The sequence below is a fragment of the Mauremys reevesii genome, linkage group 6 (assembly GCF_016161935.1).
Source record: "Mauremys reevesii isolate NIE-2019 linkage group 6, ASM1616193v1, whole genome shotgun sequence".
Lineage (NCBI taxonomy): Eukaryota > Metazoa > Chordata > Testudines > Geoemydidae > Mauremys > Mauremys reevesii.
In genome coordinates, this window is record NC_052628.1 from 116621341 (window position 1) to 116693429 (window position 72089).

General features: G+C 41.5%; 1 protein-coding gene and 1 pseudogene across 1 annotated transcript; both read right to left on the reverse strand.

The window, feature by feature from the left end:
- Positions 1–2617: 2617 nt before the first annotated feature.
- On the reverse strand, positions 2618–17964 carry LOC120407383 (perilipin-3-like). Its single transcript, XM_039542985.1, has 8 exons — positions 17885–17964; positions 11565–11641; positions 10538–10733; positions 7273–7355; positions 6640–6925; positions 5251–5450; positions 3825–3953; positions 2618–3629 (listed from the first exon to the last, which is right to left on the reverse strand). The coding sequence occupies exons 2-8, from the start codon at positions 11622–11624 to the stop codon at positions 3279–3281; spliced, it is 1305 nt and encodes a 434-aa protein (XP_039398919.1). The 5' UTR covers positions 11625–11641; positions 17885–17964; the 3' UTR covers positions 2618–3278.
- A 2314-nt stretch (positions 17965–20278) lies between these two features.
- On the reverse strand, positions 20279–29714 carry LOC120407305 (annotated as a pseudogene).
- Between the last annotated feature and the right edge of the window lie 42375 nt (positions 29715–72089).

A 72089-nucleotide genomic window follows, 5' to 3' on the forward strand; every position in this document is an offset into this window, starting at 1 on the left:
TAGTGAAGGCAGGGGGCTGGACTAGATGACCTTTCAAGGTCCCTTCCAGCTCTAGGAGATTGGTATATCTCCAATTATTATTATTATTTTTTTAAATGCTGTCCTTGCCTGTGCACCACCCCCAAAGCTCCCATTGGCTGTAGTTCCCTGTTCCTGGCCAATGGGAGCTGTGCCATTGGCCAACACCAATGGATCCCTCTGCCTCCTCCTCCTCCAGGGGCTGCAGGGACATGGTGCTGGCCACTACCATGAGTGGTGCAGGGAGTCTACCTTAGGCCCACCATGCCACAGGTCTGGCAATCCCACAGGCTGGATTGAAAGCCCTGACAGGCCAGATCCAGCCCACACTTTGCCCTCCCTGGGCTAGGGGCTCTGTAAGGAAGCATGTGAATTGGGTCTTCCTGCAATCAGTCTGTAAAGAGCCAGCCTAGAGTAAGGTAGGGTGAGTTATGCTTCTTTGCATTAGGGAGCTGGCAGCTTTCTCTCTCTGTGTTTAATGTTCTGGACTTTAATAAAAGTAGTGTTATTTTGCAATCTTCCAGAGAGATTAAAAACAAGAAATATTTTAACTTCTGTTTGCATGCTGTGAACATAAAACAAGGAAAGGGAAAATGCTAGGAGCAGAACAAAGCAGGCCACAGGCCTCCTGTGTTTTAAATGCATCCTAATCCTCTTCCAGTCAGCATTCTCCAAAATAAATCTTGGTGTCTCTTGACCCCATTTATCTTGATTTACTGCAGGCACCTTCTTGAATAACCCAAAACCATTCTCTGTTCTATGACATTTTGAAAACCTTAACCAGGGGCCAATAAGGTTCTTAACTGAAGTGGCCTTTTACTAAAGAAAAAAAAAGCAAATTGTGGTGATGTTGAATATATTTGAAAATCTGGTCATATACATTTATCATGCATCTCATGAAGCAGTTCTATGTGAGTTCCATATTTACTTAGATATAATTTTCCCCTAATTTTTTTGAAAACCTCATCCTCTACTGCACCCCTTAACATGCATGCAACCTGGGTGTAAAACATTACTCCTGTGCAAGTTGAGTGTGCAAAAATACTCTATTCCACTGTCTCCCAGGAGCCCTGATCAGGATCAGGGCCCCACTGTGCTAGGCACTTTACAAACATAGGCAGACGTGTCTGCCTAATACGCAACCATACTAGTAACAAGGCAATTGGGAAACCAGGTGCTATATCAACTTCACCAATCCCATTTATGTATTTGAAGAGGCAGAGTAGGTCAGCTTGAAGTCTGTGCTGTTTTATTTTATTCCTCTCTACTTTAAAAATGCAGCAGGTTCACACTTTCCCCTTAGTTAAGTCTTGGGCAAACTTATCAAAATCTCTGGTTTTTGACTCAGACTAGATTTTGTGTGAGCATAGCTCTGTCCAAATTGTGTTTTCATTAGACTGCAGTTTCACCTGGAAAGAGATGGGCAGCTTAATTTATTGTTCTTTTGCTTCTGAACTGGATGTAAAGAGGAACAGATGTCTAATGATGAAAAAGAATTTTTTCCCCTCAAAACTAAAAAACAACCCCTAAGATCAGTTTAGTTCTTAGTTTATTTCAGCCAGTATGTCCTACCCTGCCAATTAAAGGAGTCAGAGGTTAGAAACCAGTTCTACTGAAGTGCAGAGGTCAGAAATAAAGCCTTACTTTGGACTGGCATCTGTGAAGACAGACTGCTCTCCAGGCCTTCTGTTTTTTCACAGCTATGCTTCCCTATCCTACAACATCCATTGCTTTACCATGACCACTTAGGGAAGTAAGAGAGCAAGCTGTGTATAGTGCTGGAATCATTAGGAAGGTATCAAAATGCAATGCAGACAGACAATGTCAAAGGTTTCTGTATATTACCTGGTGTTTACCATACCATCTCTCCACTTCTTACAGGAGTAACCCTTTCAACTGAGGGTGACCCTTTATTTGGGACAGGTTAAGCACAGTCATGCTTTCCTGTAGGAATACAGGAATCACAACATAGTTTAACAATTTCACTACCCTGCATTTAGTACCAAGGTGATTTGTAATTCAACACTAGCCAAAGTTGATCACTGACACTACTCTATCTGCTGAATATGTAAGAGTTTGCTCCTGCTCTGCTATCTACATAAACACACCCAAAGTCTCTCCCCATCCCAGCTAGCTGTAAAGAAAGCATTCAGTCAGACCCTGCTTACACAGGTCTTGATTAGACTTTAAATTTGCTAACACTGCTTTTTGCTTGATGTGAAGGTTACATTAGTTATCCTCTGTTTGGAGGAGGTAGTTGTGAGAAAGGGAACATCGATCAGAAAGGTTCTACTAAGGGAAACTGAATGGGACACTGTCAGCTGAGAACATCTGCTCATATCCAGCTCTGAAGTGCTCAGTGAGTGGTCTTCAAAGAGGTGGTTGTTCAGTAAAGCTTGCCAACTACATCTTGTTTGTGTGATCTCACCTCTTGCCAACATTTAGGAATAGCACTAAGCAATGAAGCCCTTGCTAGGCCTTCTGGACCAGGATGATGCTTTGTTTGAAGGGACCAAGGAATGAAATTGTACATTGCTATCCAAACCAAATTCTCTAAAGAGAAGTTTCCTAACAATAGGGTGATCAATCAAGAGACTTATTTGAGAATGCAGGTAGTATTTATTTCATACAATATCGTTTGACACATAGCAGTGGCATGTTAAGCAGAACCTATCACTTCCTTTTAAGTGAGGCAAAAAGACAGTTGTTACAGAGAGAGATCAAGTCTAATCCTATTTTGTATTTAGAGTCTAGTAGATTGACAGCCATTGTTAACTTGGTCTTTTGCACTAAGTCTCTACAGGTAGAGGGTTTCCTTTCCAATACAAGATGGCAACCTGAATTGGCTCTTTTGCCAGAGATATTTCTCCCAGAAACTGCAGTAATCAGCTTGTGACCAACACACTGACTTTTGGGCATTAGGGTTACAAGTTGGAATTTGCTTTGAGCCTCACAGGCAGCTAAACTATTGTACACTAGACCTGATCATATACTCCTGCATGTGCAAATAGTCTAAGCCAACAATTGATTTGGGACTGCAAACATGGAAAAAAGTCTGTTTCAGAACAAGGAGTACTAGACCCATTGAATTGGTCAAGAGACGTATGGATGTCAGTTGTCTGCAAGCCACAGGTTTAGATTCTTCTCTGTAGGATGTCAAATGTAGGCTGAAGACTAAGACCTATAGGTCTGTCATGTCCTTTACAAGCAGAGTTCAGAGCTTGTGTTGTCCTCCTCTGTCTAGAGGAAGCTAGGATTGTCTAGTCCTTCTCCACTTTATCATCCACTGCAGAGTCTCCAGCTGGAGCAAAGGGTCCCACAATCCATGTGAGGGGAATGTTGTGTACCACATACTCCAGCAGCTCATTCAGAGACTCCTGGGCTTTGGTCACCTTCTCTCTGCTCTGGGAGAGGATACTGCTAGAGAGATCCTGGAAGGAAGCAGCCGTAGAGAAGGAAGCATGGAGGTCTTCTAGGCCACTTAGGATCTGCTGGACCTGGTCCTGCATATTGGCTGGGAGGCCCTGGATGCTGGATACTAGGGTGAGACAGATGGCCTGCAAATGATGGATGATGCTACGTGAAACAGCCAGTGTCTGAGACTCAATCACCTGTGAAGAAGCAAGTTGCAATTAATGGAAAAAAAAACAACTATGTATTAAACATTCATACATTCTAATTAGAGTGCAGGGTTGAATGCATGACATCTGAATACTACCCCTGATTTTAACTACTAGTAGTCCTGTGCTTTAAACAGCAGAGGTAACCTCAAATAATTCCAAACTGTTCTTCAGTAAGGGTGATACCTCTGGCTTTGCAGAGTCTGTGTCCTCACTTGCTCCCATCTCCCTCCTGCTCCACTCCTGCCACATTTGATTCAGCTTCTCTTGGCCATCTTGAAGCTTTGGACCCACAGCCTCTTTAGCATAGTCAATCTGGAGAGATTAAAAGAAAAGGGATGAGATGCTTGAAGTCTGACTTCAGTGAGAAACAGCAGTGTCTTTAGAGGGCTGTCAAAATTCTGTCACCCAATACAAAAAAAGTTGTGATGCTTCTGTTGCCTTGGTGAGATGACGTCTCTGGTTATTGGTAGATCACCCAGCCAGAGGGGGACTAAAAAAGAATGTCCTCTGGAATGTGCCAGCTGATGTCTCATATATACACACACGACAGAGAGAGAGAGAGAGACTTTTTAAATATCCATCTGAGCTCTCCCCATCCCATGTCACAAGTTGTCCTGTATGCCATACTAAATGTTTTCATGGAAACATTCATGAGAATTGCAGCTCATTACAGGTCTGTTGGTTTGTCTTATGATAGGGTCATCTTGCAGAGTACATGGGGAGAATGTGAGTTCTGCAGTGTGCTGTGAGCCATGCTAAAATTCTGCTACAGCTTCATTTTGACTAGAAGTTTAAGTGAACCAGCTACAAAATGGAATGTGTGTCAGTACAATGGCTCTGTCTTTTACATCTTACCTGGGAGACATGAAAGGCAACATACATCTTGTTTAAGAATGTTTGTATAGTCTACTGAAGTGTTTAGCAATTAGATGTGTTGGCATCTCACTTTAGTGTACTCAGATCTAAAGGGACAGTTTGTGTTTTAGAACATGTGATTTATGTTGTCTGTAAGTGATGCTTTTAAATCAATTTCTTGTCCCCAGGATTTGATGGCAACACTGGAAGTGTCAGAATCAGTTTAAACTGAATCAGACTCTGGAGCAGAAGTCTGTGGCAGAGGCTGGATTTCACAAGACATGGCTGTGAAAGTGAGTACATGGGGCCCTGCTTATGGTTGAGAAAGCTTTTTGCTCGCCTCTATTTTCTTAGAAAGCAAGAGAGTCCTGTGGCACCTTATAGATTAACAGATTTATTGGAGCATAAGCTTTCCTAGGTGAATGCCCACTTTGTCAGACGCAAATATCTATTTTCTTAGTAGATACATGCACCACATGACTGGTGAATCTGAAAGTATTTGCAAGTTGAAAAAAAAATTGGCAGCAAATCCTGAGGAAGCAGCATTTCTCCACCTCTCCAATCCCCCTTGCTTTTACAGACTGACCTGTGAAGCAGGCTCCACCAGCACAATGACAATGCTCTAAGCCTTGCTATTGTAGGCAAATGTAAGCATCCCACAGAAAGCTAGTCATATATAGTGTTAGTCACTATACAGCTCCATGACAGAATGCTTTTAGGGGACCCCCCCCAAATTATGATTTGCATTCCCTACCAGATCAATGGTTTGCTGAAGCTGGAAGAGAGCCTCCTTCGTGCTTTGTCCAACTTGTTTCACCTTGCCCAGGGAATGCTGGTAGGCTCGTTGGCGGAGTTTGGTTGAAAGGGAACCCAAACGCACATAGTAACTCTTTGGCTGTCTCTGCTGCTCTACAGAGGCCACTTCAAACCCCTCCAGAGATGTTGCAAGCTTAACTGGAAGGATTGAGAAGAACAAGGTTTAATCCTAGCCCAGGCTGAGAGAGTCAGATGAAGTACCATGGTGATGGGGCAGGAGGCCATCATTTTGATCTGTTGTAATCACTCCCTGGTGCTAGGAATCCTTTCCCCAATTCTTGCTTGTGCAGCACAACACATTCTTAGTTAACTCTCAGGACCCAGAGGATTTCATTTGATACACCAAGGGCCAAGCAGGCCATATAATTGAACTAAAAATAGGATCAGTCATTTATAGCTAATGCCAGGTGTTCATGTTAATCTAGTCATGAGAGGATTAGTATTTGTGCACTACTGTAGTAAGCAGCAGACTCCCAATGATGCCTATAAGAGAGGCTATTCCAGTTACAGCAAAAGTGCTGGCAGCCTGTCTCAAGTCAGCCTCTTTAATAGCTTTAGTACAAGATGATTTGGGTAGGGGAAGCCATTACCTAGTGGAGTAGTAGGCCAAGAGATCATCATTGCAGAGGTCTGACAGGTTATCCTGATTAAGGAACTGCCTTTAAGAGCTGATCAACTAGTAGAGAGTTCATGCTGCTAAAATACCCTGTATTCAGAGTCCAGATCAACTGTGACATCTGTGCACTTAAGAGATTTTATACAAACCATTACATAAGATGGGCTACAGTGGATCAACACCTGTATAGTACTCACCTGTTTAGAAAAGGAAGGGGAACAGGAGCAGTAAATAAAGCTATTTTAGCATCTGTTGTATACAGTAAGCTTTGGGATGTTAGAGACCTAGATGTGTGAACAGTCACCATCAGCTCTGTAGTACCTGCAGCTATACCCCCACCCACAAAATCCTAAATTCAACTAAAGTTTGCTGCAGACAGTGCCGTACTAGGAAGCCATGCCAATCAGCCCCATGTTGTGGGCCAGCAGCTCAAAGCCTGCACCAGGTAGCATCAGTGAAGACATGTTAATTAGCATCTTGAGATTAGAGATGCATGTTCATTTCTGTAGAGCCAGAGTTGTAGTTCTGATCCTGCAAACCAAACACCCTCCCCCACTCCTGGTTTAATGCATGCTTTATGGGAGGGACATTTGTTTGTGAGGATACTATAAGTGGCAGATTATACAATTAAGATACGAGTAGACATTTGACATTCTCCAGGAAGTCAGGGTTATATTTCCAGTACACTAAATCTAGGAAGAGTGCACTGACCTAATTCTTCATCTGTTATTGGGAGGTAGAAGTCCACCAGTTCCTCTGATTTCCCCAGCAACGTGTCAATGCTGCTCACAACCTTCTGCCCCACACTGGATTCCATGACAGCACTCATGCTGCTAGTCATTACAGATCTGGTGGCATCCATACTACCCTGCACAGTTTCTTTTGTCTTGCCCATTATTCCAGTTACTACATCCTTTGCTTCTGTGACAGCACTGACAACTGCATCCTTGGTGCCTGTTACTGTGGAAGATACTAGCTCCTTGGTGCTTGAGATCACCTGGGGGAAAAAAAAAAAGAAAGTGTTGTTAACAGATTATGAATAGGTAGAAGAGTGGTTTTAGTGGGGATGTGCTATGCTCGATCCATACAGATTTAGTCTCAGGCTTCAGCACTAAATTCACTTCCTTATTTTCCACTAGTAGTTTCTTCCATCAGAACAGCCTTCACTTGGGGCAGCTCTTTACTGCCAGCCTGTTTCAAGGCAGCCATGTGTTTGGCCAAGGCCTTATGACCAGGGACTGCTCCCATGACTGTGACATCAGGAGCCGCTTGTTTAGATTACTCTAAATCAAAGAAAGACTGCTGCATCCTTCTGTCCAAACAGTTCTTGACAAAAAAAGTTACCTTATCAGCTGGCTGTTGAAGAATTGGCAGTTTCTCCTCCAGCTTGTCCAGTCCTTTGCAGGCATATTCATTTACTGCTGCAACTGTAAAAAGCCAACTTGAGTCCCTTGAAATTTTTTTCAGTTTTAGCAGAGTTCCCTGGAGTATCAGAGAAGGTTTGGAACTGGGACAACTGATTTCAAGAGACTAAGTTAGAGGAGGTCCTGTTACAATGTTTACAGTGCCTAGACAAATGGCATCTGGACTGTCATTCAGGACACTGAGGTGCTCCCCTACTACAAATAAGCAGATTGTGGGAGAGAAGTCTATGGCTTACTATACCTCTAGGAAGAGGCTGTCAGTAGGTCAATGTTTAATTATGCAGGTACTTTGGAAATAGTGTTTTAGAATCATAGGCCTGGAAGGGACCTTGAGATATCATCTAGTCCAGTCCCCTGCACTCATGGCAGAGCTAAGTATTATCTAGACCATCCCTGACAGGTGTTTGTCTAACCTGCTCTTAAAATCCCCAGTGATGGAGATTCCACAACCTCCTTAGGCAACTTATTCCAGTACTTAAGCACTCCAACAGTTAGAAAGTTTTTCCTAATGTCCCACCTAAACCTCCCTTACTGCAATTTAAACCCATTTCTTCTTGGTGTATCCTCAAAGGTTAACAAGAATAATTCTTCTCCCTCTTCCTTGTAACAACCTTTTATGTCCCCCCTCTTTTCCAGAAGAAACAAACCCAATTTTCTCAATCTTCCCTCACAGGTCAGGTTTCCTAGACTTTTAATCATTTGTTGCTGTTCTCTGGACTCTCCAGTTTGTCCACATCTTTTCTGAAATGTGGCACCCAGAACTGGACACAATACTCCAGTTGATGTCTAATCAGTGTAGAGTAGAGCAGAAATATTACTTCATGTCTTGCTTACAAGACTCCTGCTAAAACATCCCAGAATGCTCGCTGTTTTGCAACATTTAGCTTGTGGTCCAGATCTCTTTCTGCAGTACTCCTTCCTAGGCAGTCGTTTCCCCATTTCGTATGGGTGCAACTGATTACTCCACTTAGAAAGGAACACTTTGTATCTGTCCTTATTGAATTTCATCCTGTTTACTTCAGACCATTTCAAGTTTAAATGCACTCCAAAGCACTTGCACCCCCTCCCAGCTTGGGATCATCTGCAAACTTTATAAGGGTATTCTGTGCCATTATCTAAAGATTGAGATATTGAACAGAACTGATCCCTGCAGGACCCAACTTGTGATGCCATTCCAGTATGACTATGAATCACTAACAACTACTCTCTGGGAACAGTTTTTCCACCTGCCTTATAATACCTCCATCTAGGTTGGATTTCCCTGGTTTGTTTATACAGTCATGTGAGATTATCTAAAGCTTTACTAAAGTCAAGCTATGCCATGTCTACTGCTTCCCCCGCTCCTCACAAGGCTTGTTACCCTGTCAGAGAAAGCCATCAGGTTGGTTTGGCACGATCTGTTCTTGACAAATCCATGCTGACTATCACCTTATTATCTGCTACTGTAAGTTATAAGTTAGTGAAGCCCTCTGTTACTGCTGACAGCAAGCCCCCTCCCCCTACTCTCAGCTGTGTATTCCCCACCAACAGTGGAAAATTGCAGAACAGTAATGACTTAGTTACTGCAAATAAGGTCCATTACTACTTTTCTGCAATTTTCCATACCTTGTCCACAACCAAGCCACAATTTTGACAGTCATCCCACAATTCAGGTAGGGCCTTACAAATTTGTTTTGCTATGGCAACTCAAACTAGGTTTTTAATGTTGTTATATTGCCTTTTGAATCTAAAAACATTGATCCCGCTCTCCATTAAGTCACATGACAATAGCAAGACTTTTGTGTCTTCAAGTTAAGGAATCTGAACAGTGAATCATAGATTAGGGTTTGGAAGAGACCTCAGGAGGTCATCTAGTCCAACCCCCTGCTCAAAGCAGGACCAACCTCAACTAAATCATCCCAGATAGGGCTGTGTCAAGCCCTGCCTTAAACCTAAAGATGGAGATTCCACCACCTCCCTAGGTAACCCATTCCAGTGTTTCACTAGCAGGGTGGTGAAGCACTATTTCACAATATCCAACCTAGACCTCCCCCACTCCAATTTGAAATCATTGCTTTTTGTTCCATCAAGAACCTAGCTCCATCCTCTTTGGAATCCCCCCTTCAGATAATTGAAGGCTGCTATCAATCCCCCTTTACTCTTCTCTTCTGCAGCTAAATAAGCCCAGTTCCCTCAGCCTCCCCTCAAGTCACGTGCCCCAGCCCCCTAATCATTTTTTATTGCCCTCCATTGGGCTCTCTCCAATTTGTCCACATCCTTTCTGTATTGGGGCCCAAAACTGGATGCAGTGCTCCAGATGTGGCCTCAAGTGCTGAGTAGAGGGGAATAATCACTTCCCTCGATCTGCTGGCAGTGCTCCTACTAATGCAGCCCAGTATGCTGTTAGCCTTCTTGGCAAAGGAGGACACACTATTGATTCATAACCACTCTAATCTCCAGGTCCTTTTCTGCAGAACTCCTGCTTAGCCAGTTGGTCTCCCGTCTGTAGCAGTGCACTTGTCCTTGTTGAACCTCAGATCTCTTTTGGCCCAATCCTCCAATTTATTGACATTTGTCAGATTTATCTGTCCTGGCAAAACCACATCTCAATGAAAACTGCTTAAGGTTTACTTTCTGTACTGCTGGCTGCATTTTATCTGATTTGTGTAATTGATTTTTGTAGGCCAGTACTGTAGTATTTAAGGTTATGCTTTAGCTGGTTAAGTTACCCAGCAGTTTATTGGCTGGTAAGTAAGCTGTCAACTTGGACAGGAGTAGATAAAACCTACAGTAAGTTTAAGGATTTGACTGTAAAGTTGAGCAATATTTGTTTGTTATATTCTGTCTTATTAAATGTCAGTTTTGATGAGCAAAGTTGCCAAAGGTCAAGACAAAACCCAACTGCCAAGAGTAAAAACCTATAAGGAAAGGCCTGTTAATAGTTCGCCATCCCTCCACTGTCTGCATGTTTATTTACATTGTGGGTTTTTTAGAGCAGGATTGGTCTTAAATGTCTATGTTGCCTAGTAGTTTTGGGTGCTAAATAAGATATTTTATTTATTATCCTCCTCTTTGGAGGTGATGTCAGCACATACAGAGCAAACCTGCACTATTTCACATGGAAAGGATGCTTCACCTTCTTTAGTTCCCTCCCAATATGCCTTTTTGCAGAAATGCCCCTGGCACCCAGGTACAGCGTTACTCACTCTGAGGTTCAAGTGTGGTCAGAATTGGTTGTACACCACCAACTGCAGCAGTAGCAATTGTCTTTGCTCCTATCTCTGCAACACCACAGACTGACTTGATGAGTGAATGGTCTTCTTTAGTGGCAGTGTATGTAGTAGAAACCTTGTCATAGGTAGAGCTGACCAGTGGCAGATTGGCCACCCTACTCACTACACTCTAAGAAAGGGAAGAAAGTTAGAGTCCAGCTGGTTAAACAGATTCTCAGTAACACTTGCACACCAGAGAATCTTAGGGCTGTTGAATCAGTACCTTCTAACTTTTTCCCAGGGACTCCAGCAAAGGGTTAGTTTCTCCTCCAGATACCTCCTTACCAGAAGTATTTTGCTGAGAGGCCATGCAAGAACTAATCTATCACTTGGTATTAGTTTTGCAAGTCTGTTCCTGGGCTAGAACTAGAATGTTTGCAGACTGAAGAGACTTATGTCAGGACATCCCACCCAAGATGCTCTACTAGCCTCTAAAGTCCAGGAAAGCAATCAGATTAATTTAAGGTGCTACTATCCACACCTGTAGGCAGTGTTGAAGCTTGCCAATAGTGTACAGTAGTTTGATCAGTAGGTGCAATTAGCACCAATCACACATAAAAAGGTAGGACTTTTCCTTCACCAATCCCAAGAAAGCTTCAGATAAGAGACAAGATTGTGGCATGAGCTGAAGCTTTGGGGAGCCTCTATCATTATGCTCAACTCCCAGTGAAGTCAGGCTTTGGCAGACCCAAAGGGAACATGTTAGAGACTTGATGTGATTTCATTGCAAGTTCATTATGGCAGTGGTTGTCATTTCTAGTTTAACGCTCATGGATTAGTTTAAGGCAAGAAGAAGGCACCATTGTGCCTTAGTCTTGTCCTGCAGCAGACAGGCTGTAGAATTGCATCCAGTAGTTTGTTCCCATGTCTTCTGGAAGAATTAGAATATTTCTTTAAATAAAGCCAGCCAGTTTACAAGCCTGCTTTAACTCTACTTACTTGCAACCAATAATGTACCTACCTGCTTCTCCTGATCAGTCTCTAGGAAAGCAGCATTTGTTTTGTTTTCGTCCATAGACATGATGAAGTTAGATACCACTGAAAAGAATGAAAAGGTGAGGCATAAGCCATACCATTCTCTGCAAGATAGAGCTCTAAGTCCAACAGGCTAAAGATTGCCATCTACTCCTTCCAGCTTTCAAAGCTTATTGTAAAAAAGGGGGCATTAGATAGTAGCAGGTGCTGTTCCAAATACACACAGGGGAAGGGGAAAAAAAAAATAAAAAAAAGAGAGACAGTTCTCCTACCAGGAATGAAGTCATCAGGAGACTTTTGGAGAGGATAGCATATTGTACATAGTATTGCATATTGTACCTGACATGATATGATCTATTGAGAAAAAAAAAAAAGACATGCCCAGCAATTCTTGTTTCCTAAAAAAAGTGCAAGAATTGCTGGTTTCTTTAGTTCTGGTCACAAGGTCAGTCCCACCTTCCTAATTGAAAGATTAGTCTAATACTTTGTAAGTGGGGGCCAAGTGTTACTCACTTAGGGCAGGTCTACACTATGGGGGAAAATCGATATAAGATATGCAACTTCAGCTACATGAATAACGTAGTTGAAGTATCTGATATTGAATTACTTACCGTCCTCACAGCGCGGGATCGACGTCCGCGGCTCCCCATGTTGACTCCATAACTCCACCAACGTTAATGGCAGTAGCAGAGTCAACGTGAACGCATTTGGGGATAGATATATCGATCCCCAAGAAATCGATTGCTACCCACCAATACGGCGGGTAGTGAAGACGTACCCTTAGATAGGGCCAGCTCTGGGAGCAGTCAGATACTGACCACCAGAGGGCTAGCCTTTGGTATGTCCAGTTAGAGGGCTTCTTCTGACAGGTGGCTCGGGCTAGGTCAGCAGTACACAGAGGGTCAGGTTTTTTTGAACTTGGATGTAGTGGGAAAACCCCATAACAGTAACTTTATTTAGCCAAAGGAGTTGACTCCTTAGTCCATCTCATCTTTTCAGATGGAGACAACTACACAAGCTAAAAATGGAATAGAGGGTTAAAGCTGAATTGTGTTTGGCAGACAATTGTTGTACTACTTCCATGTGAATTTAATTTCTGGAAGACTCTTATTCAGAGAAGACTGTCTCAACTGGAATTTCTATTCCTGCTTTCAAGGTCACCCACTGCCTCCCCACATTCAGATGGGCATTTCTTCTGATTTTGTTGGAGAGTCAAAGTCAAGACATCACCACATTATAGTGAGTTTGTACTAGCTCTATTAGAGGCCACCTTATAAATAGGACTTTCTAGAGCCATCTAGTCCAATATACTCTTTCCAGCCGTGGGTAGAGTCAGATGTACTGTTCTGAATTAACATTCATATGGGAAGATGAGGTTCTTAACCTAATACCCGATTGCTGGGCACTGGGTGCTGAAGCACCCATCTAGTTATCCTTAGGTACCACCATGCTGGCATGCAAGTCTAAATGTTTAGTATTGCTAAGCTCTTTCCCAGTATGTCATTATAAATTGGAGAAGGAGAGAGAGTCCAGCAGAGGACAAAAATCAAAACAAAAAACAAAAAACCACAAACACATAACTAGGAGGCCGGGGCACATGACTTATGAGTAGAGGCTGAGGGAACTGGGCTTATTTAGTCTGCAGAAGAGAAGAGCGAGGAGGGATTTGATAGCCTTCACCTACCTGAAGCGGGCTTCCCAAGAGGATGGCGCTCGTCTGCCACCACTGAGAACAGCCAACAGAACAAGGAGCAATGGTCTCAAGTTGCAGTGGGGGAGGTCTAGGTTGGATAATTGGAAAAAGCTATTTCCCTAGGAGCGTGGTGAAATCTCCATCCTTAGAGGTTCTTAAGGCCCAGCTTGACAAAGCCCTGGCTGGGATGATTTAGTTGGGGTTGGTCTTGCTTTGACCACCGGGTTGGGCTAGATGACCTCCTGAGGTCTCTTCCAACACTAATATTCTATGATACAGCAAGTTCTATAGGTTGGTAATGCATTGTGTAAGAGGTACATAGTTTTAAATGAGTTCCTGTATAGTTTTGAAAACCTCCACCATGTTTTTAAAAAAAATTAGACAGCCCTAATATTTAGTCTGTTCATATGGAAGTTTACATGGCTTAGATACTGTGACAGCTGTGTTACTCTTTCGATTACTGCTATACATCTTTGCGATGACTAGAAATGAACACTATATTTGAGGTTAGCTTTTAACACCAGTTTAATGCAAAAAGGCTGAACTTGAATAAAAGAACTGAAATTACATAGCAATACAAGTTCCACATTTATCAGTACTGCACATTTTTGTTGGTCTCTTCTACATATACTTAAGTATATGGGGAACACCATTGGATATGTTGATGTTGAGTCTACTAACATGCATTAGATTACGTTGATTTGACCCATCCTAGCTTTTGTTTTCAAGATCACTGACATGCTTCATGCCTCTAGTTTTAGACTAAAATTGTTATCTATTAGTTCCTTCTCCCCATGCCCAACTGCTGACTGCTCACTCCCTGCTGCAGCCAAGTACATGAAATATTAACTATGGTGAACAGTGGAAAGCTTCACTTCTGGTCAGTTTTCAGCATGTTTATCCTCAGTTTCCTCTTAACCAATTTATAATTCAGGACAGACCTTTGCTTCTCACTGCATTAGTTTATTTTGTTTGATAACTTCTTGTGAAGCACTCAAGAGCCTTCTGAAAAACCTAAATAAATCTCCCACTCTTGCTTTCTCCACTAGGCCCTCAAAGAATTAATAGATTTGAAAGGATAATTTCCTTGTACAAAAGCCACACTTGTTTATCTGATGCTTATTTAGATTTTAAACTTGGTTTTAGTTTGCCCAGTAGTAAAGTTCATTTTTACTGGTCTGAGTTCCCTGGATGATTTGGTAGCACATCTTTAGGAGTTACACCAGCTATCAAATATTAGCACACTTCAAAGTTAGATTTCACATCTGTTATCAGTTCAACCACTTTATTTTCACATTGCTTTAGAGCCTGTGGTTGAATGCTACCTTGTCCTCTAACTTATTGTAACTTGATAACATCTTAAGAGGATGTGTTGGAAGAAACTAGAACAGAAGTCACAGAATGACTCCCCAGTAGTTTCTCATGTCACACTGCCATTAGGTGCAACTTTCTTAAGCTGCACCAGGTATCTCTGCATCATTTTTATATAGTAATACTTTATACAGAACCACTGTTTTCCCCTCAAGCTTCCATTTGTAGGAGCATAGGTTTAGTATTACCCATCTGATTAGTTAGATTTAAAAAACAAAACAAAACAGGATTCCAGTCAATGGATTTGGAAGCTCTTCTGCCCTACTGCAACATAATCTCACATTGCTAATTGTCTGTTCCTTTGGTACACTTAACAAGATCCACATTTGGGAGCAAGTCATACCTGGTCAAGAAGAACTAGATTGGCCTAAGGCTCGATTGCCTCTTTAATTAGAGGATTAATAAAAGGTTTTGAATCTTCATTTTCAGTTTCATGAGTTCTAACAATTTAGCCACTTGTTATTCTTCTCCGTATGTTTCATTGTCATAGTATAAGTGACAGTCACCCATTTAACAGTTTAGAACTAGTATGTTTTTTGATTAAAAACTCAACCACATCAGTGACATGTTTTGTACCAGCACAGAAAACAAAAATGGAAAGCTCCCTGTGGCAGGGAAACCACCACAGTGGCCAAACACAGTAGCACTTAATTCCAGAAAAGGGAAATACACAAAAATGAGGTTAGTTAAGCAGAAGTTTAAAGGTACAGCACCAAAAGTAAGATCTCTGCAAGCTGCATGGAAACTTTTTAAAGACACTATAATAAAGTGTCAACTTTAATGTATACCCCAAATTAAAATAAAAAAATAACCAAAAGAGCACCAAAGTAAACAAAGTAAAAGAAGCATTAGGAGGCAAAGAGACCTCCTTTAAAAGTGGAAATTAAATCCTGGTGAGGAAAATAGAAAGGAGACTAAATTCTGGCAAATGAAGTGTAAAAATATAATTAGGAAGGCCAAAAAAAATTTGAACAGCTAGCCAAAGACTCAAAAACTAATATAATTTTTTTAAAAAAAGGCTATCAGAAGCAGGAAGCCTGCTAAACAATTAGTCAGGCCACTGGATGATCCAGAAGCTAAAGGAGCACTCAAGGACAAGGCCATTGCAGAGAAGCTAAATGAATTCTTTGCATTGTTTTTCCACAGCTGAGGATGTGAGAGAGATTCCCAAACCTGAGCCATTCTTTTTAGGCGACAAATCAGAGGAACTGTCCCAGATTAAAAAGTGTCATTAGGAGGAGGTTTTGGAACAAACTGGTATACTAAACAGCAATAAGTCAGCAGGATCAGATGGTATTCACCCACGAGTTGTGAAGGAAATCAAGTGTGAAATTGCAGGACTACTAACTGTAATCTGTAACCTATCATTAAAATCAGCTTCTGTATGAAATGACTGGAGGATAGCCAATGTGACACCAATTTTTAAAACAGGGCTCCAGAGGTGATTCCAGAAATTACAGGCTGGTAAGCCTGACTTCAGTACCATGCCAACTGGTTGACGCTATAGTAAAGAACAAAATTGTCAGACATAGATGAACATAATTTGTTGAGAAAGAGTCAACATGGCTTTTGTAAAGGGAAATCATGCCTCACCAATCTACTAGAATTCTTTGAGGGGGTCAACAAGCATGTGGACAAGGGGGAAATCCAGTGGATATAGTGTATTTAGATTTTCAGAAAGCCTTTGACAAGGTTCCTCACCAAAGGCTTTTAAGGAAAGTAAGCTGTCATGGGATAAGAGGGAAGGGTCTCCCATGGACTGGTAACTGGTTAAAATGTAGGAAACAGGGTAGGAACAAATGGTCAGTTTTCAGAATGGAGAGAGGTAAATAGTGGTGTCCCCCAGGGATCTGTACTGGGGGAGTCCTATTCAACATATTCATAAGTGATCTGGAAAAAGGGGTTAACAGTGAGGTGGCAAAATTTGCCAAGGATACAAAATTGCTCAAGATTGTAGTTAAGTCCCAGGAAGACTAAGAGCTACAAAAGGCTCTCTCAAAACTGGATGCAAAAAATAAATAAAATGAAATTCAATGTTGATAAATGCAAAGAAATGCATTGAAAACATAATCCCAACTATACATATAAAATGATGGGGTCTAAATTAGCTGTTACCACTCAAGAAAGATCTTGGAGTCATTGTGGCTAGTTCTCTGAAAATAGCCACTCAAATGTGCAGCAGCAGTCAAAAAAACATCCAGAATGTTGGGAATCATTAAGAAAGGGATAGATAATAAAACAGAAAATACCACATTGCCTCTATATAAAGCCACAGCATGCCCACATCTCAAATACTGTGTGCAGATGTGGTCTCCCCATTACAAAAAAGATATGTTGGACATGGAAAGGTTCAAGAGAGGGCAACAAAAATGATTAGGGATATAGAACAGCTGCTGAATGAGGAGAGATAAGACTGGCACTTTTCAGCTTGGAAAAGAGACAAAGGGGGCATAGGATAGAGGTCTATAAAATCATGACTGGTGTGGAAAAAGTTAATAAAGAAGTGTTATTTACTCTTTCTTATGACACAAGATCCAGGGGCCACTAAATGAAGTTAATAGGTAATCAGTTTAAAACAAACAAAAGGAAGTATTTTTTTCCATACAACAGAGTCAACCTGTGGAACTCCTTGCTAGGGGCCATTGTGAAGGCCAAGACTATAACAGGGTTCAAAAAAGAACTAGGTAAGTTCATGCAGCATAGGTTCATCAATGACTATTAGCTAAGATAGACAGGGATGGTGTCCCTAGTTTCTGTTTGCCAGAAGCTAGGAATGGATTACTTGATAATTACCTGTTCTGTTCATGCCTTCTGGGGGACATAGCACTGGCCACTAGCAGAAGACAGAATACTGGGCTAGATAGACTTTTGGTCTGACCTAGTATGGCCACTCTTATGTTACATTTTTAATGAATCATGATTAGGCCCCAGTTTTTTACCTCAAGGCTTAAGGCATTTGGCTGAGGATGTTTAGATATTTATAGCCAGAGCTTAGTTTAAGTATTGCTATTGTTAATATGTTTTACACCTCATCTACTCCTAGCTTTCCAGAGAGCAAATAAGCCAGGTTTCATAACATACACACCAAAGAGAAATGACTAATTTGCTACCAACATAAGAAAACATTCCTTAATACTAGAATTAAAAAGCATCAAACTAGTTTTAAATAATTACATTTTACTATTCAGCCCAACTAACACCATAGCCCCCATAACAAATTAAAGTCGCTCATGACATCTCACCTGACTTTTCCTACTTTCCTTCTGTCCTGCCCTAGAAAAGTAACACTTGTTCAGCTTTTGTATGAGACTAGTGATGTCATCACAGGGTGTGGCAAACTGGCAATGTGGGAAAGCAATCAGAAAATGGCTGTCTCCACCCTGACTAATGAGGGCTGGAATCTGTGGTGTGCTCAACAATTATCCTTTCTCCCTCCAGAGTAGGAGCTCTGCTCCACTCCAACCACACCTGGTCCAGCTTCTCCTGACTATTGTGAAGTTTCTGATCATTTCCTATAGTTCATTTTCAGCCTGGAGAGGGACAAGGGATTCAAGAGCTTAAAGGGAGAGAGCAAAAAAGGACCAAGGAAAGAAGCCTGAGCTATATCATTTTCCACCCACTACATACACTAACCCTTTCTGGACAGTGTCTTTTCAGAACCCAGGTTAAGATGACATTACTGCAGTAAGGTTGCTAGAGTGAAGGAAAACTAAATGGTCTGAACATGAATGGAAATCTTGCAAAAGGGTAATACTAGTACATATTTATGGTTAGGGCAATCTCATAGTTAATCTCAAAATAGCTCCAGGAAGAGTGTTTTAAAGAAAGGGGGAAAGGATTCTTTTCCCTACCAAATCAATTGTTAGATGAAGGTGAGAAAGGTCCTCTGGGTGCTTTCCCTGGCATGTCTCACCTTGTCCAGGGGCGGTTAATAGGCAATGGAGTTTGGTTAAAAGGGAACTCAAACACAACATGTGTTAAGGAGTCCACAGTGTACTGCCCAATTGCATGGGGACTATTGGGCTTCTGTGTTGCCACATAATCAGAGTCAGGGATGTAGATACTAGCTGAAGGTGTCTTTACAGTTACAATGAGAAATCAGTTGAGAATTTGAATTTTATTACTGCTTACTTCAGGATCATAACCTACACACAAATGTGCCAAGCAGCTATGGTGACAGTTTTCCAGTCTATGTACCTGTAATGGGGTATCCTATCAGTCTGGTATCAAGGAGACTCTACATATGGGGTTACTCAAGAAGAGGTAAGTTACAAAACTTCTCTTTCAGTGGAGTTGCTTTGCAGTCATCCAAGACCAGGCAGGAAAGAGTTAAAAGGCCAGGTAGTTCAGCCAATCAACACTCATCAGCCAAACTGGATGGACCTGTCCTTTAAACTAGACTGGGAGCATGGTAAAGGCAGATATGGATAGTGACTTTAGGTCAGGAGGAGAATGTGTTGGTTCAGACTAAGAATGGGTTTCCTCAGGCTGACTGGCTTTTGCAGTGTGAAGAGGGGAAACATTTTCAGTTTTGACCAGCTTTTCCATTATAAATACAAGGTAAAGTCTAATTTTATTATGAGCCCCTATGATTTCCCCTCCCCCCATCATATCTGGTGCTCTTTTTATATTGTCTTCTTACTGCCTTAGCTTTTGCAGCATGTCACGGAGTCACCGGGCGATGCTCTGGACCTGCTCCTCACAAAGCCAGTCAGGACTTTGGGGCACCTCCTCTCCCTTGCAGCAGACTGTCTTCAGGGCAAGTAGCTCACATGGCTCCAACTTCCTGGGTCTGACCTTGGAGCATTCAGCCTATGCCCCTCCCTGCGCTTCCCACAACAAGTCCGCCCCGGCGGGGTCCTGGGGAAGCCAGGGGGTCCTGCACACACACTCCCATTTCGCAGTCAGACATGACTCTTAGCCAGCCAGTAAAACAGAGGTTTATTAGATGGCAGGAACATGGTTGTTGCCAGGAGACCGAGTGTTGGCCATTTATGCACACTGGAGACTTAAGAAATGCATAGGGGAAACTGAGGCACACACACAGTATTCAGAGGAAACATTAAGAACGGTCCCACTTTGTCACACAGCAAAGTGATCATATGAGAATTGTTTTTTGTTTGCTTTTTAAAAAATAAAATAAAGCTTCCAGCCCTCAGGATTAAGGAGAAAAGTTTGAAAAATATGAATCTTCAAAAAATTTAAAAAAATGTATTTGACTTAAAAAACATAATTTTAAGGGGGTTTCCCCATGACTTTTGAATGAGTGTTGTTAGAAATAGTGAGTCTTAATACATTTTAATTTGAATAAAGATGCTGTCAGTAATTAAACATGCTAGAATCTATGATGTTAACATTTCAGGATATGGCCTCAGAGGAATTAATAATAGGTTAGAAGGCGTGTTAAGCTGTACCATTGGGTAGGAAGGTATTTTCCATCGCAGATCCTGAACTCCTCACATTCAGAGCTCTTATATTAACTATATGGAAATGGCTTTTAGGCACAAATTTTTTGTTAATGTATAGATGTCAACTACTTAGACTCCTTCTAGTGGTCTTAGTCTAGTTCACGGCAGCAGCAGAGAAGAGGTTAGGTTTCTTTGGCCTGAGTCTCTTCTTTCTTGCATTAATTGGAGCTACTCATGATGTATATCAATGTAAGCAACAGGAGAACTGGACTTCTGAACTGTGCTGATGGCTTCTTCTAGCAGTTTATCCATGGGGTAGATTTTGCTGACCAGGCCTGCTTCTTTGGCTTCCTGAGCAGAGATCCTGTCTCCTGTGAGGACCATTTCCATTGCCAGGGACTTGCCCACTGCTCTCATGAGTCTCTGAGTCCTGCCATCTCCTAGAATGGTTCCCAACAAGATTTCAGGTTGCCCAGACTGCGCTTTCTCGCCAGCATAGATCTCACATCACACATCATGGACACCTCACAGCCACTGCCCAGAGCATATCCATTCACAGCTGCTATGACTGGCTTCCTGTCCAGAGTGACTCTGTTCCAGTGTGCAAGGAAATTGCCACCGTAACATTCCTGGAAGGTTCTGGTCTGCATCTCCTTTATATCTGCTCCAGCTGCGAAGGCTTTCTCGCTGCCGGTGATGACACGTGTCCCACGTGTGGGTCCTTCTCGAAGGAGTCCAGGGCCTGGTTCATCTCGTTCATCAGGTCATCGCAGAGGGCACTCAAGGACTTGGGGTGGTTCAGCTGGATCACGCTTTGCCCCCTGCTTCTCTACTGCGAGGTACTGGAACTGAGTGCCTGCTGAGCAGAGCTAAGCTGGGGCTTGCAGCAGCAGGTGGGCTGGGGCCCGGGCTGGGCGGAGCAGTGCGCAGAGCCGGACAGCCATGGCGGAGCGGAGCCATGGGCTCTGGGTCATTCTTGCTAGGCAGATTAAGCACTCCACATCCAGAAGCTTCTGGAATTGAGTGTGGAGGGTAGTGTTGGGTCTGCTCCAATAGGTTCCCTGTTGCTGGGGTCAGACTCCGTGAGGGGGGCAGGCAGGGCAGCTGCTTTGGAGGGGGCCATGTGCCCTGTGTGAGTTGGGAGAAGCTGAGCCAGGAGCAGGCTGGTGTCCCTAACTCTGAAGCACTTTGCAGCAGGTTAGTGATATTGTTACCCTCCAACGGGGAAGCCTGGGCAATGCTAATTATAGCCAGGGGACACTGGGAGGGAAAAACAACCACCTCTATTTTAATTGTAGGCTTTGAATGTTGTTTTGATTTTAGTCAAACTGTTCCAGTTATATTGTCTCAACTAGTCTGATTCACCAACTTTTCTTTAAATGTAATAACTTCATGGATTCCAGCGGAAGTTTCCTACAAGCCAGGGGAGGGAAGATGTTGTTTTAGACTGTATAGATTTGGTGGTCAAAGACTCTAACTGAGACTTAGGTGAACAAAACCTAAGCTTTGGGGAACTTCCAGTTTCTTCTCACTATATTTCTGTGAAGACTGAACTGTTCGGATTTTAATTTGTTTTTTATTTATGTATAACTGAAGGTAATGTCTGTGGATTATAAAATAGCCATGTCATGCTGTAAAAATTAGATTATTATTTGTTTCTTTATCATAAGATTTGATAAAGTTATTTAATTAAATTCATTTCTTTAGTTCCTTTTGGGACTTGAATGTGGAGAGGTTGACCCTGTGCAATCCTTGTTGAAAATCCCTAGAGACTGAACTCTGGGTCTCCAGCTACTTTCTATGGGAGTTGGTGAGTGTTTTTTTTTTTTTTTTAAGGCACTGGAGATGGGAAATGAAGTGAACTCTAGCCCACCCAAAGGTTACATATGTGTCACAAACAAGCTAGGATTTTAGCAAAAAGGACATGGTGTTTAAAATATTAATTTGAATCCAATACCTAAAGCGTATAGTTTATACCAGGGTGGATAAAAATCAATAATTTTTTTAAATATAAAAAAATCAGATTTTTTTTATTTAAATCAGATATTTTTTGGAAAAAAATGCTTTTTGAAGAGAAAACCTATCTAAAGATAGTTTTAATTAAGACACATTTAATAAGCTCAAAGATGTCTCATACTATAGAATTAAAATTTATAATCCCTATTCCATGATGAGACAATATATTCATGTAATGTTTAAGAAATATTTTGTAAATGAGTTCTAATAGTTCATAGATTAGGGACTCAATTTTATGAGGTTCTAGGGACTTCTCTATAGATTATTTAGGTTAATCTTTCTATCTACCCAATGGGACTCAGAGCTCAGTCTAGAAGATACCATCAGAGATGCTTAGTTTTGCAGTTCTCAAACTGTGGATTTGTGTCTCCGGAGATAACATGCTTGTTAACATGCAAAAATGTTTTAAAATAAATGATATATAAGAGGTGAGAAATAACAGACCTCAACCCTATTGTCCCTCTGCAAATTTGTATACACAGAGTCAATCCCTGACCTCTCTCTAAAAGTGCAAAGTTTCAAAAAGTTCAATGAAGAGAAGATTGTTGGGGGCAGAATAGAATGGACAAGGAGAAGAAGTCTGGAGATAAATGTGAGAAGGGAGGGACAGGCAGTAGAAACAAAAGTGAAACTGTTTGAGCAGCATATGCCAGAAGTCTCGAGGTCTTTCTGAGTGTAGCCTTCATTGATTTGTGATCTGCCATACCATTCTCTCACTAGAAGAGAAAACCTATAATGGCAGCCGGCCGTAAAAGAGACCCAGTTTGGGAATATTTTAATGAAGTTCCTCTAAATGTGGGCAAGACTGGCATGCGTACAAAATGCAAACAGTGCAACAAAGAAATGCAAGGCCTGGTTGCCCGAGTGAAACAACATCATGAGAAGTGGTCCTTCTGAGGAGGAAGCTGCCTTGAAGATGATGAAAGGAACATGTCTGAACATGCAGGATCTTCAGGTTGGTAAACTTTTTTTTATTTCATACTTCTTTCTTAAGAACTGCCTGTCTTCCTTCTAGACTATTCTTGAATTCTCATGTTTGAGCAAAAAATATAGTTGTTACTCTATGGTACTATCATTTTAGATGCAGTTGTGATTAAAAAATAAATAGCTGAAAAAAACAGATCTTCCTTTTACAATTTCACCTTTAAAGTAGTACTGAGCATCAGTGAATGCAATATGAGCAGTATGGTAATAATAATTAAATAACTGCATTGACTTATTTTGTTTAGGAGACTCCACCCTCAACATACAGGATTCTGAAGACTATCCACCTTCAAGATCACCATATTTTCTATAGAAGCAGCAAAGAATCCTGTGGCACCTTATAGACTAACAGACGTTTTGCAGCATGAGCTTTCGTGGGTGAATACCCACTTCTTTTTCAGAGTTATCTGCCAATGATAGTGTTTCAGACACATCAGTTATGTCACATAGCCACAATATATCACCTATAACAAAAAGAAAGGAAAAAAATCTCCATCATCCAGAAACAACCATAGATATATTTGTGATAAGAACCAGCTGATTATAAAAAGAGGTAATTGATGAGAAAATTTTCCGGTTTGTTTATGCAACAAACTCTCTTTTCCATGTGATTAAGAACTCACACTTCATTAACATGGTTCAGTCATTAAGACCAGGGTACAGTCCACCCAACAGAGCAGATGTCACAGGCAAATTGCTGGATAAAGTGTATGAAAGAGAAAGTGAGCAGTGTGCAAAAGGTCTAGAGGGTGAAATTGTTAAGCTGAGTCATGATGGGTGGAGCAATGTCCACAATGATCCTGTTGTATGTGCTTGTGTGACAACGGAAGAAGGGAATGTCTTCCTTACAGAAACAATTGATACATCAGGAAATACACACACAGCAGAATACTTACAAGTAGAAGCAGTAAAAGCTATAACAAACTGAAAAAAAATTCAAATGTCTAGTACACAGCTGGTCACAGACAATGCTGCGAATGTATCCAAGATGAGAAGAAATTTAGAAGAGAGTCCCAAGCTAATAACATACGGTTGCAGTGCTCATTTGATGCACCTCCTAGCCAAAGACTACAGTATTCCAGAAATAAAGGCTAATGTTGTTGAAACTGCAAAATACTTCTGTAACAACCACTTTGCAGCACCTGCTCTGCAAACTAACTCTCCTACAAGACGTGCGATGGAACTCAGTAGTGGGCTGTTTTGAGCACTATGTCATCAACTGGCCTAATCTGATGACAGTTTGTGAACAAAATTGTGGAAAAAATAGATGGCACTGTCACTGCCAAAGTTCTCAACATTGGGCTTAAGACAAATGTTGAACACATGCCGAGTACAGTGAAGCCTATTTCTGTAGCCTTGAACAAAATGCAGGGAAATAGCTGTTTTATTGCTGATGCTGTTGAAATCTGGAAGGAACTGAGTGAGAATTTAAAGAGAAATATGCAGAGTTAAATTACAAGCATTAAAAAAAGAAATGGGATAAGCACTATCTCCAGCTCATTTACTTGCAAATATTCTCAATGCTCAGTACCAGGTCAAACCTTAACTGCTGAAGAAGAGGAGTTGGCTATGACATGGACATCCAGCAATCATCACTCCATAATGCCAACTATATTAGACTTCAGAGCTAAGGGTGAACCATTCAAGAAATATATGTTTGCTGATGATGTTGTAAAGAAAGTCACACCAGTGAACTGGTGGAAGTCACTTAAGCACTTGGATTCAGAGACTGTTGAAGTAATGATCTCACGTTTAACAGCACTAGCTTCTTCTGCCAGTGTAGAAAGAATATTTTCTTCCTTTGGACTAATTCATTCCAAATTGAGAAATGTTTGGGACCTGAAAAAGCAGGAAAGCTTGTTTTTCTTTTCCAGATTATGAACAAACAGGAAAATGAAGGTGAAGACAACTGAGTTAGTTGCAGAAGCCAATATTTTAAGTTTCTCATGTTGACCTAGCTGATAGTTAAATTAAATATTTTTTAAAAAAATTAAATTGACTATTTTAGTTAAAAATAATTTTAACAAAACCAAACCTGATTTTAAAAAACTTGAATCTTTAACTAAATTCTAAAATTCATATGCTTGTTTTGTTAAAATATTATATGTTTGCTGTTGAAGGAAAAAAATCCAGAATACATAACATTGTTGTTGTTTTTAGTTAAATAAAACAATTTAAATGTTTGACTGGTGATGTTCTCCTCCTAATACAGCATGGCAAGAAAATCCTCCAAATATTAATGATTAACCTGTTGAATTGGAGATAGTTCACCTCCCAATGACTTCATAAATATCTTCTTCAATTACCTTTCTTAAATGAAATAACCAAACAATTATTCATTTTCTGATATATCTGTAAAACTAATCTGAAAAGTGTTAAAGTGTTTTATTTTGAAAAATATATACTGTGTACCTTTTAAAAATGAAACCTACATCTATCTCTGAGTTGTGAAGAATATGTATTAAGCTTATAACAACCAACAAGAATGCACTTTATGTAGAAATCCATGATTAAATCGAGTCTTCCTGGCTAGCGATTTAAATCAAATCAACCCTGGTTTATATCCACTGAAAAGTACTTCTCGCTGGTGTGGGATTCTCTTGCCTAGGTCTGTGGATTGGATTCTCAGCTGGAGTAACTTGGCATAGCTCTACTGACTTCAGTGGAGCTGTACCTATTTATATCATCTGATGATCTGGCCCTGTCCACCAACGTACCTCGGGCATGATTTTGTGCACTCTTTATAAGAGAGATTGTGGCTCTCCAAGCTATAGGCCGTATACTCCCCTCAACACACGGAGGCCACTGTCACTGATGTGATGGAGTTTTACTATTAATCAAGCTCTGGAGAAAATCCAAAATTTACAAGAAATTTACTTATCTCTCATACTTAGGATCCTTATACCTGCTTCCTCCCTTCTACTTGAGTGCAAGGCCTAGGCAAAATCCAGCACTCTGGGTGTAACACACCAATCAAGTGAGCAGCTTGTCTGAAAAGTGCCAAAGGTGGTTATTATTAACATAGTGGGAAATGGCTGTTTCCAGCCCTGTTAAGAGTGAGGGGAAGGAGGAGGAGATGTTCCAGACAGGAGCTGGCAAGGAGGAGGCGAAGGTGCCAGGAAGTTCTGTGTCAGTTGATGATCAATGTGTGTGAGGCAGAGATGGGGACAGGCCCTGGGACAGAAGCCAAGTACCAGGGAGAATGAGTAGCTCCCAGCACAAGGGGTAGAGAGAATCTCTGACTGGGTGATGATACTTCCCTCTACCCCAGTGTTTCTCAAACTGGGGTCACCGTTTGTTTAGGGAAAGCCCCTGGTGCCGGCGGGCCAGGCTGGTTTATTTACCTGCCCCATCTGCAGATCTGGCCGATCGCGGCTCCTACCGGCTGTGGATCGCTGCTGTGGGCCAATGGGAGCTGCTGCAAGTGGCGGCCAGTACGTCCCTCGGCCCGCGCTGCTTCCAGCAGCTCCCATTGGCCCGGAGCGGCGAACCACAGCCAGTGGGAGCCGTGATCGGCCGGACCTGTGGATAGGGCAGGTAAACAAACCGGCCCAGCCTGCCAGGGGCTTTCCCTAAACAAGCGGCAGCCCCAGTTTGAGAAACATTGCTCTCCCCTGCTGTGACACTGGCTCTAGCTGATAGATGGTGTTTTGTGGGAGGAGCAGGAGAGGGGGTTTCCCTTCAGTTTGGCAGCTGGGCACAGAGAAGCATTTGGCCAGTGAGAGGCAGCTAGAGGTTGTCTTTCCATTGGAGGCTGCCTCCTCCCCCTGCAGAGTTCAGCAGCTCTGTGGGAATAATGAGGCTCCCTAGATAGGCTACCTCCTCTGCCCCACACCAGGCTCAGGGAGGCCCTTTCCTGCAGCTGGTGAGGGATGGGGGAACCTCATTCTGTTAATGAAACAGAGGCTTCCCCCCGCCTAGTCCTCCGATTGTAGCTGGAGTCTTCCATTTATCCTTCTTCTCCCTGCGCCGCCACCGCCAGCTTTCTGGCAGAATCTTATTTTTAATCTTCCGTGTTTCTGGCTGACAGCTGCAATCCAGCAGCCACAACAGCATCTCCTAGCTCCCTGGAGAGCAGTGCTCTCCACAGGAAAACAGGGCAGGTGGCTGCAAAGGAAAGTGAATCCTGTTGTGGTGAAGAGCAGCCTAACAAGTACTGGAGAGGGAAATTGTTCTTGTGTGCTGGGGAGGTGGAGCATGACCTCTAGGAAGAGGGAGAACATTGTTTTTAGCGGGGATTTATTCTGTGAGGGAGGGGCTTGCTATTTGGTCAAGAGGATTGATTCCATAGGCAGGAGTCTGACTACTGTGAGAGGGGTGTTGAATTTTGTGAGGTAAAGAGTCTCCAAAGTCTCAAAAAAAAAAAAAAAGAGCAAACTGACTGTAGCTTAAGGTACGTGAATTGTAGGCATGGCATGTGAGGGGAGTTGTGGCTTGGCTTGGGGGAGCCATTAAGTAATTCAAAACAAGTCTCTTCCCTGAAGGGCTGCGTATCTAAAAGTTTGTTTCAGCATGCAGAAGAAGAGACCTCTAAGTAGGCAGGCACATGACAGTGGGGAAAACACCAAAGACAGACATGGGTGAGATAGCAACGAACTTGCAAATATTAAGGCTTAAGCTTTAAGATGGACCAATGTAGGTAGGTGGGCTTCCCCCTCTGGACATCAGTAGTTTGTCATGAGGAAGCAGGAACCTACAACTCCCACCTCGGAGGATGAGGAGCTCGCTGGGAGGCTGCTCTGCCCATCCCACTGAAAGCTCCTTTATTCTGCAGGATGATAGTCTGTCCTCTCGCCTTGTGGAGCTCCTCAGTTCTGAGGGTAGATGGGGATTCCTGCCATCAGCTACAGAAAGCAGAGAAGCTTCTTTGTTGTGCAGAGATCCATGGCAATGGGTACTTCAGCCTGGTCCCAGCTGGAAGGCAGAACCAGACCTGTTAGACACTGGCAGCAGGGGAATGTCCTACCTCCCTGAAGTGCCTGTCGGTTCCATTCTGCCAACCCAGCAGCAGGTCGGCCCAGCCAGACTGCCCTGCTGTTTGAGCTCTTTTTGAGGAAAATCCCAAAGTAGTATTCCAAAGTTCTGTCTCACAACTCAGCTAATATTTTGGCTCTCCAATTCCTAGCCATTTCTCAGGGCTGTGTTCTGCTTTTTGGGGGGAAGGGGTTGGCACCCTTGGGGAGCTTTTTAGCACACTTCTGCATCCCTTTCTCAAATGCTGCGGTGGCTGTTGTCCATGAAAACTTCAGGGAGAAAGGTAGGCTCAGGGAGCGTCTCTTTGGACAGCTGGGCCTTTGCTATTGGAAGAATGTGGCTTGCCCCTCAGTAGCCTGGAATAGGCAAGGATTGCAATGGCATACTCTAGAGGCCAGAAAAAGAGGCAGGCGGGATTGAAAAAGCCAGTACAGTACCCAGTTGCACCCACTTTCCTTTCTCCATATGGAGAGTGACAACAGAAGGGCAGCGTGCCAAATGGAAGATCGTGTCCAAGGGTTTGTCTACACAGTGAGGTAATGCGCTCTATGGGGGTATGATTTCTAGAGAGCACTAACATGTTGAGCATTAATTGGTCTGTAGACCCTGCTGGTGAGCACTAAAGGTTCCGTAATTTGCTTTAATATACTGCTGTTTCAACCAGTCTTAAAGTGCACCAGCACCGTCTACACGGACAAATAATGCACAACATGTGCTTTACAAATCATACCCCCATAGAGTGCATTACCCCACCATGCACACAAGCCCACATCCGCAGCCACCACGCCAAAAAAATTAATTTTGGAAAAAAGTGTCAATAGCTTGTTCATTTTTTTTAAAAACACTTTCTATTCAGTTCTACCAGTGACCGACTGGTCTGGTTCTCTTCCAAAACTCCAATCACACTGAACTACTCCATCGTATTGAATGTGTGAGATTACTGTTTGAAAGAAGGAAAGCAACAGAAATCAGTGGAAGACCTTGAGTACAGTTTAGTGACCTTTCCACTAGGGATACTGTAATAATCAGTGTAGCCCACACCTCCACCAATAGGTAGTGCTGTATCTTTACATTGTGTTGAAATTGTGTGGCTGTATCTGAATGGGGTGCAGGAAGTTTTAGACCTGCTGGAGGTGTTACTTAGAGTGTTCCAATAAATCCTTTGATTTCTATAAGAAAGCACTACAATATGAATGAACAGACACTTTCTTCAGCAACTGGTGAGGGAAGGAGGAGACTAGAAAGGTGCATATTTCTCACTGGGTGTTGCACTATTTTTGTTTTTCAACTGGTTCTTACTGTTGATTACTATGGTTTTAACCAAAAGAAGAGCCCATGTTTCTGCTCTTTCCCAATGACCTGGGTTTCCATGTTGAGAGGTTCTCAACAGCAAGAGAGACCAGTGGAACTTTAATGGAAGTCTACTGGAATGTCCACCAGGGATATTAAAAGGATGAGAAGTGATTCCCCCCCCCTCAAACCCCTTTCTGACTGCATAGCACAGCTACTCCTCTGGAGGAAAAAGGCACGTTCCCACGGCCTGCTGATGGCACTCTTTCCTGGTTGTGTTGCTCAGCAACTCAGCAGGCGGCTTCCCCATTTGCTGCTGAGTTCTCCAGATGGTCAGGAAGAGATAATTACCCTCCAGCACAGCAAAGCTCATTCTTTTGGCAGAGCTATAGAAGACCATCCTACTATCTTCCAGAGCTCTGCATTTTGGCAAGAGAAGTGGGCCTCTTGGGCACCTTTTGTGACAATCAGAAGCAGTTTGAGGTGATGAAGGCAGGCTCTTTATTAACTCCTAAATCCCCCTTCATGTGCTTTACCTTTTGAGAAACCTATTTTTCTTCTTTCTTCAATTTTCTATTTCTTTCTGCCTGATTCACACTTTTGTGCCTCTTCTCCCAAAATCTCATTCTCCTGTTCTAGTGTATTCCACTTCAGATCCCTGTGCCTCTTAAACTACATTGACCCATCCTCCTTCATATATATTGGAATTCATATTTATACCCAAGAATCATGTTTACAAGCACTTTCAAAGGGAAAGTTAAAATGGGAGCTATAGATTCAGATTAGATCTTTGGGGGAAGGTACATAAGAACGGCCATACTGGGTCAGACCAAAGGTCCATCTAGCCCAGTATCCTGTCTTCTGACAGTGGCGAATGCCAGGTGCCCCAGAAGAAATGAACAGAACTGTTATCATCAATTGGTCCATCCCCTGTTGCCCATTCCCAGCTTCTGGCAAACATCCCTGCCCATTCTGGCTAATAGCCACTTATGGACTTATCCTGCATGAACGTATTTACTTCTTTTTTGAACCCTGTTATGGTCTTGGCCTTCACAATATCCTCTAGCAAGGAGTTCCACAGGTTGATTGTGAGTTGTGTGGAAAAAAATGCTTCATTTTGTTTGTTTTAAATCTGTTGCCTATTAATGTGTTGATTTTGGGTTCTATTTGGGGGGACTGGAAATGGGACTGTAGTCAGTATGAGAATTTTTTATTTTAAGTAGCTGATTCATCTTACAAAGTCTCTGTATTTGCATACCAGATTGTTCAAAGGTCCATATTTATTTAAGCACTGAACATTCCAAAAGTACTAAGAGTCATTTACTGTCAAAGAGGAAAATTGAATACAAGTAAGTTGGAATTTTTGTTAATTTTTTTGTAATATACTTTTTCCAAGAACTTGTCTGAAGACTTTAAAAATGAGAGAATAAAAAGAATGGCAAGTTTTGTTAAATCGCCCTTTTGTTAAATGCCACATTCAAATCACCTTGTATTTGGCCAAAATATTCTTATGTGGCAGAGGATAATGCATGAAAAATTTAATTTAGATTGGTCTAATATTGACTAACTTATTTGAATGTAGAATGATCAAAATGGGCTTGTAATATGAATACTGGTTAACGGACCCTGACTTTTAAAGTCTGTGCGTTCCTTAATCTCTGGAGGAATTCTGAAACCAAAGAACTTTTTTTTCAAACCTGGCAAGTCTGACATCTTTTATAAACCTTGTTTGATATGCTAGAGTTAGTGGTGGACCTGGGATGTCCATAACATGCCAACTGTACATTGTTACTTTAAAAATTAATGTTTTAAAATATGATGATTGGCGTCTTCAAAATGCCAAAAAGCGCTAGTGCCTGCCAAAATCCAATGAACAAACCCAATCTGAATTTTCTATATTTCACCTTTGCGGACAGAGATGTGACAATCATGGCAGCATAAGAATTTCCCATACAGGAAAAACACTGAAAATATTTTATTTTTTTATATTTTTAAATTAGGTTGGCCAAACTTGACACCACCTTCCATGTCAGTTTTTAATTTGAAAGGAACTTTTTCAGAGGATTTGAAAGGAGTAATATTTCTACTCACAGTGGAAATGATGTTACAATCTTAACTGCAGCATCTACTGCCCCTCTGAATAAATGTGAGATGATATTGCAGATATAAACACTTTTATGAAATCACCGAAATAGGTCTTTCAAATGAGGCAAACCCATATAAATCAGTTACAGATACCAATATATTAATTTTTATATACAGAAAGCTTTCGCTGTCCTAATACTATTTTTTACATGCTGTATAAAAATCAGAGAAAAATCTTGGTGAGAAAAATCATATTTACATTATTATTCCCTAATACTGCTCAGGATAGGTATTGACACTTTTGAAGAAAAGTGTCCATTCAATTTTTTAAATTTAGTTAGGTATTTTTTCACTTACATGGTATTACTACAGTCACTAGGAGTCCAAGTTAAGCAAAGTCTTGAACTCTTGAAAAACACTATCAAAAGACTAATTTTTTTCTTCAGGAAAAAGCCCAAATTTATTAGCATTTTGTATAGCCCAAGACAAAAGACTCAGGACTGTACTCATACAGTAAAGTAAATTCTGCTATATAACATACTTTTTTTTTAAAGGTAATATTACAACACAATATAGTTTTGGAGCTTCTAACTACCTAACTATAAAAAAGATGATGCAGCATCTATGGGTAGTTACATAAACAACAGGGAAAGCTTTCTAATTACATTATTCTAAAAAGATGTTAAAATGATACATTTACTTAACCATTTTCTTTTCTTCTGCAAGCTTCCGGATTATAGCTTTGTAAGTGTGTGTCGTAAAGGACTCTTAGCTAGACATTAAGGTAGAAAGCCTTATTTGTTACTCCAGTTATGATTTCTATATTTAATCTCTGTCCAGGTGTAGTTCCTGGGTTGGGGTGAAACAACTGGCTGGAAATGCAGGAAGGACTTTCCCACTCCTTAAATCTGCTTTAATTTGGTGGTTCTCCCTCAAACTGATCTCAGGTACCAGCTTTATGGCTTTCCCCTCTGAATTTGGTCCTGGACTCTGCAGGAACTAGTGGACATCTTTTAAAAAGGTAAGAAGGAGAATCCGGGGAACTACTGATTGGTCAGCCTCACCTCAGCCCCTGGAAAAATCATGGAGGAGGTCCTTAAGGAATCCATTTTGAAGCACTTGGAGGAGAGAAAGATGATCAGGAACAGTCAACATGGATTCACCAAAGGCAAGTCATGCTTGACCACCCTGATTGCCTTCTATGATGAGATAACTGGCTCTATGGATATGGGGAAAGCAGTGGATGTGATTTGATACAGTCTTCCACAGTATTCTTGCCAGCAAGTTAAAGAAGGAGGAATGGACTATAAGGTGGATAGAAAGCTGGCTGGATCATCAGGCTCAACTGGTAGTGATCAACAGCTCGATGTCTAGTTGGCAGCCAGTATCAAGTGGAGTGCCCCTGGAGCCTGTCCTGAGGCCAGTTTTGTTCAACATCTTCATTAATGATCTGGATGATGGAATGGATTGCACCCTCGGCAAGTTCACAGATGACACAAAGCTGTGGGAAGAGGTAGATACACTGGAGGGTAGGGATGGGGTCCTGAGTGACCTAGACAAATTGGCGGATTTGGCCAAAAGAAATCTGATGAGGTTCAACAAAGACAAATGCAGAGTCCTGCACTTAGGACGGAAGAATCCCATGCACTGCTACAGGCTGGGGACTGAGAAAAGGACCTGTGGATTACAGTGGCCGAGAAGCTGGATATGAGTTAACAGTGTGCCCTTGTTGCCAAGAAGGCTAATGGCATTTTGGGCTGCAGCAGTAGGAACATTGCCAGCAGATTGAGGGAAGTGATTATTCCTCTCTATTTGGCACTGGTGAGGCTACATCTGGAGTAGAGTGTCCAGTTTTGGGCCCCCTGCCACAGAAAGGATGTGAACAAATTGGAGAGAGTCCAGTGGAAGGCAATGAAAATGATCAGGGGCTGGGGGACATGACTTATGAGTAGAGTCTGAGGGAACTGGGCTTGTTTAGTCTTCAGAAGAGAAGAGTGAGGGAGGATTTGATAGCAGCTTTCAACTACCTGAAGGGGGGTTCCAAAGAGGATGGAACTCAACTGTTCTCAGTGGTGGCAGATGACAGAACAAGAAACAATGGTCTCAAGTTGCAGTGGGGGAGGTCTAGGTTGGATATTAGGAAACACTGTTTCACTAGGAGGATGGTGAATCACTGGAATGGGTTACCTAGGGAGGTGGTGGAATCTCCTTCCTTAGAGGTTTTTAAGGCCTGGCTTGACAAAGCCCTGGCTAGGATGATTTAGTTGTGGTTGGTCCTGCTTTGAGCAGCGAGTTGGACTAGATGACCTCCAGAGGTCTCTTCCAATCCTAATCTTCTATGATTCCATGACACCCACAGATGTCCTATACACACCTTTGAAGGTAGAGAGATGCTTTTGTCTGACCAATGAGTAATTCTACCTCTCACTGAAGTACTGAGTTGTCAGTCATCAGTTTATGCTGAACTAGGTCTGAGAACCTTTAACTGCCAGCATAGGCTTTCACCCAAAATATTCTTTTGTAGTTGCATACTATTTTGTCCAGCTGCTGGACTTCCATTTGTTCCTTTCAACCTCTTTCTCAGTCTGTCTCCTTCTTCTTGAAGTGCTTCTCTCTCTTTCCAGAAACAAGTTCTTTTCTTTATCCCCTCTACCACAAAACATTATATTACTAAAACAGATAAAGATCTTCTAACAAGACTTACTTTTCAGGGAAATGTTCTTTTATTTAAGAACATTCTGCACAGTACGCTATTTTTGAAGGACAAAAATACACAGCAAAATTATCTTTAATTCTGGCAAAAATGTTTTAAAATTTATTTCACTAGTGTTTGGTATATGTGCCTATGTTATATGACAAGTCAGGATTGCTATACTGAGAAAATTCAGATTGGAAGAGTTATGACAGTGAGGATGTAGAAGATTGTAGGTCAGATTAGCAGACCTAACCCGGGCCAGCAGCGAACAGTTATTATCTTCAGTACCATAACCTACAATGGGTGTATTAGGAATACAGAAAAAGAAAAGGATAAAAAATAAAATGGTGATCTAAATCCAGCTCTTTGTGTCCACATCACAATGACCACTGGCATCTTTGGGGTCAGTTTCAGATTAGTCAAAGACATTGAGCATGACAGCTCAGCTGCCTTCTCACTCTTGAAAATGGTTCCTTCACGTCAGGGTGGGGGCAATTTGCCCTGGCCATGTGTTAAGCTGTTCTCTGGGTCTCTATGCTTTATCTGTTCTTTGAATAATTGGGAAGTTCAGTATGCTGGGTTGTCCCTCAACACCTTTGAACAGTGCTAAAAAACAGAGAAAGAGACCAAGAGAGAGAAGCAAGCAGTGAATATAGTAAAACTTTTTTTTCAACAAAAAGAAGCAGTTGCTCTTTCATTATATCAAAAAGATGAGTTTATTCACTAAAAATATAACAACTCCATTACCAGCCTCTTGTATGTGATCCCCACCCCAGTACAGTAGTGTAGCTCTAATGGTACCATTCCATTCAGAAAAATATTCTCTGATTTTTGTTGCAAACCTATATAATGGTAAAGTCGATTCCAGTTCTAAATAAAAGGACCCAAGTATGTGAGTAGCATAAATAATATTCCTGATAAATGAGAACAGCTGAGCCAAGAACATGTTGCTTTGCTCACAGTCTGCTCTTTCAGCTTTCAAGGTTTTACAGAAAATTACTATATTTTGTAGGCTGGAATGTTGATGTCCTGGCTTCAATATAAACCATTCCTTTATGTCATCCCTTTCTAAATAGACGTGCTTATTGGGTATGCGTGTATAACCGTTTAAAGCTCATGATTCAATTAATTGCTTGCTAATGGGACATGGTTGCTAGTTGTGCTTGACCTAAAATTGCACCTTAAAATCAGGCACTTGTAAATTGGAGGAGACTCCAGCTAATAGATTTAACCTAGAAAATGTGTTACAACTTAAAGAGCAGGATGAGTCTGAGAGTTTGTTGGGGTGACATTTCTGTTTCCATTGTTGTACACTTCCTGAGCTAGAGTTCATCAGTCAATAACTAATTCATAATGCGGGTCAAAAGTTACTCAGAACAAAATAACCTTCTGTCTTTTCAAATGAGAAAAACAAGTTAACAATTCCTTCCCAGTCCTACTTTTAGAGTAGCAGAGGCACTTAGTCTTTAGAAATACAATATAAGAACTACCTTCTCAAGATTAAACTATGAATAGACAGAAAACTTCCAGCTGTTTCAAAAGCAGGAAACTTATAAGTATTGGAAAAAGTCATTTATACACTGAATTTTTATTATGTTTAGGGACAATATACATTAACTACCAGATTTGTAGAATGTTTCATGTATAAAAAGCTGAGAAAAAACATTGGTTTATTGAAAGAATAAACTCTTGATGAGGTAAACACATACAGCAAAATACTTGCCCCCAGCCCACACAGAGCCAAGAAATGCCAAAGTTAAGCAGATTTAACTCTGTCCTCCTTGGTATCTGTATTACATGCACAATCTTTGTTCTGTCCTCTTTTGTTGTATCTTTAAACTGGGCATTACAGTCATGCAACTGTAATGTCCTCTCAGTTTAGTTTTTTGTTGGAATTTCCAAGGTTTATGTTTTTTAATTGAGAAATATAGACAAAAAGGAGCTTCACTCTTCAGGACTTGAAAGCTTTTCTGACTTTCAAAAATAGTAATGATTGGTGGAACTATTTGGTTAGACATCACTGGAATGCCCTGTTCCGTGAACTGTAGAAGATCCATGGGGGTGACCTGCTGTCTTATAAAAAGTAGGTGCTATGAAGCTCAGAAGGTGCATCAGAGCAGGGAATCCCCTCAGATGCACCTTCCAAAGCCTGTAAGAGCCCTCATTCTATCTGCCAACTTGAAGCATTATACTTTTTGCTATGTGGCTCAGTTAGAGAGGCAATGGATTATTTTTTCTCTGATACCATCCACTGTTGTTATTGCTCCTGCCTTTTAGCTTCCTAGCAGGATAGCTACACATGCATGCCCCAAAATCTTAGTTGCATACTTCAGGAAAAAAAAATATCTACAGTGCAATCTCAGTATGCTGTTTTCAAAGGCTCATAACTGAAGCAGTTCAAAACCAACTTTCTCTGGTATAAGCAAAAGCACTTCTCCAAAGTGAAAGCGATTCCATGCCAAAATTAACCTTTCAGTCCCCTGCTAATTTGGCTATAGAGCTGTTAATAAAATCAATCCATCATCGTCATCATAGGAAGGCTGTATTTCTCTTTGCTCTTCTCCCACATGTAAAATGGTTAAAATACTTTCTTCCAAATATATATGAATTTCACAAGCATATATATACATGATTGAAAATGGGGCTTCGAATGGAAACCATTATACAACCTGATCTCAGAACTCACTGTTGCTATAATTTTTTTTAAAATTTCAAATACAGTTAAATCTTAATCATCCCAGTATGTATTATTTTGGAGTTACTGCCTCAGGATCTATCAAGGACAATGAAACAAGCTGAGATTGGAGGAGTTGTCATGAAAATGTAGCAGCTCCGACATAAAATGTACTCATCCATTCTAAACAAGATGGCGATAATGAAAAACCTAGTCATAGTTTACTGGTTGTTTAAAAAAAAATTACTTGCCCCAGGCAAGTAGAACTTTGCAAGGCAATTGAATCTTATTTATTTAATTGTTCTTTCAGGCTGCACAAATTAATTGCAGCACAAAGGTTTTTAGCTAAAGAACAGAATGAGTAATAGAACAACTTATTTATTTTGCAGCAAAGTGTACACTTTTTCTTGTCTCTTACTTAGAAGCTTTATTTTTCATTCCATGAAAGCAGTCTCTCTCGCTCTCTTTTTTTTAAAAATAGACTAAAATAGAGGTTTTATCGCTTGGGCAGATACATACCTCCTGAGCTCATTATTAAGACAATTTTTAACAAAGTAATTAGAAGGTCAAGTAGCAACGATACTGCAGTCTCTACTAAACTGCAGTGTAGAGGATAAAATAAAGGCATGAAAATGGTGAAGTGTATTATTCTTTTTTTTTAATTCAGGACTGCTGCAGTTGACCATGTAACTCCCAAGGCCCAAGATGAAGGACGTGAGAGACAGAAATAAATCTTCCTAATTGTTAGATATGTTCTCCAAATTCACCGCATTTGTAGCGAATCAGGTTCACTGAACTCTTTTAGTTCAGTGCAATAATGTCTGTCATAAAACAACAAATGAATTCATACCTCTGCTCCCCTGCTATATATGCTAGAAAAGAACGGAAGAGTTACTTTTAGCTTGGAAACATCTCCTTGCTAGGATCAGCTGAGCCAGATCTTGGGGAATGCATTTGGAGTTGGGAGAAATATGGCAACTTAACAGAGCATTTTTTTACATCTAATTTTTATACAGTCACTTGTCATGGCATCTGCGGCATGGTCGTTTGTTACCATGTTCACTACAGACATGCAGTTTGGATGTGCCCAAAATTTTGAGTAGACCTAAAATTCAGGCAGCTTAAATTCAGGGAGGAGAATCAAAGACGAACACTGTGAAGTGTTATTTGAAATGACGTACACATGGATGGTGAGAAAGGGAGATGGAGTCTCTCTCTTCAGCTCCTTGGAGACTATTTGAACCGAGTGGCTTCTACATTTGCATGGCCAACTTTATGCACTAAGTGCTTTGGGCACCCCAAAACTTACGTGTTTATAAGCAGCTGTTTTAAGCGGAAGGCACAATCATGCAGCCTTTATTCATCTAGGTGAGCACTCTTTCACTGGAGTAATTTCAGCAGGATTATTTACATGAGTAAGAGCTGACCAGCATGAGCATGGGTTGCAAAACTGGGTACAAAAAAGACCAAATTCTGCCTTGATCCACCATCCAAATTGGTAGAAGTACGTTTTGCTCCTCCCTCCCCTATCTCTTGTGGTCCTTTGAGCCCTGCTTATCAGTGGCTCCCTCTTCAGAGGTTGTTTTGGGGAAAAAATAGGCAAAGACTGAGGAAATGGCCAGAAAGTTCACAACTTTTTTTGCTTCACTGGCCAAAAAGCCTCACAGGGAAGCATTGCAGAAGCCAGTGATGTTACTGCACTGTCCAGGGCACAGAAGTGGTTGTGAAGACGTTCTGGGGCTCTCTATTTAGGAAAAGAATGGAAAATTCTGTACTGAGGAACCCTAGGAGAAAGCCTGGTTACTCTAGCTTGGTGTGTGCATTGATGCTTTAGCCCAAATTGGCTAACTATACGTTATCTAATTCCTAGATTTTCTTGCACGAATGCAGTCTGTATGAGTGAATGCAATTTCTGGGTCTTCATTTTGTGACACTTTTGATGAACATAGTCTGAGATTCTGTTTTTTGGCCTGGTTTCAGTTTCACTTTGAATCTTTAGTGAGCATTGCAAGAGTGGCTTCTGGATGCAGTCTCATAACATTAATCATGTCAAGTTTTTACAGAGTGAAATCGAGCTGTATCTGAATTATTGACCTTATATAAATCTACAGATTTTATATCGATTTAACTTTCTATAAAATAGTAGACTGATTATTTTTTCTCCAGTGTCAATTCTCCTTCTCTCCCTCCTGATAGGGAAATAGAAAAGATTGGCCTAGTAATTTTTTGTACTGATTGTTTTGGTGGTTGTTTTTTGTTGTATTTATTTTAAAATAGAAAATGAGTCATGTCTCAGGAATGGCTGGATAGATACGGGAAGATAGGTCATATTTTTAACCAGGCTAGAAAATGGAAACCTTAGGGCAAGATTTTTTTTTGATTGCACAAGGGCATATGAGGGGAGAACACCCCTATGTGAGCTGTTTGGACATTGTATCTAATCACAGATGTGTAAAGGGTGCTGCACATCTGCTCATGCAGATTGCCTCTGGAATAGCTGGGTGGGGTGTGAGCAGAGCCTCAAATCTGTCTGCCCCTGAGTGGAACTCGGGTGCACAGGGAAGGACGTAATTTGTTTATGATATGGACCAGTAGCAAATTATTTGTCCATGGGAATAAGGAGGGGACTGTTATTCCCCAAGCCACAATTCCTATCTGGGATACTTATGGAACAGGGCAGTCATGTACTGCACCTCATTATGGGCTGTGTCAATCTAGCCCTTAATTTCCCTTCCAGGCAGAGGACCTCTGTACCACTTGGTCAATATGGGAGTGAATTTGTCAGTTCTTATTTATTTGCTTTTTCCAGTTAATGAGCGTTACTAAATAACAGCCATCTTCTCTCTTCTCAAGTGCGGTGCTCATTCATGGTGCTCAGGTGAGTTTGAAATATGATCTATAAAATGACTGGATAACTATATGAATGGTAATTTCAGCCATGTCAGCTGAAAATGGGGATAGAAGGAAAACGCATCTCAGGCTTTGGAACGTAGACTAATTGTCTAAGTGGGTCAGGAAAGAATCGCCCTCCACTGTACATTGCACGAATAGATCGATCATAGAGAGGTTTGTATGTGTTGAGTTGCCTTCCTCTGAAGCATCGGGTTTTGGTCCCTGTCTGTAGCCAGGATACCAGATTAGATGATCAGATTCAGCGTGGCGATTCTTATCTTAGTTGGTTTCCAATACTCACACTGTTAGTGGCTGAAGAAAGCGAGTAGTTACTTCTGTTTGTTTGACTTACCATGAAAAAAATAGGAGTCTGAACTTCAAAGTAATGCATTTCATATAATAGTTTCCTGCATGTGTCTGTGTACTCGTTAAGCCTGACCTGCAATAAATTGAAACACAATTAGTTTTATGCTAAAATGTCTTTGAACCAATGCCTGAAATATAGCATTAGTTATGCCCAATATTTTCATGAACTTCCCACACTATTCCTGCTTAAATAATGAAAAAAGGGTGGGGAGGGAGGCTAACTTGTCCTGTTGTATCTCCATGTAAGCCAGTGAATGACATTAGAAATTTACTGGGTCCATTAATGTTAACAAAATCTTTTGCAAAGTTATTCTTTGGAAAGACAAACCTCAGCTTTAAATAATTGATCACAAGAGTTTGTGCTGAACATGACAATCTCACAAAACTCTTTCTCTTACATCTTACTCAACATGGAAATCATTTTGCCACCCAGCAGAAAGTGTGTTCATGTACGCCAACGTAGTATCTATTTTGCATGGCCTTTTGAACATGTTTCTGACAGCAAGTCCTCAAAAGGAATTAGTAGTGTTAGAAGGGCTATGAAGTTTGACTAAGCTGCAAAAAGCATTGGACTCTCATACACTTTCCTATCACTCCTCCCTCCTTCCTATTAGTCATTCTTGGTAGTGTAGCAATTTCATGTACTAAAGAACTACTGCTAAAGAGCACTCAGATCAAACCACATACATTACTTATACAAAATTGACCAATTTAAAATTGTTACAATCCAAATGTGCAGCAACAGACTCTAAATCGAACTTTACATGGTCAAGGAGTGTTGTCGTATTGCCATAAGTATTGGGGAACAGAGATTACAAGACAGATGGGTTCCCCTTTATTCCATCTGAGCAGTGCAATGAAAATGGAAGCCACTTCTATCTCCTCAGCTGTACTCCAGTGTTAGGATATAGATATTCAAGCCTGTCTGGCCTATACTTTAAGAATTTAGGTATATTCTTATCACTTAGCTAGTATAGAGATATAAAAGAAAGAATCAAAATCATTGTCTACCTGTGTAAGGTCTTCTCTTACTGTGACAGTGTGAGGCCCTGTTTAGTCACATTGAAATAAGGCAATCTGGGGCTGTTAGGAAGGTGATCTGCTCTATCACCTCCAGAGAAAGGGAAGAGCCTAGAACATGTAAAAGGAAATTTAGTTTGATGGTTTTCTGTCTGGTAAGTATCAGAGGGATAGCCGTGTTAGTCTGGATCTGTAAAAGCAGCAAAGAGTCCTGTGGCACCTTGTAGACTAACAGAAGTATTGGAGCATGAGCTTTCATGGGTGAATACCCACTTCGTCGGATGCATGGTAAGAACTCACTTATCAATAGACACAGCTGGAAAACCCTTATGTCTGTATAGATGTAGTTGTGAAATCCTCACTTCTGTATTGTTTTGTATGTTTATTTGCATGGTCTCTGTCTGGTTCTGTGATTGTTTCTGACTGCTGTATAATTAATTTTGCTGGGTGTAAACCAATTAAGGTGGTGGGATATAATTGGTTAGCTAATCAAGTTACAATATGTTAGGATTAGTTAGGGAAATTTTAGTAGAATGATTGGTTAAGGTATAGCTAAGAATATGACTATATAAATTAGGGGCAAACAGGAAGTAAGTTGGGATTCGAAAATAAGGAAAAAGGAAATTGGATTTAAGCTTGCTGGAAGTTCACCCCAATAAATATCGAATTGTTTGCACCTTCGGACTTCGGGTATTGTTGCTCTCTGTTCATGCGAGAAGGACCAGGGAAGTGTGAGAGTGAAGGAATAAGCTCTCTACCATCCAGCTGTACCAGCTGCTAGACAGCCCACTAAGAGCTATTGCCAGTTTACGTAGGCTAGAGCAGCTTCCAACCTATCTAACCTACATCAGGGATCAGGCTACGGTGGAGGTGAACGGCACATTAAGGGGCTGTAATCGGCTCTCTCCATCACCCTTTCTATGACCAGAAGCAGCAATATAGAATCTGGGTAGTGACTACAGTCCCATCGTCTCAAAAGTCTTCCTAGCCTGCAGAAAATAAGTTATTTTGCAACTGAAACTCAATAGGATTTGCTCTGCACAACAAACTGAATGTAATGCTTCAAAAGTATAGTAGTCTTCTGTAGGTAGCTGTTTAAATACATACAGGTGATCATATGTAGTCTGTGAAAGATGATTTCAAAGTACACATAGGCAAAATAACAGTATAGTGAAAGAATACACATCGACACTGGATGAGTTTCACCAGTTATAGGACTAAACAGAATAGGGGGATTGGGAGAGTTCTGATTGAGAATCAGGCCTGTTAGCTGTAGCTCTATCACCCATAATCTCACATATGGCAGGTGCTCTGTAGTATCAATAGTAGCTTGTCCTCCAATTTGAATTACGGGATTCACTTCAGTGAATTCTGGTGCAAGGCAGTGTCTGGGTAAATTTATCCTATTATTTATCTTCAACAATTAAAAAATAAAAGGACTGGAGGGGAAAGGTGGCCAATTGGGGTAGTGTATGGATCTTCTGTCCTCCTCCAGATTGGAAAGTGATGGGAGAGAAACGGGAGTAAGAATATGATAGACAGAGCAGCAAGAGACCTGGAAACAATTCTGACATATAGAAATCCAGGATTCTGGAGTCAAGGAGGAGAAAGTGATTGAATATGGGGCTGTGCACAGAAAAAGATGCAGACCCTTTGACAGAGTATGGATTAACGCCAAAGCAAGAGATCGTTCACCCTCCTACTATGGTGAAATGGAATGAAATTATTTTCCTATTGCTTTAGTGTTTCTAAGTCTCTTCAGTCTATTTCTATTGAATATCTTTCAGCAGGTTTTGTCAGAGCAAGTAATAGCTGAAGGTTAATGTCACTGATTGTATATGTGATCACAGATTTTTTTTTTCTTCCAATAAGAAATGTCCTTCTCAGAGAGAACCCAAAATGCCATAGTTGCCAGTGGCTGCTGTGAACAACATTTGGGATATAGGCCTTTTGCCTGTGAATAAACAACTCTCCCTGAACAGTTCAGTTTCTTCAGTGCCACAAAAAAATATCAATTTATTGCAGGTAAGTGCCATAAAACTCCTCTTAGCTGGTGAAATTCAGAGTTTCTAAGTCCAGGAACTAATTTATTGCAGTTTTTGAATTTCATATTTATTGGGGAGTCCATAGCTGCTGAGAGATTCAATTTGGAAGCATCTTTATACCCCAGAATATAGCATCCCTCTCTGCCATTCAATTTTTAGTTTCTCCTTCCACTCCTTTCCATTTTTTATGTTGTTCTCCTATCCCATTTTCCTGCTGTATATCAAGGAACCTTGGCCTCTCCTTTGTTATTTCTGGGTGCCTATCAATAGAATTGCATTTGTGAGTGGTGATACTATTTCTTAGTAAACTCCATCTGGTGTTATCTTCTCTCTTCCCCTTTTTTTTCCTGTTCCTCTCTCTATCTTCAGTTACTGCCCTCTTTCCTTTCTCCTCCCACTCCACTACCACCCTCCCAGCTGTCAAAGTTCTTGTCACTGGTACAGTCGAACAGGAAGCCATATCACTCACTAACCAAGAGCCTCCAACCACCATAGCAACAGATAACATGCCCCTTGCAGCAGCAAGATTTAGAAAGTTAGTTTCCTTCCTAATGAAGGAAAATGAGAGCTGACCTCCAGGGAGGGAGAAAGAGGTTTCTCCCTCCCTGGAGATTTAGAGGCTTGTCAGGGATGGAAAAAGTGGATGACATTACAACCTGCAATGATTTAGTAGTCACAGCAATGCAGCAGGAGAAAGAAAATTAAAAGCCAGTGCTGGCTTAATAATTAATAATATTCACAACAAATGTAACTCCTGTTTTGGTAAGCAAATTGTTTGCAACCCAATCCTGATTTTTTTCCCCCCTCTCAAATGTATTCATTACTTCAAAAGTGTAGGCAGATAGCATTCACACTATATGCTGCTCATAATTTCCCTCCACCCTCCATTATTTGCCCTTCCTGCAGTGTGATTGATTGCTTAAGTCATGATGCTGTTTATGAACGCTGATCCGATGACTGGAAAGTTTCAAGCAGGACATTAATGACAAGTGAAAAATGCAGCTCCCAGTTGGAGCTTCGAATGAATAATTGGTTGTGGTGAAAAATGTGAATTTACAGGATTTGTGAATATTTTCACGAATATCCAGCAACTGTCTGTATCTTTGTGAATAAAGAGTGACTTGTTCTTATTTAAAGCAAACCAAGCTTGGCAAAAATAGAAAATATCTGAGTCTTGTTTGTAATTGTATATAAAGTTCTTTAACCAGGTCTAATTGAAAACTTAGGCCTGGTCTACTCTAGGATATTAGGTCAATATAACTATGTTGCTCAGGGGTGTGAAAAATCCACACTATTGTCCGATACAGTTAAAATGATCTAAACCCTGGTATAGTCATAGCTAGGATGACAGGAGAATTCTCCTGTTGACCCAGCTACTGTCTCTACGTCTACACTACCTGCTGGATCAGCGGGCAGCGATTGATCTATCGGGGATCGATTTATCGTGTGTAATGTAGACGCTATAAATCAATCCCCGATTGCTCTCCCATCGACTGCTGAACTCCAGCTCAGTGAGAGGTGGAAGCAAAGTCAATGGGGAAGCCGCAGCGCTCCACAAGGACACGAAGTAAGTAATTTTAATTCGATCTAAGATGCGTCGACTTCAGCTACGTTATTCCCATAGCTGAAGTTGCGTATCTTAGATCAATCCACCTCCCCTAGTGTAGACCAGGCCTTAGGGAGGCAGATTACCTATGCTGATAGGAGAACCCCTCCCTTCGGTATAGGTTGCATCTTCACTGAAACTGCAGTGATGCTGCTGTAGAAATTTATGTGTAGACAGGCCCATAGGCTTGCATTTCCCATCACAGCCTAAATGCGTTAGATAAGCAAGGGGATTTGGATATCTAATTCCCTTGGGTTCCTTTGGAAATCTCAGCCTTAAACTTCAGTTCTTTGTGAGTGAAATTCAGGGGACTCTATCAGGGCTAGACATCACTTACATTCCCCATAAGCGTCAATTGTCCTGTTGTGAGTCGTCTTTGTGCATAAGGTAATAATTGGAGATATACCAATCTCCTAGAACTGGAAGGGACTTTGAAAGGTCATCAAGTCCAGCCCCCTGCCTTCACTAGCAGGACCAATTTTTTGCCCCAGATCCCTAAGTGACCTCCTTAAGGATTGAACTCATAACCCTGGGTTTAGCCGGCCAATGCTCAAACCACTGAGCTATCCCTCCCCCCTCAGCCCAGGGGTGAATTTCATCCTTGAAGACATATGTTTCAGTGCATGGATGGACCTTATTTCTATGAGCATTTATGCAGATTGCCAGTTAGCGTGCGAATACTGCACAATTCATTGGGGAAAATATTTTTGTTTTCACATTCAGGCCTAGAGTTTAGATTTTAGATGAATTCAGTTTGACAGGTAGAAAACAAACATGATGGTGCCTAAATATATAAACCACATCAATTTCAGGAGCCAGGATGGTGATTTTTTTTTAACTAATCTGAATATCATAAGAGCAAATGCCTCTTGAAAAGCAATATGTGAATAGTGTAAAATCAAAATTAGCAGCTGGTACTGAAAGGCAGTGTTTGGCTTCCTGTTGACATTAACATAATTGCCAGAGACTTCTGTTGGTATGGTCCTGAAAGTCTGCAATGATGGTCTCTGAGAGACAACCAATGGTATTTTTGTCTGATTATTTTTTTTTTTTTGTAAGCAAGTAGTTTTAAAGTGAGATGAAACTTGGAGTACGCAAGACAAACCAGACTCTGGAAAAGGTACAGTAATCTGGAAATGTTGAGAGCCACTGCTCTAATACATGTATGTGCACACGCATAGCCCTCCCGACAAGCGCACACCCATCCTAAATTCAAGCTGTTACATCTATGAATCTATTTGTAAATCCATGTTGGCGATACACATGCTCATGTGTGTATGCATGCGCGTGCATGTAGACGTCCAATATAATAAACACAATATATACATTTTAGTACAAAATTGGAGCCAAGATGATATATGTGGCTATTTTTCAAAAGAGCCTAAAGGAGTTAGTTGCCCAAATCTCATGAGTTAGGTGCCCAACGTTCCTTTATACTCCTTTGAAAATCCCGATGACATATATCCTCTTGGCTCCACCTTTGTACCACCTTCTGCCCTGACACCATTTCAAAACCACTGGCTTCACTGAGATGCATGGATGTAATTTGTCTTTTTAGTTTCAGTCTGATAAGAGTGGAACTGACAGACTAAATCCAACCAACTGAGACTTGCAGTACCAATGCCAATAATGGCAGTAGTAGTGGTAGAGTAAACTTTGAGTGAAACATCATTAGGCAATTGGATTCTGTATCAGTCTATACATTCAGTCTGTATGTTTCCAGGAAGTGATGCTAGATACTTCATTAATTAAAGACACATTTTTTTGATGCCATTAAACCTAAAAATTATACCATGCAGTTTTGTCACCATTCATATACTTTGCAATAACGGAAGATAATCTTAGTCAACAATTGATTTTACCATTATGAATTAATTTAGTTTGGAAAATGGTTGGCTTGAGTCAGCCAGGGATACACAAGGATGTGTGACTAAAAGCTCATATAATTTGAGTCAGCATCGACTTTCATGTTTTTGTCCATGGTTTGAAAGTGTGTATGTGTGTGACTTTTTTTTATAGCTCCATCATATGCCAGTACAATGAGAAAAATGAAAACCAGAGCTTGAATTTTACTTAGCTGCATCAGAGCCTACATGGAGAAGTGAACACTTTTCAGTTTAGCTATCTGAGTGTTTGCATTGCTCTGTTATTGGCATAATCATGAGACAAATGGAACACAAAAATTCTCAATCCTAAAGAGTGGCACAAAAGCCTTGGTGCTTCTGTCCTCCATGAAAAGAAAGGTGTGGGAGAGGAGATGTCTATTTTTTTTTCTGAAAGAAAGAAGCAAACATATTGGATGCAAAGTAGTTGTAAGTATCTCAAGTGCTCTTATTTATGGACATTAATGACTTTAACCAAAAGATGCTGTGATATAATTACTGCACACTGTGGGGAGGATTGCAGTTTTAACTCATCATAAGTGCGCTTGTAATGAGAGTCATTTGCATTTAACTATACACCAATTTATCATTTAAAACAAGTTGAAGTCAGGCTATTGAGAATCTGCTTCGTAACAGGTTCATTTTGTGTATGGTGCCTGGACATGAGTAATGTTAAAGGCACCATTAGGTGTCACAAAAATTAAGTACCTCCTCTATCAGCGCACCTTTGAATGCTATTTTTATTTGTATTCAGCAAATAACTGGTTAGAAATTGCACTGCAGTTGCACATTATTTTATTGCAGAAGCTACTGGATTTGTGTTACATTATCATATTGCAGAATCTGGGGAAAAGGGGGATGTTTGTTTATATATCATGCGTGCACACACACACACAGCAGAACATTTCATCTTGCCTTTTTCATACTGGAAGATTTGTGCTTGGTCAGCATCAGCGATAAAGAAAATGGACAATCTTCCTTGCTCTACTGAATACATTATAATGTGCAGCTCAAATTTAATTCAGGCACTATGCATGGACTCGGAGGCACCTCCCAAGGCACAGAGATCTGTTCCACTGTTGCGAGAGCATGGGAATAGATCTCAATTAATATTTAGCCACAAATGGTCGGAGGCAGCAACACTCTGTCACCATTAATGGCTGAATCCTATGCAGGATTTTTATTTTTCTCCTTGAATAAATCGCAAGAGAAGGGGGAAAACACATGCTGTCCCTGGGCATGATCCTGCAGCTACTGTGCAGGCAAAAATGCCTATTTGTATTAGCTATCTCTAGGATTGTAAATTACACAGTGCCAGCTTCTGCCACACTCACTGAGTAGTGCCTTAACTCCAGTAGGATTATTTGAGGAGTATGACCAAACCGTGACATTCCTTCTGTGGCATTACTCCTGCTACTGGACAGGAATGACGTGCTCAGCCACATACCAGCATTCTCCTTGGTAGAGAGTTCCCATGCTCTCCCTGTGTTGCTCATCGTATGTGCCAGGCTACACAGCTGCTCTGTGCAGGATCAGGCCCTAAAGGAAAGAGCGATCCGTGAGCGGCCAAATGAGGCGCGTGAAACTGAACTCAAATCCAATATACTAGAAGAAAACACATGCTAATTCATGATGAATTAGTTCTAAAATGGAGTCTAGTTAAATATAAGTTCCTGCAAATGACTTAGGGCCATATTACTGTCACCCTTACTCACATTGAGTAGTATCTTACTTCTCAAGTTGTCCCGTTGATCTCCAACGTGGCAGTATTATTTTTTTTTATGTCTACTTACACGTGCCTGTTCATTCACACCCCTTTGCCTTTTTATCTCTTAAAAAAATAAGAAGGTGAGCAAGGAAGGGTCTAAAATATTCAGTGCAGAGACCTGCCCACTGCTTAATCTATTTTATGCCCATGCAAATCTCCAGTACATGTTCTCCATGTTTTAAAAACTCTTGACAACTATTTTTGAAAGGTGTTTTCTGTTTAAACCCTTCTTCCCTCCCCCCCATGTCAGCCCACCTCTTCTTTTTAATGTTGCCACTTTGACTTCTGAGCGTATTATTTTGCTTTTGCTTTATTTTAATACTGTAATGTTAACTGAACACTTTGTGCATCAAACTGAGCACCTTAGTTCATATTTATAATACTGTGCTATGAAAATACTACAGTAATGTTCTATCTAATGAGAACGACTGCTTTTAGATTGTCTTATTTAACTTCACATTATGGGCTAGATCCTTAGCTTGTGCAAACTATCATAGCTCCATCACCTTAAAATATTTTATAGCCAGAAAGTACCATTATTATAATCGAGTCTGGCCTCCTGTATCATCCAGACCATAGAATTTCACCAAGCGATTCTTGTTTTAAACTCAATAACATGTAGTGGAATTAGAGCATATTTTTATAGAAGGACAGCCTGTCTTGATTTTTTTTTAAATCTTAAGGGATGGAGAATTTCAGCCTCTTTGTAAGCTATTCCAGTGGTTAATTTACCTCATTGTAAATTTTTATATTTACAGTCTGAACTTTTTTGATGCCAACTTCCAGCCAATGGGTCTTGTTCTGCATTTGATGCCTAGGTTAAAGAGCAGAAATCTTTTCTGCATGTAGGTACTTATAGATCACGACCAAGTCACTGCTTAACCTTCATTGGAATTAGGCTTATTTACACTAGCTGAGGATCTGGTCCAATTCTGTCATTCATACCTACATTGAAGTGTATCTTACCTCTACCCAGAGTGAAATTCACCCTGGTTCTGAGGTCCAGCCCAAGGCTTATGCACTTAATTCCCATTTAAGCTCTACTTTGAAGGCTGACTTGACTCCTCCCACTGTCACTCTGCACAGGGGAAAACATCACTAGGTCTTATTGGTTTCACAGCGTTGGGTACTACTCACTGTAAATGAGGGTGATAGAACTGGGACCTTTACCTTTTTTACTGACCCATTTAAAAATGACATTCTGCTGAGATATAGGTAAATAATCTGTTCACGAGTGTGTGACAGCTGATTTGAACCCCAAAATCGTACTCTGACTAGCTGGCTTAGTTTAGATCTACGTTCATTTTTGAAAGGACAGCATTACAAAAATGGCTATTGCATTTTATATTTTCAGTCCATCTCTTGTGAGTCTCACTGGGGAAAAACAGCATGGGGAAAAAACAAATACCGGAAGTGGGCCCAGGGCAAGCAGTTAGAGGAAGGATGGTGCTGAAGGAGACAGGGCTAATAGTAAAAGGGTTGTTTTCCCTAAGTATTATTAGAAGGGGCAGGATTATTGGCTGGAGGAAAAAGGCACCCAGGGACAGAACTGCTAGATAGAAGCTGGAGGAAACTTGCATCAACAAGGAAGCTTGAGGATTCCCCAGGCAGCAGGCTTGTGGCAGAGGTAGCATTTTCCGTAGGATGCTGGAGGGAACCAAAAGCCTGATTGCTTGGAGTCTCTCAGTACAGGAGACGAGCGATAAAGAGTCTGAGGATCAAGGAGTGACATTAGTCCCCATGCCCCAAGCTTTTAAAGAATCTTCTTTATATTGGCCATGGGCGTGCATATTGTAGCTACATTATTGAAGCTCTCTTTAACTACAGGCTAGATATTCTGGTTCCATTAACCATGTCCTCTTGATTGCGAACTACTCTTTAGGCTTTCGTTATAATCCTTTTTTTGTGTTTCAATTTTCCATCAAATCTAAACTATGTAGGGACACATTCTGCTCTCAACTGCCTAAGTGTAAATCTAGAGTAATGCCACTGATTTAAATGGAGTCAGTCCATAGTTACCAGATTGCACATAGCGTAGAACACCTGTCCAGATTAATTAACACAAAGAGAATGGAGGAGAAATGACAAAGGATTAGACCTTTTCCTGGGGGAAGCTCATTGAAGTCCAAGGGAGAAAACCAGGAATTAATTTTGTCTAAGGTCCATACATCCAAAACAAATGGAAGCTGTATAAACCCCAAGCCAAAGCCTCTTGAAGTCAACGGAAAGACAAAGCCCTGCAAAGTTAATGAGTATCAGGCCGATAGTGAATTCAGGATATACAATTAAGGAGTCAGTTAAAAATGACAGTAACAATGAAATTGTAAATCTATCCTCTACCCAAATAAATTAGGGCCTAAATCTTGCTCTTACCCTCTTAATCCATATTGCAAAGTGCTAGTTGAATGGTGTTTCCCAGAAGCCCAGGGAGCTTCATGCAGATAGAAGAAATTGTACGTGGCCCAGACAACTGGTCCTTCAAAAAGAGGAGTATTATCTGCTCCCAGATAATGAGTTAGTTCTTTGGGGGCTTGAGGGGCACCCCAGGTATGTGGTTGCTTTCCACACTTGCAAGCTAGGTAGATATCCTCTTCTGCTACTGTGTGAGTGTACTGGGGGTAGGAAGAAGAGGATTCTTCTATCTTTCCCCACCAAATGACCTGAGCATCCCTGCTTTGGTACAAGATCTACCATTAGGTAAGGTGTGTGTGTATCGATGGCCAAGCTCCATTATGCTCTGTGAAGAACCAGAGCTGGCCAATGCACACGCTCTCATTTTGAGCTGCAGCATACAACAGGTAATGCCACAATCCAAGACTCAGAATTTGCCTCCCTGGCCAATCTGATGGTATCACTGTGAAACAGTTGTGCACCTATACTCTGAACATAAAGATCTTCAAATCCTGCATGTATAAAAGACTAGAACACAGCAAGATATATTAAAAGTGGGTCGGCACTACTGTCTATTATTAAGGTTGCTCAACACCTGTCATTATAAGAGCCTGTTTTTAATTGCTTATCACTTTTGCCAAACTACCATTTGGGTAGAAATTTTCCATGCTGGGTGACTTTCTCAAGCTGGATGTTTTGGGAGAATTTCAACCAAAACTGTTCAGCTGTTTTCTGGGAACGAGATGAGGGGGAAAATACATTGGTTTGTATATGTTTAAAAAATTCGGGCAACTTTTCCCTCGAGATGCTCTAGTGCTCCCATACTTTGATCCAGGGAGTATAAATTGAGCAGGAGGGATGTGCTTTTGTATCAGGGATGTGCCTTTGGATGTCTTCATGAAAATCTACCCAAATTTGGCCAAATGAGCCTTTGAAAAATGAGTTTGCACCTGCTCAGTTGAGACTTAGATTGTAGTCGCTAAATTCCCTTAAGATTCTGTCTGCACTGAGCATCCTTTTCCTGCAATTACCTCTCTGGACTGCTGTGCACTATGCTGGGTCGAGGCACCTGAATTGAGAGCAGGGACCATTTCTCCGCTGTGCTGTCAGGGACTCTCCTGCCAGATGTAGGCAGCATAGAGGAGGAAGCTGCCCAGTGTGTATACAGAGGCAACAAAAGCCAGACATGAGGAAGAGAGTGGGGAGGAGACTGGGGCAAGGAGCTTGGGGGAGACTGGGACTTGGAGGCTACCTGGTGGAGCGGGGAGAGAAACTGGGTCTGGAAGTTGTGGGTGAAGGGGGAGATAACTGGTCATGGGATCCAGGGGGTGGAGATTGGGACTGAGAGTGAAAAAGGGGCTGGGGTGGGGGACTTGGGAGCACTTTCTGGCTTCTGACTGCTTGATTTTGTAACCTTTATGTTTTTTAGCAGAGTGGTTTGGGTGTAATTCACTCACCCCAAAGCAAGGTCTAACGCTCAACATGAGGGCACGTCTCCGTCTGTAACGTGATAACTTTGGAACATTGCATCTGATCGATTCCAACGTTTCAGGGAACGTCCCAGTCATTAAAGGGCACAACCCTGGTGATTTTGGTGAAAATCAGAACCCCGGAAAAGTCTGAATCACAGGGAAAAATTAGGGTCCCCAGATTGCCTGGTACTACAGGCGGAGGAATCCATCAGCCATTTTTGCTGATGGCTACTCACAGCAGAGGCCGCAGTTTAACTTGCTGTTTAGGGAAACTTGGCTGGAGCCTGGACTGTGTCTACACGGCAATTAAAAACCCGGCAACTGGCCCAGGCCAGGTGACTTGGGCTCTCAGGGCTCGGGCTAAAGGGCTGTTTAATTGTGATGTCGCCATTAGGCTGTGGGACCGTCCCACTTTGCAGGGCCCTAGAGCCTAAGCGCCTGCCCAAGCCTGAATGTGGGTGATGGAGAAGAGGAGTGCACGGGGGATGGGGAGAGGGGAAGGGAGTGGTGTGATGGAGCATATACCCCTCATACTGGGATAAAAGGCATTAAGGAGCAGTTCTTGGCCCAGGGGGCCCCACCCCACCCCACCAGCAGAGCTTGCTCCAACTGGAGGAGGAGTTTGAAAGAGCCAGACAGCTCAGAAGGTAGTGGCAGAAGCTACAAAGTTGCAACACTTTAATATATAAACTAAAGACTCTTTCCAAAGCTACCTGGAGGAAACTTGGACGGAATGTTTTTCCAACTGTAAATTCAATATTTATCAGGCAGCCTTCTAGTTCTCTACTAGGAAAAGCCCTTTGGACACTTCTCAGAAATACCAGATTTAACAGTGATTTATCTCAGCTGAGTGGTTTCTGTAAAATAAATCTAGGCACGATCTTCATTGCTCATTGATAGTATTACAGATTTCTCTCAGGAAAGCGTTTCAGCCTGTAGTCCTTTCTCTCCTCAGCTGTGTGATTCAGATTGAAAATGCCATGACTGGGATGAGGGCAGTCATGCTTAGTGGTCAGAGCAGGAGTCGGGCTTCAGGCTGACTCAGGTACAGAGTCCAAGATTGGCCAGAGGGTGAACCAAGAGTCAGGCATCGGGAGGCAGGCAGGGCCAGGTTACCTGAAGGTCAGGGTTGGGTACCAGATTGTGGACAGCAGTTGAATAGCAAAGCTGAGGAGAAACCAAGATCAGAGTCTATTAACAGAAGGGTATGGAGCAGAAGTGGGCAGGCAGTCTGGATTGTGGCTCAGATATGGCATCCTGGTTTATATACTGGTATTGGCTGGGTGGTACTTCTTGTGAGGCTGGGCTTGGCAGGGTCCTCCCAGGGGAGCTCAGCCTGAGGCCCGCGTGGCAATTCAGAGGTGTTAGCACCCTAGGCCCTCATGGTTCCTTTCCTGCAGGTTCTAACGAACTTTTAATGTCTGCTGAAAGGAACGCCAAAGCAGCACAAACCTGTGGGCATTTTTTGAACATAAAAAGGAGTCCTTAAGTCTTGAGGCTGGAATCAAAGTGGTCTCTTCTGTGTCTTTGCTAAAAACTAGCAACAGCTCACCAAGAGTAGACGTTCCTGGTAATGTTCCTTTGATAGGTACTCCAGTAGTAAACGCTCTCTTTGAAATACTATGCAGCAAAAGAGGATGGGTTTAAGGTTAAATCTTGTATCTCCTCCATTTTGTACTTGTGAAATGTGGGCAAAGTTAACTGATGCATTTCCATTGGTTTTAATGGAATCACGCCACAGATTTGACCCCTTGTCATTTCTTCATGTTTGCATTTTTTCCACCTCCAAGTGTTGTTTATTATGGGCTGGATTCTACTCTCATCTACACTAGGATAAATCCAGAGGAATTATGTTGCATTCAGTTGAGTTACTCCAGACCGATGCTCGTATAGCTGAGAACTGAGTTTGCCCACGTATATTTTAGATTCAATTAAAAGTTTGAACACAGAAAAGATTTCTGCATTTCATTATAAGAGTGGTTTATTTTTAAAAAATTGCCTAACAATCTCCATTAAAGGATTCCTGTGCCCTTTTCCCCTCAAGGAGCTCTTTCATTGTTTGCAGAAGGGAGAAAGACCTTGGGCTAGAACAGCGTTTCCCAAACTTTTCTGGCCACGGAACACTTTTTAGCCTATTACGGAACACTTATAATATTATTTGGTAGTCGTTTGGTTTTCTAGTAAAAAAAAAAGTGTTATTTATGCTCAAATATATTTTATTTTATAAAACAAAGCAAAAGTACAAATTTAAAATAACTTGAACTAACAATTTCTAACCGGAAAGCGCGTATTAAGTAGTACAAAAATCAAGTGGAAGAGTCTTTCACAGAACATCTATTCACAACATGCGGAACACCAGTGTTCCACGGAACACAGTTTGGGAAGCGCTGGGCTAGAGAAATGCCTTTTCTTCTATGAAATTCCCTCCAGGCTTAGCTGGGTTATAAACTGTTAAGTCACCTTTTCCCTTCTGTTGCGTGCATTCTTCAGGAAGATTTTGGCAGCCTGCCAAAGTAATACCTGAAACACAAACATTTTAAAGAACCAGACCTATGCTACGACCAAAGCAGCAACAGCAGCATTCACTGCACTGGGGCCTGCAAGAGTGGCTGGAGCAACAGGGGTAGAGGGCAGATAGTCAGGCCAGGTTCCCCAACAAACACCCACCTCCCTGCCCCCAATTCAGCACATAGCCCTAACACCCCATCCCCATCACCTTCTCCTCCTACCAGCTAACATACTTAATCCTGTTTTTTGAGTGGTAGGTGTCTGTACTGCATTACTGAAGAGTCAGGGTTCAAACCCTGCTGTGGATTTGGTTACAGTTAAACATAACAGAATTTGTACGGACCTGTTTCTTCAACCTAGGAAATTACATACAAAAATCTATACTAAAGGAAGGTAGTTAGATTGCAAAGGTAAGCACATGAAAGTTAGGAAATGGCAGCGTTATGGCTTTCCGTGCACTCCTTTTGCTTCTCTCGGTACACAGGATGGATGGATGCACAAGGGGACAGAATGAAGGTTACACAGGCAACGTAAATATGGCACTTGCTAGCTTTTGAGCACTTGACTTTGCAATCTAAACACCTTGCTTTGAACTTAGGATGTAAGTGCCCAGTAACCGGGAGATGTGGTTCATACATGCGCTAGTTCTGCTTGAGCTAACATGCTAAAATAGCAACATGGCTGTGGCCTCGCTGCTAATTTTAAGTTCTAGTTCAAGCAGAGCTGTGATGTGTATGTCTACCCATGCAGGGTATTATACTTCCCAGTGGTTGTGTAGACATAGTATTCTATGGGTAGACTATGTACAGTCAATGACTTCAGATGGAGCCGAAGATAATCCAATGACTATTATACATTTCATATACTCTGTGCACCTGATTTTCATTTACAGAAAGACTGCTATACTTCGCTCTGGCAATGTAAAGGGATCTTAGCATAACAGAGACTCAGGCTCTGTATATTCCATGGAACGAAGTCAGTCAACACCAATTGCATGCATCCGATGAAGTGGGTTTTAGCGCACGAAAGCTTATGCTCAAATCAATTTGTTAGACTCTAAGGTGCCACAAGTACTCCTGTTCTCTTAACACCAATTGAGAATCTGGTCCTGTATTTCTTAGTTGTCGGTTTCTACTTTCTACTATTTCTAGAGATTCCCTTTTAAGATAACCATAGGAAAGTGTTTGGGGGTGGGTGTAAAGAAAATGTATATTATCGATTGTTGCAGCCCTACAATTTAGACTGAACACAAAAGACCAATACGCACTCCTTGTAGCATAGAATCGTTTATGCTAAATTTAAGCCCACAGTGAATGCCAATGGCCAATTTATAGCATACTTGACAATGGGTTTAGAATGGAAATGATGACACCTCCTAACTGTGGTGAGGCTATGGATGCCAGTGTAATTATGTGGACTGTTGAAGCTAAACAAAAAGAATGAGCAATAATTGACAAAGGAATGTCCCATTTAATCAGCTTTGCTCTGGATTAACAAAAAACAGTACATTTTCACCAGTGGTAACATGTACCTTTTATTGTTTAAGTCAATTAGGGCTATTGAGATCAATGGCAACATCAGACAAAGAAGTTAATCAGAAATTGATGTACTAATAGATGGCTTTGTGACAGATCATAATGTCAATAGATAGGTTCATTGCTGCGTATAAAGAGGAGCTCAGAGTAACAAATGTGCTGGGATTTCTGTGCCTGAGTATAGCTGCTGAGAGCTGAGCTCGATAGATAGATTCAATTACTAAGAAGGCTGCTGTGCAGCAGGAGAGCTGAAAAATTCTTTTAAAGTCTTTCTTTTAAAAAAACCACAAACTTTTCAGCAGAGTGGGATAGATAAGTGATGTCAGAAAACGCTTGTTCTATGTAAGAGCCAGTTGTTTTCAATGTGACCAGAATATTCTTGCTTGAGCTACATGTAAAGATTAAATCAATTAATATTTAACTAAGTCCTTCAAGCTCATATTTTTTCCTTGGCATTTTAAAAGATGGGGGAAGGAGGCTCTGAGGTTTTCTTTTAAATTGCCTGCACTACTGGTGGAGGCTTATATTAAATTTACTGCAGTACTTATGGTATTTTTGTGATGTATATTTATTATATCAAGAATGCTTAAAGCAGATGGGTGGGCAGGTGCCCTTCTTAGCACATGCATACATCTAAATAAATAAAAATAAGTAGTGAGAGTAGAGGAGGAAATGGCAGATTTTAGTCTGGTGTGTTCCCACCCCCAGCGCCTTAAAATTTCCATAAAAGTGGAATCTCTCAAAACTACTTCAAAATGGAAAATGTTAACAAAAATTGCAGATGGTCATGATTTTCTTGCCAGCGCCTCCAGTATGTCACATGGCTTCCAGCTTTGCTCACATCCTGACTTGGAAAAAAGCTATTTTCACCTGGAGAAACTGCAAACCCATACTGGCAAAATATCAAAGAGCAGACTTATTACAGATACCCAGTATTCTTCCATATGGAGAGTTACTACTGGTTCCAGTCTGATTTTAAATATAGGGAACATCTCTGAAATCCATAGTCTTTCAAAATGAAAGACACTTTTAAGATAGCAATTCTATTTTTAAAATATTTGTACATATGGCTACAGAGCTAGCAACACCTCTTGCCCCTTTCTGGTCTCTCTGAATGCACCCACCTCAGGTATTAGGCTTCTAGCCTCACGGTAGAATCATGTGAATCAACTGCTCCTAGGCCGTGTCTACACTCCGGGCACTGCAACAGCCCCGCTGCAGCTAGGGTTGCCAACTTTGTAGTATTTAAAAATCAGACCCTCCAGCAGGAGTGCTGGAACTTCCTGTTTGCTCCTCTCCCTCCCTGTCTGCCTGGGTCAGGAGGGATTTGCCTGTGGAGTAAGGGCAGGGAGCAGCAGCTGCCTGAGGCTGACTGAGTAGGGGCTGGTGTGGGTGATGACCCAGTGCCTCCTCCACCTACAGTAACCAGACTTTGGGTGTCCGATCAGTAGATCTGACTGGACACTGTCAGGTCCCCTGTTCAACCAGACTTTCTGGTGGAAAACCGGACACCTGGCCACCCGGTCTTCAGCTGTACCGCTGTAGTGTAGACATTTCTAACAGCAGTGGAAGGGGTGTTCTGTCACTGTCGTTAATCCACCTTTCCAAGCAGCGGTAGCTAAGTCAATGGAATAAATGGAAGATACTATACAGAGTTGTACTGTAATAACTGCATCTCAATTGATTTTTTTTCTGCCATCCTGGGTCATATGCAGGCATATCCCAACTTCAGTATTGCTCTTGCAGCATTTGTTACAGGCTGGATTCTCAGCTGGAGTAAATCAGTGTAGCTACATTGAAGTCAATGGAGCTACACCAATTTCTACCAGTTGTGGAATGCTCCATCATCTTTAATATCAGCATCTGCAGGTCACAGAGGAACCCCAGTATTCCCAGAGGATTAATTACTGCTGGATTAACGGTAGTTTTAGATCAATAGTACACTTTTTTTATGCTAACAACATTATTCTTTCATAGTGCTTGAATATATATGTATATTAAATCTATTTTTAAAATGAATTAAATTATATCATTAATATATTCATGTGTGCAATCTACTTGAAATTATTAAGAAAATGTACTGCATGAGGCATACATATTCTGTGAGAAAACTTTCTCTTTCAAGGTAAAAGTAAGCTGGCAGCAGTTTGTTATTGGTAAACTCCACACTGAACAAGAACATCCATGCTTCACACAGAACATTTTAATAATGATTACTGCATTTATTTAGGGCTTGATTGTTCACCCATTAAATATTACCATTGTTTCCAACGGCTGCACATTCAAGCCCTTATAAAGCACTAAAATTCATTTGGCACTTTACAAAGATATATGAAGTTGAAGGATATACACAGATCCTCAGCAGGTGTAAATTGAGGTAGCTTCACTCAGGTCAGTAGAGCTACATGGCTTTATATGTATTGAGCATCTGGCTCAAGATGCTTTCCCTTAGAGATTATGATCTAGAGATGCAACTACAAAGCACATGCTTAACTTTCCTCACATGAGTAGTGGGACTACTCATATGAATAAAATTATACCAGTTGCTAATTTTTGTGTGCGCAAGATCTGGTTCTAAACAGACACCCTTCTTGTTGCTTTGGTTTTTTTCACCCAAGGACAGAAGAACAAAGTGTCTGGCAAACACTTTCTTAGTCCTAAAGGCTCTTTTTGGTGATTGACTTTTATTTTTAATCTGTTTCTCAAGAAGAGCCAGTCTATTGGAAAGTATCAGAGGGGTAGCCGTGTTAGTCTGGTTCTGTAGAAGCAGCAAAGAATCCTGTGGCACCTTATGGACTAACAGATGTTTTGCAGCATGAGCTTTCGTGGGTGAATACCCACTTCTCATCCGAAGAAGTGGGTATTCACCCATGAAAGCTCATGCTGCAAAACATCTGTTAGTCTATAAGGTGCCACAGGATTCTTTGCTGAGTCTATTGGAAGTTACCACTGATCAGTGGCTGAAAACTCACATCACTTTACAGCCTCTACTGTAATGCTGAGAAGACAACATGAAGAACTTCCTGCCAGCTCTTCAATTTGAAAGACACAGAGAATGAGGCTGGTCAGGACCTATCTTTTATGCAAGAGAGGAAGCGATTGGAGAAGAATCCAAGATGGTTTGAAAATGGACTATTAGCACACTGGGGAAAGATCCACATTAACTGGGATGAGGCATGAATAACAATGAGCATCTGGTCAAAATGGTGCCACCCAGTTAGATAAACAGCCGTGATAAGAAAACAGTGCAGATGGATATTACAGATTTTGAGAATAGAACAGAATCAGGTCTAAGATGCCATGATGGAGATAACAGCAAATTCTGAGACAGTATGTTGAGTGACTCTAATAAGTGGTAGAAATGCTGTATTTCCTAGAATGACCATTTGCTAATAGTACAGTACTTTTATCTTGAAAGGAACGCTGCTATAAGCCATATTCTCTTCTCAGTGCAAGTATATCAAGGTTCCATTTACCCTATTGGCCATTTAGCTGAATACATACAGAAGAGAATAAAGCCTTCCATTCTGACTCCTGTGAGATAGAAGAAATGGGAGACACTGATTTTCCTATTACAGTCATGTGAAACTTGTCAGTTCTGGCTTGTATCTTGGGGTTTATGGGTTCTTGGGTTTTTCTTTACCTTAGTTCACATCCCATGAGCTTTTGGGTTTATTTAAACTCCATTCTCAAGGGGAAACTTGTCGGTTCCCATGAAGTTTTCACTTCATTTTGCTTCACAGTTATAAAGTGGCTTAGGTTCTCCTCTGATTAGTTCCACCGTCATTTGAAAGCTTTATAAATATTATTAAAACTTTCAGTAAAGATGGGCTGAGTCTCAAGTTTCTAGTGAATCCATAACATTTCCCCTAATCATCCTAATTTGCAAACATTTCCCATACACATTATTGATCAGCATTTTTAAATTTTTTTGAAGACTTCCATTTTTCCAAATCAGCATGACTGTAAACACTAACATATTTCACTTTCCAAAACCATTATGAATATTTCTACTGTATCTTTAGGAAAATATATATTCACTGGATGTGACTCTTTTCAATAACTTTTCACAGAGCCTTAATGAGTTACTCAATAGTACAGTATCATCCTCCTTTTTACAATTAGATTTTGCTTAACTGTTCCTCCATAGTATGGAGTTCTATGCACATGGAAGAAATCTCGTTGTTGGCTTACCAAACACTAATGCTATTGCAAGAGCCTGTATTGCCAGAGTGCATTTATACCCACATGATGCTGTAAGAAAGGAAAATGGCTCAATGAAGATAAAACAACTTGCCAAAACACTCAAAGGTCATTGTGAAGAGGGATCTGCATTCTCCGTGACCGCACATGCAATGTATTTTTATTAGCATCTAATATTCATCATTCTTCTGGTTACCGCTTATAGGAAAACTACTGAACAAGACAATGTTTATGTACTTATGAAAGATTGCTTAACCTTAACATGTCAATGTATTCAGGGGGTTAGGTGAATAAAAGAAACACAACAAATCTGCCTAATGTAGAGAGAGAGGTTTTTGATCCAAGTGAGATGCATTCTGGCTGATGGAGCTACAGTAGAAGTTGCCATTTAATTTAAGATTCAGGGTTTCTAAGATTACAGGTGAAAACAGAAAATGAAAAAGCCATTTTAATTTTAACCATGCCACTTGCATCTGTGGTGCTACTTACCATAAGCTATCATTTATTGTTATTTATTTTATTTTTTATATGAAAAGGTGATATCTCCTGTATAGCACAGCTCATTTATTTTGTGGATCTAGCATTACAAATACTCAGATGTAGATGCAGACTATGAGTTGTATCAATAATTCAGTATCAGAGGGGTAGCCGTGTTAGTCTGGATCTGTAAAAGCAGCAAAGAGTCCTGTGGCACCTTATAGACTAACAGACGTATTGGAGCATGAGCTTTCGTGGGTGAATACCCACTTCGTCGGATGTACGCACAGGACTCTTTGCTGCTTTTAATAATTCAGTACTTGAAACTCGGTGGTCTATTATAACCCCATACAACACTAAAGGGAGATTTTTCAAAGAAACAGGACAGGGTGTTAAATTTCCATTGAAAGTGAAATGGAAGTTGGATGCCCAACTGCTCATTGACTCCTTGAAAATCTCGCCTTCAGATAATTGATCAAGGATACTGAAATGTTGTAAAGGCCCAGTCCTTATGGGCATCCTACTCTGTACTGGCCTAATCCAAAGCCCATTGTCATGAATTGAAAGATGCCTACTAACTTTAACATGCTTAAACTTAGCTTAGTCACCGTATGGCCTTATCTGACTGTCCACCATGTTTATAGCTTAAGTATTTCTCTGTGTGAAATTACACTTGAAAGACTCTGCTATAGTTTGGCAAATCGCACCCTGCAAAATACAACAAACCAAATTTAAGTCTAGCGGTGAAACACAAAGATTTAATTTTCTTTAATGTGAATTGCAACTGCCTAAACTAATGGTGAATCTGGTTCAGTGTCTTTCAAACTAAGTATACAAATCCAATGAAAATAGAAGCAGTGCCTAATTCCATCTGTATTTGTGAGACCTTAAAATAAGAGTTGATGAAACTTTGAAATTCAGAAATTTCCAACAACATTTTTAAATGCAAGGGATATACACTGACAATATTCAACACACTGTAGGGCTAATCATTTTTTTTTAATTTTTCAAAAAATTTCTGTAATGTTTAATTTCAAAAATGTAAAAAGGCAATTTAAAATAATTGCATAATTTCCTACTTCTTATTCTCAACCAGCTCTGGTAGATGCATATATAATCATTTTTGTATCTGTTATTGTGCATTGTCATGTACTGCATTTACAATCCATTTTCTTAATGGGTTTAAATTGGAGACAAAAATAAAACCCTAATCAAGGTCATGTGAATAATCTTTACTTATATGTGTAAGGGCTGCAGAACAGGAGCTGCTTATGATACTTTTACAAATGCCATTACAAATGCCCACCGTTCCCAACAGAGACCAAATTTCATCTATAATTTCCATGGGCTGTTGTTTAGCTACAAACATTGCAGGCTCCTGTAGTGGTGTGTTCATCTTACTGCAGCCTTGAAAGAGTGAAGGGGGCTAATTAACTTGATAGCCACACCTGAAGGGAATTAGACTGGATAATCAGCTCCTGATTTGGAATAGAGCCCAGCTGAGAATTAACAGGTAGAGCTATGATAGAGCCAGGAAGCTAGCAGCAGAAAGGGGCTGAAAAGGGACCCTGGCAGCTCTGGTCAGCACTGCTGACTGGGCCGTTAAATGTCTGGTCTGTGGCGCAGTGGGACTAACACAGACTCGCTGCCTGCCCTGGCTTTGCGAGGCTCCTGGAAGCAGCGACGTGTCCCTGAATTTTGGGAAACGCAGCCCAATGGGAGCTGCGGGGGCGGTGCCTGTGGGTGAGGGCAGTGCACGGAGCCTCCCTGGCCTTCCCTCTGCCCCCCCCTCTGCCTAGGAGCCCCCCAGGGACATGTGGCCACTTCTGGGAACCACCTCAGGTAAGCGCCACCTGTAGCCCACCCTGAACCCCCTCCTGCACCCCAACTTCCTCCTGGAGCCCGGACTCCCTCCTGCATCCCAACCATTTGCCCCAGCTCTGAGCCCACTCCTTCACTCTGAACCCCCAGCCCAGAGCCCCTCCCCCAAATCCCAACCTCCCGTCCCAGCCCAGAGCCCCCTCCTGCACCCTGAACCTCTCATTTTTGGCCCCACCCTGGAACCTGCGCCCAGAGCCCTCACCCCATCCCACATCCTAACCCAGTGCCTCAGTCTGAATCCCCCTCCCACACTCTGAACTCATCATTTCTGGCCCCATCCCAGAGCCCACACCCCCAGCTTGAGCCTGCACCCCCCTCCTGCAACCCAACCCCCTGAGCCAGCCTGGTGCAAATGAGTGAGTGAGGGTGAGGAGAGCAAGTGACAGAGGGAGGGGGGTTGGAGTGAGTGGGGGTGGGGCCTCAGAGAAGGGGGAGGGGAGGGGTGGGGCAGGGGACTGGGCAAGGGTGTTCCGTTTTGTGTGAGTAGAGAGTTGGCAACCCTAGTCCGTGGGCTGGAATCTCAAGTAGTGGGTGGGCCTGGATTCCCCTACTAGCCACTGGGGGAGTGGCACAGTCAGGGAAGTGGATTTGGAGACTGCACTGGATGGTTTGTCCTGGAGGACTTAGGTACCCTGGAAGGGGAGGACGGTAGTAACCTGGTTGGAGGGCCAAGTGACAAAGAGAGAGCACCCTGAGCTGCAGAGAGATGGCAAGGTGCCTGCATGAGCAGAAAGGGGTATCCGATGTGAGTGTAGCTAGTTCTGAGAGCAGCCAGGAGGAGGTGCCCCTAGAGGTGAGTGTATCCTGTGACCACTCCATGTTAAGTAGAGGGCTAAAGGAGAAAAAAAGTGCCCTATCATAGATTTTGTTTTCTTGTGCTTGTAGTCAGGCCTTATATTGTCACTGAGACCACTTGGTCCTTGCTGATTTTTTTTTTTAATTCTAAAAAAGATAAGGGAAAGGCGATGTTTTAGCATGTAGGTTGAGAAAGAAAGATCTGCCTGGCTGCTCTTCAGTGGAATTGTATGCTGACATGGAGAAAATTTCCTTTGGAGATCAACCTCAATCCTCCAGCTGTCCAAAAAGTAAAGATCACATAGTGTAAAAATGATATACAACTTCTCTCCATGGTGCTGGTGATTCCTGTCGGATGTCACTTTTCCCTTTGAGGAAGCACTAAACAAATACCCTAGGACGGTGCTAGAGGGAGTGGAAGTTTTGGATATGCTAGCATTTGACTGAGATGTACAACTAGACTTCTGACCACTTGTGGTACTTCAAGGTCCCATAGTATTTTGCACAAGAAAGGGATTTTAATCCCAGTGTCCTGACCAAATTCAATAGGTAGCTTATTTCTGCCTCTCTGAAACTCTCCTTAGAGTTTTATTTTGATGTGATCTTCCATTGTCCCTCCTAAACTGCTGAATAGTGTAATCTGACACTATTCTTTAGATTCTCCCTGGAGATGGCTTTACTTCAATGGTGGATGAAGTGTTTTCTGCATGAAACCAGTAAACTCTAAAAAAAAAAACTTTCAGACCATTTTCAGGAAAGAAGACCCCGCATAAAGTATTATTCTCTGGCTATCATTGTCATGGTACCAGCAGTATGCTTTCTTCATCCTCTTCTAGCATCAGTAGCTTCAGAGGATTAGTCTTTCAGTCTAGGATGTTTGTTGTTATGCAGCCATTAACTCAGTTATGTATCAGAGGGGTAGCCGTGTTAGTCTGGATCTGTAAAAGCAGCAAAGAGTCCTGTGGCACCTTATAGACTAACAGACGTATTGGAGCATGAGCTTTCGTGGGTGAATACCCACTTCGTCGCATGCAGCCGATGAAGTGGGTATTCACTCACGAAAGCTCATGCTCCAATACGTCTGTTAGTCTATAAGGTGCCACATAACTCAGTTATGTAGGACATTACATTGTCATGCAATATATGGAACACTCATGTTCAAACAAGCCTCATATTTAATTGAACTAGAGGCTGATATGTTTATTATTGCATATGCAGATAAGCTTTCTTTGTCCTTCGTATCCTATTACTAGCTAGGTTTGACTTGAACAATCTAAACTTGTGAGAATGAACATTATGAGAATTTGCAAAATATCTATTCTAACTAGAGATCTCTCTATTCATTCATGTGATGTAGACTTGATACAGTTTGTGGGTTACCCAAGGACAACAATTTTCATTTTAACTGGGGAGAACTCTATGCAATAAACATCAGGAGTACCGTTGTACAAAATAGATGTATGGCTTTAAAATATTTAGTTTGAAAATGACCTTGCTAAATCTTGCTAAAAAGTTATATTTCATAGTGCAGTGCTAAAATGCCATTGTCCTGGAGGTTTTTGTATATAAATGACTTTTTTTCATTTGAGGAAAATACAATGCAAGTTCTATTCATATTACAAAATGAAAATGTAAAACAATGTGACAGGAATTCATTTCTGGTAAAAGGTTTCTTGCAATTCATAGGTCAGAGTCATCTGTAAAGATAGAGCAGGAATTTAGCCTTAGTGTATGTCAGCTTTCACATAGCTGGAGAAAATAACTAGGCAATCCCATTTTAAGTAAAACTGTTCAATTGAATTGGATTCAATAAAGATATTAAAAATAATCCACCCAGTAATGCTTCAGATTTAAGACCATTTGCATTTGAATAGTTATAGTCCATGTAATGGAAAGCTTCTTTTTAGAAAAGACAAAGGCACCGCTGGAGCAAATCCTAATTTATGAGATCAATTCCAGTAAGATTCCACGTTTTGGATTAAAGACCCAACCGGCATAACACTCAACTTCTCAGGTCAGAAAAGGCAACACAGAGTAACTACGTGACTTAGTGTGTGGTGGTATGTTTTCCAGCTGTACCAAGAGCTCCGTCACAGAGTGGGATGGTCCCTTTGAGGGAGTTAGACAAAGCCCTGCTCATGACTAACTAGGCTGCCTCCCAGGTCCTAAGACAAAAGACCAAGAAGTAGCGTGGAGGGCAGAGGGATACTGGTGGTGGTGGTCATCTTGTCCAGAAGCCATGAGGTCAGGGAAAGGTTCTGGGAGAGGGGCTTACCACAGCAGGTAGGTGAAAGATCTGGCTGGGGATACCTGCTGCATAGGCAGCAGCAGGAGCCCTACGCACAGAGGCTGGAGGTCAGACTTGGTCTGGTTTACCTGTCTTGACTGATGTAGAACTGTGTGTGTGAGCAAGAAACGAATCCCTTGGAAATGGGAATGAAATACTGACCGTGGCAGGAGCTTCATGAGTGCACTGACCGGTGGCTTGATCTCTTGGCTAAAGTGAAGATTGGGAAACTGAGGCAGGGGCTGTGTCTGATGCTGGGTGTGGGAAGAAATTGTTCTGGACCTGATTCTGGCATCTTTACTTGTGCTGAATTGTACCGTCAATTGGGCTAGATATTTGGGGGGAGGGGTTACTTTTGTTTCTCCTCAGGTACCCCTTTCTTTCCTCCCCTGTTTTTGCCACTGGAAAGGAGAAGGACAATCCAGAAAAATGGAAAAAAATCTTAGGGTTTTGGGTTGGTGGTTGTTTTTTGTTGCTGTTGTTGTTTTTTTGTTTGGCAACCATTCACAATTTTGATAAAATAACTTTTCAATCAAAAAATTTCCATGAAAGTTTCTCATCATTTGATGAGCTCCAGTTATCACCTCTAAATCTGTTTATAAACCCTAATTTGCACGAATGTATTATAGAAGTAATACACTTATTAAGGCTGGAAGGAAGGACAGTTGCATGCCGTATTCTTCCCTGTAACTCTTTCATATCTCAAAGGAAAATACCCCTTGCACACAAGCCTGAAGTCCAAACTAGCAAAGCCAAAACTTACATGCATGTAGGAGAAGTTTGGAGTCATAGGCAACATGATGATAAAGCATTAGCAATACCTGTCTTCCATTGGTGCCTAATTGTTTACCTGTTTCTTGGAGTAACCCGGAGACAGGCATTTGAGTGAGCTGAACGAGAAGTGGAGCAGTTCATTTTAGGTGCTAAGGCTGATTTCAAGTTACCGCTAAATAATTAAAAAAAAAAAAAAAAGGAATAATGAACTGTGAGCTGCAGGTCCTGAGACTTCAAAGCCAAGCTTCTTAGCCAGATTTGTGCCTTTCCGTTTTATTCTTTGGACACAAATTAAGTCCTGATATAATTGTACACAACCTGCATGTGGAACTACTTCCTTTAGGGGTGGCTCTTCCATTAGGGGTGCCTTCGGCTATGCCTACACTGCAGCTGAGATCATGCTTCCTAGCTTGGGTAGCTAGCTCTGCTCTAGCTAGAGTGCTAAAAATAGCAGTGTAGCCAGCGGTGGCGCAGGCTGCATCTGAGGCTGAGTATGTACCTGAGGGGTCTGGGCGGGTGTGTACTCAGGCGGCTAGCCTGAGCTGTTGTCCATGCGACCCCCGCCTACACTGCTATTTTTAGTGCCCAAGCTAGCGCATTTATCTACCCAAGCGGAGAAGCACTATTCTGGCTGTTCCTTAGCGGCAGGTATCTTGTATATCAATTAATTCAGCCATGAGCATGCCAGACTTTATCTTTAATCTCACGTTGAAATGACTTGCATTAATATAATAGATATTTCACTTACCTGGTCATGATTCCTTATGCACTCAGACTTCTACAAACTGCAGGGTTAATTTGGATCATATCAGCTAAAAAATTATTGGAATTTCAAGTCTGCAGTGCTTGTTCTGTAACTGCTGACAGTAAAATCTCATCTATGCTATAGAACTGGGGTAGGCAACCTATGGCATGCGTGCCAAAGGCGGCGCACGAGCTGATTTTCAGTGGCACTCACACTGCCCGGGTCCTGGCCACCAGTCTTGGGGGGGGTCTGCATTTTAATTGTAAATGAAGCTTCTTAAACCTTTTAAAAACCTTATTTACTTTACATATAACAATAGTTTAGTTATATATTATAGAATTATAGAAAGAAACCTTCTAAAAAACGTTAAAATGTATTACTGGCACATGAAACCTTAAGTTAGAGTGAATAAATGAAGACTTGGCACAGCACTTCTGAAAGGTTGCCGACCCCTGCTATAGAAAATACTGTGCCAGGGGACTTGATTATATCACTAAAGCCTTGCACAGTGTTGGGACAGAGGGTTTCTAACTGTGTGCCTGAATCTTTTAATTCTAGAGCAGTGGTAGTCAATAGGTGGACTGTGGGCCAAATCTGGATCACCAGATGCTTTTGAACTGACCCCGACATCTTTTTATTTACTCATCATTATTGTGTGTGTTTTTTATTATTATTATATCTGGAGTGTGGACCTTGACTATATCTTGACTTAGAATTTGGACCTTGGCAAAAATAGGCTACCCCTGCTGCAGAGCTTTGGCCTAGAGCCATACTCACTCTGGCTGATTCTGGTTTATAAAACACTCTCCTCAAATCTAGCAGACAAAGGCCTAACAAGATGCAATGGCTGGAAATTGTAGTTAGACACATTCAGACTGGAAAGAAGACTCAGATGTTGAACAGTGAAGGTAATCAACCACTGGACGACTTGCCCAGGGCTGTGGTAGATTCTCTGGTGGTGGAAATCTTTAAATCAAAGTTGGATGCTTTCATAAGACGTAACATTGTTCAAACAGGAATTAATTCAAGGAAGTCCTATGGTCTGTATTACAGAGGAGGTCAGACTAGATGATCACATCGATCTCTTCTGGCTTTCCAACCTTGAATTTTCAGAAGTAACTTAGGCACTAAAGGCCATATTTTCAAAGGTATTATGATTTCAATGGGACTTCGGTGGCTAACCTGCTTAAGCAACTTCAAAAATCCCACTGGGTGCCTATCTACTTCCTTAGACACCTAAGGACATGTGAAAACATAACATTTGGTGCCTAAATCACTTTTGAAAATGGGACTTGGGTGCCTAAGGGACTTAAGTACTTTTGAAAACTTTACCTCTAGTTTTAGATGTACTTCTTCCACCTCTGTGACCTATTTCTCTTCCTTAGGTAGATTATACCCACACATTGCAGTGTTCTATGGATCAGTACAGTCCCAAAGAGTGTTAAATGATTTGACTTCCTGGTAATAGAAGTGCAGGGTTGCAGTCAGATAGATTGTGCTGTATTAGGTTTTCTAATGTTGTAGATTTCACTTACCATTAATGAGCCAAATGCTGGATCAGGCTAATAAGGCCCAGAATATCACAATATGTGAGATCCCAAGTGGCTTCCTCATGACAAATAGAAATACTCCAACTTCATCCTGGTCTCTCTTTCCTGTTTTCAGGCTCATAGCTTCCATGGACGTTGACTGTAGAATACTTGCTTGTTTAGGACGTAATGGATCAAAATTCAGTCTTGTCTGGAACAACAGAAATGAGAGGACCCAAAAGTATTGGTTGGCTTACCAAGAGGGAACAGTAGAAATAACTTTGATTCTCTCCGTTGTGACAATTCTCCTTACTACGCGCTCTCCTCCCTCCTGGAGTCAAGTACTCAGTGAATGTCAATGAACATAACTGCCTCCAAGTCACTCCCACCAGCTGAGGCTCTGGTCCCTAGTGTTCCAGAGAACTGGAGGAAGGGGGAAAGGATGAGGAGGCTGCACAGCGACAATATTTCTACAGCGATGGTGATACTCATGTTAAGGCATACACCCAGTAAACCCCAAAGTCTTCAGTGGAGCAATCTGTCTCAGAGTATTTTAAAACACCTCCAGCAAAATCTCTTGATCTGATTGTGCAGCACAATCATGGCTGAGTCCAGTTCAGAGTTGCTTTTTAAACCTGTGTTTTGATAATGAGGTTCACAGTGCATTGACTTGTTAATGTGAATGAAAACGCTGGGACCAACTTCCTGAAACCTCAATTTTTCAAAATTACAGCCCTGGTTATTTCAAAACCTATTGCCAGAATGTTTATTCTCTTCCTCTCCCTGTGGTTAAATAACCATTCAGTTGGAAGGGAAAACGCTCTAGTTAGTCCATTGCAGAAAGATTAGCATAAGCCACTTTAAAATAATAATTTCCTCATACATTATAATCTAACTATTCATTCTTTGGTGCCAAATAACTTCAAAACCTGTAGTTTTTGGAGACTGCAACTTTCTGATCTGACCTCAGCAACGGGGACATGGCACTGTGAGATTATTGGCTGGCTTAATCACTGTCACAGTTCCTTCTAATTAATGGTCCTGACAGTCATGCATAATAATGCAGGGGTACCTGCTACAGTGTATTGAGGCATTAGAGGAAATTGGTAATTACTGCAGAGCGTACAGAGTCTGGATGTAGTGGGAGGAGTAGGATACAGTGGCTGTTCTGGCTTGTGATCAAACAAAATAGATTTTTGCATAGTAGTGATATCTGGAACCAAAAATTATTCAAAGTGAAGGCAGCAGATCAGTGAGTTCCCCCATCCTCATCACCCATTTCTATTAATGCCTCATTTGAATCTCGTATTTAAGCACGTTTAATAAGAAATCTGAGAAGCTGCTGTAATCTTCAGAGGAGAATGTCAAGGGCACAAATGGCAGTGAGTGGCCACCTCCCACTGACCTTCACTGTCCCGCGTGCCTCCTTCGCTTGCAATTCTGTGCAAAGGAACATGCCAACTGTACTGAGTCCAGTGGGCTTCTCCTCCACCTCCATCTAGAGAGCAGCCGCGATAGTGGAGGAAAGTTTTTGCAACCTTTTGCCATCGTTCACTCCGTTCAGAAATTTGGTCCTATAGCTAATTTGTTCAGTGTTTGTTCTATTGCTACTGGTGGCATTTTGCACTTGATCCCACATCTCCTACTTTGTGCTGTTTAGCTGTGCTCTCCTTGCCAGCTAGGCTGCTGCTTAGAGCTGATTGGCAAAGGCTGGGGGTGGGGGGCAGAGGGAGATGCAAAACTTGTGATTCCTAGAGCACTACCACACATGATGAAATCCCCCAGCCACCCACTGGTAATCTGAATAGGAAAGCATTGGTAATATTGCACCCGTCCAGATTGGGTTAGTGAGCACTGACAAATTCAGAAGTAAGTGAATTGCTGCTAAACGACCTGGAGCTGGTTTAGTAACAAATCTCTATTACACGTTACCAAATGCATTTTTCAACGAAGTGCTTGTGTTGATTGCTGCTGTATTCGCTCATCTTTTATTTAACAGCAAAGTCAATATTTGCATAAAATCAACTCAGTCTCTTCTTGCTGGGACTGAAGATCATTTATGCATACTAGGCTTCCAGGGATTTTTTTTTAAATAAATACAAATACAGCCCTGGGTATACACAGTACCCATTAAGTCCTGAAACAATGTGTGCCTCTTGGAGTGCTCTGCTGATTTGAGAAGATGGGTACAGGGAGGAAACAGGACAGGTAACACAGAGCAAAAGTAGTCTGTAAACTAATTCACTCGGACTTGCATCCGAAGAAGTGGGTATTCACCCACGAAAGCTCATGCTGCAAAACGTCTGTTAGTCTATAAGGTGCCACAGGATTCTTTGCTGCTAATTCACTCTAATGCTCAGGATAAGTGAGGAAGGGTTCCCCCCCCCTACACCCCGCCGAGCTAAAAATAGGCATGTGCCACTTTAAATTTTCACCAGGGAGCAGCATTTCATTGTTTAGTACAAGGCATGGAACATTGCACAAAGTGATGACTACATGCTGTGATGTGGTGCCTTTTCTCTCTTTCCTTCAGCAGTATTTTTGGCCATTCTGTTTCTCCAGATCAAGTTTATCTAGTTTTGTAGTGTCTCCCCCCCGCTCCCCCAAGCTGGCTGGTCCACTATGGGACATGGGACCTTGGATGTTCATTCTGAGTCAACTACTTTCTCATACAATGTGACGTTAGCTGAGTCACTGCACAGACAAAGCTTTATAAAATGACTAGTGTCAGGAATGGTAAGAAACACCCCAGTGTTCCGGGATGGGGAACAGAGCTTGGGTAAAGGACCAACACTTCTCCTGCACTCTTGATTGTTACAAGCTCTGTGTGGTGTTCTCAGACGCAATTTGTGCTTGGCAAGGCACTTTGGATGAAAGGTGTGATGTAAGTGTAAAGTATTGTAATCATCTTGTGATAGGGCCAGCTGTTTGAGTGACATTCTTAATCCAGAAAGGCCATTTGGTCAGACTGGGAGGCAGGACACAGTTCTTGGTTCTGTCATTGACGTGCTGGGTAACCTGGGTCAAGACACTTCACTTTGGTGCCTTTGTTTCCCCTTATTATCAGTTATCTGTCTAGACTGTAAATTCCTTGGGGCCTGGATTGTGCTTCACTTAGTGCATGCAGCGCCTTGTAGGATGGAG

Bases quoted from the DNA above. Each gene is read 5' to 3' on its own strand.
- LOC120407383 (XM_039542985.1), bottom strand. From the start codon at position 11,624: ATGTCTATGGACGAAAACAAAACAAATGCTGCTTTCCTAGAGACTGAT. The intron at 7,356-10,537 runs GTGAGTAACGCT...GGCTTTTTACAG, and splicing joins GACCACACTTGAACCTCAGA to TTGCAGCAGTAAATGAATAT. The intron at 5,451-6,639 runs GTCAGTGCACTC...CAATCCTTCCAG, and splicing joins AATAACAGATGAAGAATTAG to TTAAGCTTGCAACATCTCTG.